This window comes from Ictalurus furcatus, chromosome 4 (assembly GCF_023375685.1).
Source record: "Ictalurus furcatus strain D&B chromosome 4, Billie_1.0, whole genome shotgun sequence".
In the NCBI taxonomy this organism is placed as follows: Eukaryota; Metazoa; Chordata; class Actinopteri; order Siluriformes; family Ictaluridae; genus Ictalurus; species Ictalurus furcatus.
In genome coordinates, this window is record NC_071258.1 from 35,255,789 (window position 1) to 35,315,967 (window position 60,179).

General features: G+C 41.4%; 1 protein-coding gene across 1 annotated transcript; it reads right to left on the reverse strand.

Moving 5' to 3' along the window:
- Positions 1-16,084: 16,084 nt before the first annotated feature.
- Positions 16,085-50,491, reverse strand: LOC128606305 (NACHT, LRR and PYD domains-containing protein 3-like). Its single transcript, XM_053622340.1, has 16 exons — positions 49,545-50,491; positions 39,656-39,781; positions 38,900-39,010; positions 37,360-37,417; positions 36,658-36,859; positions 34,732-36,493; positions 30,288-30,461; positions 28,171-28,338; positions 25,646-25,819; positions 25,269-25,442; positions 24,953-25,120; positions 24,385-24,558; positions 21,821-21,997; positions 17,028-17,198; positions 16,641-16,802; positions 16,085-16,190 (listed from the first exon to the last, which is right to left on the reverse strand). Exons 2-16 carry the CDS (start codon positions 39,724-39,726, stop codon positions 16,100-16,102), a joined length of 3,837 nt encoding a protein of 1,278 aa, XP_053478315.1. The 5' UTR covers positions 39,727-39,781; positions 49,545-50,491; the 3' UTR covers positions 16,085-16,099.
- Positions 50,492-60,179: the final 9,688 nt, after the last annotated feature.

The window sequence follows — 60,179 nt, forward strand, 5'->3', positions numbered from 1 at the left end:
AACACCTGCGCGCCGCCCAAGGTTATTTAAGACCCTATTAACAACAACGTGACGCGAAGTAGCGCTAAAGCTTTCTCTACGTTGGCTTGTTACCACGCTCTCTACAAACATTGTATCTTCATTGGTTTTGGAACTTCCGCCTCGTTCTCAACTACGATTCTGGATTTACGTTTTGGATTATTGTGTTTGCCTCGGACTTTGTGCTCCACTACACTCGCTCTCCTATCTGCTTATCCTCGGCCCGCGCTTGCCTCCTACCAGGTACCGTGACAGATTACTTCGCTGATCATGGAGGCAGCGGGCGGCCCGGATTGGGTACAGGTGTGTCAGGAGAAGGACCTATTGCTAAGCGCGAAGGACGAACAGATTGACTGCCTCACGCAACAACTGGAGCAGCTCCGCGTCACCGAAGGGCAACCCGTGGCTCCCGCGCACAAGCTCCAGCTGCGCACGCAGCACTCGCCCCAGCCCCGCCGGTTGTACACTATCCGCCCATGCTGACACCAGAGTGCTATGCCGGCGAACCCGACCGATGTAAGGGTTTCATGCTGCAGTGTACCTTGTTCTTCGAAAATAACCCGGAGATGCCGGAGGAGCGCCGGTTAGCGCACTTCATTGAACTACTCTCTGGTCGCGCCCTGGAGTGGGCCACGGCAGAGTGGGCGTGAGGAGGAATGGTCAGACCAGCGCTCACAGAGTTTCTCGCGCTCTTCCAACACGCATTTGATCATTCCCCAGACGGCTGGGAGACTGGGCAGGAGTTCCTCGCGATTGCACAGGGTCCTCGCGGTGTGGTGGATTATGCCCTGGAATTCCGCACCGTAGCTGCACGGAGTGGGTGGAATGAGCCGGCACTTAAGACCCCTTTTCGGCGAGGTCTCAACCCCGAGCTGGTCCAGGAACTAGCGTGCCGGGGTGAACAACTGACCCTCGACGAGCTCATCGACCTAGCGGTAAGGCTGGACCGCCTTCGCCGCACTAATTGCCCCACGATGTGGAATCCCACGCCCACTGAGCCGCTTCCGCCCACGGAGCCCATGCAGCTCAGCCGGGCACGGATCCGTGAGGAGGAGAGAGAGAACAACGCCGAGAGGAACGGTGCTTCTACTGCGGGGACAGCTCTCACTTCGTTCGCCAGTGCCCATAGCGGAGGGCGCGATCAACGGAGGAGGGCCCCATCAACCAACCTCGTTGTCCCCGGGTGAGTGCGTTCCAATTATCTAAAGCTGATTCTCTAGTGTTTCCTGTGTTGCTCAAATGGTCAGAGAAATCTTTTGTGCTTTCAGCGCTCATCGACTCGGGGGCAGCGGAAAACTTTGTAGATGAGCAAACAGCGCGCATCCTCAGCCTCCCCAGTGAAGCCCTGCTCCAGCCACGAGAGGTGCATTCTATCGACGGGTCCCTCATAGGAGGCGGGGTCATCTCCCATCGCACGGCCCCAATCACTATGCAAGCCAGTGCCCTCCATCAGGAAACCATTGTCCTATATATCAGGGTATCTACCCGTCACCCCATCATTCTTGGCTTACCGTGGCTCGAACAGCATGACCCCCAGATATCCTGGACCACCAAACAGATAACCAGGTGGTCTCCTTTCTGCCTACGTCATTGCCTGACGGGCCTCACAGCTCCGGTAGCTGCCACTACAGTGGAAAGCCCCCTGTCTTCAGTCCCAGTCACTGTGCCACTTGCTTATCATGACCTCCGCACGGTATTCAGCAAGGAGCGTGCAAGCCGTCTACCTCCCCATCGGGCATACGATTGTGCCATAGACCTTCTCCCCGGTGCTAGCCCACCACGGGGTCGAGTGTACCCGCTCTCCCAGGCAGAACAGCGGGCCATGGACGCCTATATTCAAGAGGCACTGCAGCAGGGGTACATTCGGCCGTCCACGTCACCCGCTTCGGCTGGATTCTTCTTCGTGGAGAAGAAAGGGGGGGCCTGCGACCGTGTATTGATTATAGGGGGCTCAACCAGGTGACCGTCAAGTACCGTTAGCCCCTGCCACTAGTGCCCGCCGCCCTTGAACAGCTGAGATCTGCATCCTTCTTCACGAAGCTGGACTTACGCAGTGCATACAACCTAATCTGCATCAGGAAGGGCGACGAGTGGAAGACGGCCTTCAGCACCACTTCCGGGCACTACGAATATTTGGTCATGCCGTATGGGCTTGCTAACAATCCCTCAGTGTTCCAAAACCTGATCAACGACGTCCTGAGGGATCTACTGGGGCACTGCGTCGTCGCGTATATTGACGACATATTGATCTACTCGACGTCCCTGAAGGAGCACATTAAGCAGGTCCGCCAAGTGCTGGCACGTCTGATGGAACACCAGCTGTATGTGAAGGCCGAGAAGTGCGAATTTCATCGACGCACCATCAAGTTTCTGGGGTATGTCATCAGTCCAGAGGGGGTTGCCATGGACCAAAGCAAGGTAAGGGCAGTAGTGGGGTGGCCCAAGCCCCGAACAGTCAAGGAGCTACAACGATTCCTGGGCTTTGCAAACTTCTAGCGGCGGTTCATCCGCGACTTTAGTAAGATTGCACAACCCCTGACCTCCCTCCTTAAGGGGAAACCTCGGCGCCTCGTCTGGTCCGCTCAGGCCCAAGAGGCCCTGAACGGGCTGAAACGGAGGTTCACTAACGCCCCCATCCTCTGTCACCCGGACCCCTCCAGACCGTTTGTCGTGGAGGTCGACGCATCTGAGAAAACTGTCTCCGGCAGAACGCAACTATGATGTGGGGAACCGGGAGCTCCTGGCCATCAAATTGGCCCTCGAAGAGTGGAGACATTGGCTGGAAGGAGCCGACCATCCATTCCTCATCTACACCGATCACAAAAATCTCGAGTACCTGAGGACGGCTAAGTGGCTCACACCCCACCAAGCACGCTGGTCTCTGTTCTTCTCCCGGTTCCAGTTCACCTTGTCATACAGGCCAGGGACCAAGAATATGAAGGCGGATGCACTGTCTCGTATCCACTCTCCCGAAGGCCTGGCAGATCGGGAGAAGTACATAGAAAACCCCTCCTGTGTGTTGGGCGCCATCGAGTGGGCCCTGGACAGAACCCTAGCTCGCCTCCCGAGATCATGCATCCCCAAGGGCTGTCCCCCAGGGAAGCAGTTCGTGCCGGAACGCCACTGTCTGGAGCTTGTCACCTGGGCTCATATGCTGCGAGAGACTGGACACCCGGGTGCCACCGCACTTACAATCTGCTTGCCGAGAACTATTGGTGGCCCCACATGCCCAGGGAGATACAGCGTATCGTGTCCTCCTGCTCCACCTGCGCCCGCTCCAAGACACCCTGTGCTTTACCCGTCGGGAAATTGGTGCCACTTCCCATACCCGCACAGCCATGGTCCCACTTAGCCCTGGATTTTCTAACCGATCTGCCGGAATCACAAGGCAACACAGTTATACTTGTGGTCGTGGACTGATTTTCTAAGTCCCTGCGCATGATCCCACTTCTGACCCTCCCCTCTGCCATCACCACAGCTGAACTGTTGCTCCAGCAGGTGTTCCGCTACTTCGGCCTCCCAGAGGAGATCGTGAGCGACAGGGGGCCCCAGTTCACGTCTCGAGTCTGGGCCAGGTTCATGGAGAAACTGGGGGTCACTGTTAAGCTCACCTCCGGTTACCACCCACAGGCTAATGGCCAGGCAGAGAGGGCCAATCAGGAGATCCTCCGATTCCTCCGAACGTTCTGTGCCACCAGCCCGGAGGACTGGAGTCACTTCCTCCCGTGGGCGAAGTATGCCCAGAACTCGTTGCGACACTCCGCCACCCAACTAACCCCGTTCCAGTGCTTCTTGGGTTACCAACTGCCGCTCTTCCCCTGGAATGCTGCCACCACTGACTCCCTGGCCGTGGACGAGTGGTTTCGCCGCAGCAAACAGATCTGGGAGCGCGCACATCAACAACTGGTACGAACCTCTCGCATCACCAAGCGGAAAGCGGACAGGCATCACGGAGCGCACCCTGATTATCAGCCAGGGGACAGGGTATGGCTTTCTACAAGGAACCTCAAAACACCTCTCTCAGGCAGCAAATTGGGACCCAAGTATGCCGGCCCTTTCCGGATCCTGAAACTTGTAAACGAGGTTACGTACCGCCTAGACCTCCCCAAACACAGCCGCATAGCCCCCTCATTCCATGTCTCCCTCCTCAAGCCAGTAACACCGAGCCCTTTAGCCATGGCGGTTCCGGAGAATACCGCGCCTGACCCGTTAGAGATTGAAGGTTGCCCAGCCTACCATGTGCAGGAGATCGTGGACTCCAGACGCAGGAGAGGGGGGCTTGAGTATCTGGTAGATTGGGAGGGTTACGGCCCAGAGGATCAATGCTGGATCCCATCCCGGGACATTCTGGATGCAAGCTTGCGCGACAACTTCCACGCGGCTCATCCAGACAGACCGGCACCCCGGAGGAGAGGACAGCCTCGGAAGAAGTCCGGAGTGAGCCCTTTGGGGGGGGCTCTGTTACGCCATGGCGAACTCGCGGCCGCTGTGCCGGCGCGGACTACACATCCCAGCCACACCCACGCTCAAGTTCGCCGGAATACTGAGTGCAAACACCTGCGCGCTGCCCAAGGTTATTTAAGACCCTATTAACAACAACGCGGCGCGAAGTAACGCTAAAGCTTTCTCTACATTGGCTTGTTACCACGCTCTCTACGAACATTGTGTCATCATTGGTTTTGGAACTTCCGCCTTGTTCTCAACTACGATTCTGGATTTACATTTTGGATTATTGTGTTTGCCTCGGACTTTGTGCTCCACGCTTCACGACTCGCTCTCCTATCTGCTTATCCTCGGCCCGCGCTTGCCTCCTACCAGGTACCGTGACATTGCCAAAGATCAGATACCCCAACACCAAGGCTAGCTTTGAAGATTTATGTCCCTCTGGCAGTATCTTGGGTTGTGTAGCTTTCTCCATAATAAAACACCAACAACTCTAAACCCTGTTCACACAGCGAGTGAAATCCAGCGACAAAGTGAAACCATCCCATTCATTTTCAATGAGAGCTTGGCGACATGGGCAACAGCACAGATTTTGGGCTTATATCACATCCAGGACAACCCAATATACCACCAAAGTTCTACAGACCTTTAAGCATCGCGCTGTCCGCACAAGCCTTTATGTAAAATGAAGGCACCAATGATAAAACAATCAGAGTCACATTGTGCTTGAATTCCAGAATTTAAATTTAAAAGTTCAGAACCTTCTAATGTCATAATAGTTGAGAACAGAGAAAATCTTGATGATATGTTCACTAGACCCATTCATAGTCTCAACCAAAAGTTATCAGCCATTATTGTTTACATTGTGTCAATTGAAGCATGAAGAAATGCTTGCGTGGAGATCTTTTATCTTTATACTAAACTGAGCATCATCAACATGACTGAAATATATATATATATATATATATATATATATATATATATATATATATATATATCACAATAAATACTGAAAACTCACAAAATATACATTATACATCAATCTCATCTTGAATATTATTAATTATTAATATTTATTAATTATTAGTTATTATTATATTAATATATTAATATTAGAGAAATTACTAGAGATATGTTGAAGAAATTTGACAGTAAGTTAACAATGAAATTCACTCAGATGGGCGTCCGTCATTACTCAAAGCCTATTGGCTGATTTCGGTCATGTGACTGGACTGTGATCATTTTTCCATAGCATGGCTTTATTTTAAATGGAAAATTCTGTGACTCTGATCTTTCTATCATCCAAGTACATTTATGAGATCATTCTTCAATGCTCAATCAACAGCCGTGGATGAACAACTCCAAAAATACAGTTTTGTGACTCTGATCGTTTTTTCATTGTGGTCTTCAAATGGAAATACTGGTGTGAATTTCTAACATTTACAGATAAGGATATAAAGGTAAAAATGTCATTTCTGTCCTGAAGAAAACACGTCTGGAACACATTAAACAGCACACGCATTTGTCGCAGCGTCTGATACGACAAACCACGTTAATACACTTACCAGATTGTTTGAAGCACTTAATATAAAACATTCTCTTGTCTTGGACAACCTGGATCATGCACTTTTCCCTCTCACTCTGTGACCTCCGCTATTTTTCAGATGGGTTTAATTCATAGAAATGCGTTTTTCACAGTTGTGAAATGACGTCACTGACGGGGGTTATTCACAGTGACATCACAGACCCAACTAATCCATAATGAAATTCATTGTTCATTATTTTAATAAATGATTATTATTGATTTTAGTGACTAGTTGTTGCAGCTCCAGTCACAACTCATCTGGCAATTTTGAATAATTAAATATTCCTTCCTCCCTTTGATTTGACTGTAGGGATTGCAGATATAATCAGAACATCTATTAAAGATGTAATACAGGCAAATCAGTCTGCCCCCAACCACCCAGTGCTGACTTCTAGCCACCCAGCCCCTCTTCTTGACCAAACAGGAGAGATAAAGGGATCATTTACATAGTCAGGAGAAGTGATTTCATTTGTGCATTTATCTAATTAAAAATAGAAAGGCTTGGTATAAAAATGTAGTGATGAATTTATTTGACTTCAAGCTCACTGGGACTAACTTGCCTATTAATACTTGAGATTTAACTGATACTTGAGGATTAAAAGCTTGGACTTCCAAGCTTTTATATTTTATATGTAATAAAATTATAACTTGTTGACACCACAGCTGTTTCTTGCTACCCAATGACACACCTCTGGACTTTTTTGGCATTCTAGGAATAAATGGATGTATTCTAATATTTTTAAATCTTTGCAGAAAAAGTCTGTCACTGACTTCATGAATCCAGTCGCCTTGGATTATGCCCAAAGGTGTGAGGGCTAAAAGAAACTCACCAGGACTTTGATGGACTCCACCTTCACTGTGGAGGAGATGCGACGTGCTCCGTTTCAGGAAAAAAAGGGGGATTGACATTATTCTGCTCCACTAGCACCACTAATTTTTGAACTGGACGCTCAAGTAAAGAAAGTTGCGTTATGCGCTCACCTTTCTTTCCTAAATTACTTTGTCCTATTTGAATTTTGACCTTTCGCACAAGACCATCACCATCTGCCCTTGCCTCAACAACTCTGGCTAGCTTCCACTCATTTCTGGGTATACTGTCACCCTTGACAATAACAACATCCTAAACTTGCACATTTCTTCTGGGCACATGCCACTGTTGTCTGAGGCTTATGCTGGCCAGGTATTCCTTGCACCACCTGCTCCAGAATTGTTCCGAGACGTACTGCACTCTATGCCACCTCTTCTTGGCATACAAATCTTCCCGGACAAATTTGCCTGGAGGCGCGAGGGGCACAATGGACTTCATCGTGAGCAAATGGTTAGGTGTCAAAGGTTCAACACCTTTAGGATCATTGATTGTGTTTGTTGTGAGTGGACGACTGTTAACAATTGACATGGCTTCATAGAAGAATGTCCTCAAAGAGGTGTCATCCAGTCTCCCTTTAGCCTGTGCCAGAACAGAACTCATCACGCTCCTAACCGTCCGTATTTGGTATTCCCAAATGCCTCCCATGTGGCTTGCTTCAGGCACATTCATCAGAAAGTCACATTGCTTTCTTGCAAGGTAAGTTGAAATCCTTTCTTTGTCAAGTTCCATTAGACCTCTCTCCAACTCATTCTTTGCTCCAAGGAAATTAGTACCTTGGTCAGATCGGATTTGTCTTACCGCTCCTCTAATTGCTATGAAGCATCTCAAAGCATTCAAAAATGCATCTGTTGTGAGATCCTCCAACATTTCTAAGTGGATGGCCCTGCAGCTTAGACATGTGAACAACAGACCATACCGCTTGAATTCCTTTCGACCTTGTTTCGTGTAGAATGGCCCGAAACAGTCAATTCCAGTGTACAATAATGGAGGAGATGGATCTACTCGGTCAACAGGTAAGTCTGCCATTCGCTGTTCTTCAGTCCGTCCACGCACCTTTCTGCAAGTGATACAACTCTTGATGTGCTTGGCCACTACCTTGCTGGCACCTATTATCCAATATCCGCTGGCTCTGAGCTCATTCAAGGTTTGCCCTCGGCCTTGGTGCTGAGTCCTTTTGTGACAGTGGTCAAGTATAAGCTGTGTGACAATGCCTTCCTTAGGAAGGATCACTGGATGTTTCAAATCAACTGATGTGGAGGACATTCTCAACCTGCCACCAACCCTGAGCAATCCATTCTGAAAGATAGGGACAAGTTGATACATCTTGTGAGTTTTTGGTAGCTTTGTGGATTCCTGACTAAACAATTTCAGCTCCTTTTCAAAGGCTTCTCTTTGTGCTGCTCTGATGAGCACAAGAGCGGCTTCTCTTCGTTCCTCTACACTAATGGGTCCAGATCTGTCTTTGTGTGCCAGTCTCTGAATCCGAGCAATAATGTTGAGGGTTGTATTCCAATCTGAGTGTCTTGACAGCCTATGGAGGAAGCTGTCTCTTTCAACAGCATCTGTTTTCAGGACTTTGACCTCTGGGTCACCTACAAGAAGCTCTGGGGATCTTTGGCTAAAAACAATTTCTTGTTCCCATAAGAACTTTGGTCCTCTGAGCCAATTTGATTCTATTAGGTCTGCCACCTTGAGACCCATAGATGCGTGGTCGGCTGGATTCTGGCTTGTTTCGATGTAGAACCACTGACTAGGATCAGTAGTGTCTCTTATTTTCTGGACGCGATTTGCAACAAAAACATGAAAGCGCCGGGCGTCATTCTTGATGTACCCGAGCACCACCTGTGAATCAGTCCAGAAAAACTCCTGGTCTATTTTCAGCTCCAGCTCTTCTCTAAGGACGCTACTCACAGCAGCAGAGACTGTAGCTGCAGTGAGCTCAAGGCGTGGATTGCTGACCACCCTTGTGGGTGCCACTCTGGCCTTACCCATGACTAATGCACAATGTACTTGTTCATCAGCAACAATCCTGATATATGAACATTGCCCATAGCCATTGTTGCTGGCATCTGAAAAATGATGCAGCTCAATTTTTCGTATTGTGCTGAGGTGATCAGGAATGAAGCATCTTGGTATTTGAATTTTCTCAAGATTTTCCAGGTCATGGAGCCATGTTTCCCACTTTGGCTTCAGTTCAAGGAGAACATGTTCATCCCATCCTACACCTCGTTTGCACATCTCTTGCAGCACTCTTTTCCCAGTCAAGATGTAGGGAGAGAGAAATCCTAATGGGTCGTATACACTAGCTACCATTGATAGGATTCCTCGCCGGGTGGCTGCCTTTTCATTGAAAACGACATTGAATGAGAACGCATCCGTCTCTATGCTCCACTTCACTCCCAGCACACTCTGCATTAGAAGCTCGCTGTAGTTCAGGTCCACATCCTTCACTGCACTTGCCCGTTCACTCTCTGGAATTGCATACAAAACCTTTCTGTTGTTAGAGACAAATTTGTGTAAGCACAGCTGTCCTTTACTACAGACTTCTCGTGCTTCATTCACAAGCTGGTTGGCTCTTTGAACTGAATCGACACTGATAAGCCCATCATCCACATATAAATTTTTCTGGATGATGATTGCAGCCAATGGGTAATCATTCTCATATTTGCTGGCGAGGTATTTCATGCCATAGTTAGCACATCCAGGCGATGATGCTGCTCCAAATATGTGAACTCGCATCCGGTATTCTTTGGGCTCTCTTGCTGTGTTCCCATTTTCCCACCACAGGAACCTCAAGAAATCCCGATCTTCTGGGGTTACGTGGAAGAGGTGAAACATTTTCTCAACATCGCAATTAATCGCGATCTGATGCTGGCGAAATCTACACAGCACTCCAGTCAGAGTATTTGTTAGACCAGGTCCTGTGAGGAGGTAGTCATTCAGAGAGGTGCCTTCACATTTGGCAGAGCAGTCAAATACGACCCTAATCTTCTCAGGCTTCCTAGGATGATACACCTCATGGTGCGGAATGTACCATGTGTTGCCTTCCTTTGGGGTGGCATTTGTTTCTTCTGCATCACCATCTCTAAAGACATTGTCCATGAATTTGATATAATCTTCCTTGTACTTTGGACTCTTTTCCATTTTTCCTTTTAAATGTTTCAATCTGACTGTAGCCAGCTGCTTGTTGTTTGGAAGCTGAGGACGCTTTCAAATTGGTAGAGGCATCTCCAGATGTCCCTCTTCGTTATGTTGAATTTTCCCATTCAAGAGATGCAGAAATTGAATGTCATCTTGGGATATTGTCTTTTCTCTTGGATTTGTGTCAAGAAAATCTCTCTCTAATGCTTTGATCACAGAGGCAGGGGTGATAGGTGGAAGTTCTTTCACAGAGATGCGATGGCAGAACCCTTCGCCATCCCTTATGTCAGCGCAAGGCATTTTGGCTCCAACTATACTCCAGCCTAAATCTGTCTTGACTGCATAAGGTTCATACTCTTCCCCTGATATCACTGCTTTTGGTTTCAGAGCCCTTGCACAGTCATAGCCAATCAGAAGTCCTGCAGGACAGTTAAACAGATCTGGAATCTCTTCAGCTATGCTCAGAAGGTGAGTCCACCCAGCTGCTGTTTGACGAGTGGGAATGCTATTCTTCTCTAGTGGGATGTATTCTTGAGTGTATGCTGGAGGTAGCTCAATGTACTCTTGTAAATTGTACCCTCTCACCTTCAGACCAACAACTCTGTGACAATTCAGTATTGAACTCTTGTCAGTCATTGTTGACAACTTCAGTTTGACAGGTTCTGTGTGTGCTTGAATTTTTCCACAGACATCATGGTCAATGAAGGTACTGGTACTCTGTGTGTCCAATAATGCATACACTAAAGTCTCTGGACTATTCTTGGCCGCACTAGAGAGCCACACTGGAACAATCATGGAAGTGCGATCACCATTGTCCATTCTCACGGTGCATAAGGCAATGGAAGAATTGTCCTTTTGTGGTAATGCTTCTAGCTTTTCTCCTACAGGGCGTTCTTCATGAAGCGGAGATGGATGACTCCGTCTGCAAATATTGCAAGTAGCCCTCTTTCTGCAATTTTTTGCAACATGTCCGACTCTGAGGCACCCGAAGCACATATTGTTGCTAATGACAATTTTTTTCTTTTCCTCTAGAGGCATCACTGCAAACTTTTCACATTTATAAATAAAGTGATTTTGTTGACAGCACACACAATCTATTTGTCTTTTGGTTTGAGTGGCATGAGAGTTGGCTGTAGAACTTCCTGATGCACTTGAGTCCTTTGCAGTGAAGCTTGATCTTTGAGACACCTTTGTTGACGTTGCTAGAGTGCTGGCTTTGAGACGCTTCTGTTCCTTTCCATTTTTCTCATCTGCTTGTTTTAATGCAAAAAGAGAAGAAACTGGATTGCAAGCAACACGTGCCTCTTCGGCTACAAAGTCTGAGAACTCCTTAAAGGCAGGATATAGCTTCCCTTCATCTAGTGCTTCCTGACTGGGTTGTTGCCCAGTCAGGAAGTTTTTGTAGCAACTTTTGGTTTTCTTGACAATCATCTAAAACTTTTAGACCATGAACGTAAGGTATTGCATTCTTTCAGGAGATGAGGAAATCACTAAATTCCCTTAATTTCAGTGATTCCTTTGGTCCAATCTTGGGCCAGCTACTCAGCTTCCCCCGAATGCTCTTTGAACTATGAAGGGGTGGCCATAACGTTTTTTAAGGGCATCCCAAGCCTGTGTGTAGGCTTCCTCATCACTTCTATAAAATGTTCCTTCTAACACAGAAAGTGCTTCTCCACTGATGTATTTTTTCAAGTAATATAGCCTATGAGCTGGGTTTGTGCAACTTGTTTCGATTAAGGCCTTGAAGCAGGTACGCCATTCAGTGAATTTAAGTGGATCTCCTGTAAACATGAACAGCTCTGGTGCTGGAAGTCTAGTCATTGCCAGGGATTCTTTTAATGCTTGAACTAGCGAGGCTTCATTTGATTTTGGTTCTATTTTGCTTTCAGAACAAAAAGGGATTGAAAGGTCTTTGGGATTCTGGATGCATGAAGTGCTTTTATGCTGCACTGGAAGCTGACTTGGAGACAAAGTGAAGATTTCTCTAGTTTCTCCTATTTCAGCATTCAATTTTAATTCCTCTTCAGCATATACAGTGAGGGAAAAAAGTATTTGATCCCCTGCTGATTTTGTACGTTTGCCCACTGACAAAGAAATGATCAGTCTATAATTTTAATGGTAGATTTATTTGAACAGTGAGAGACAGAATAACAACAAGAAAATCCAGAAAAACGCATGTCAAAAATGTTATAAATTGATTTGCGTTTTAATGAGGGAAATAAGTATTTGACCCCTCTGCAAAACATGACTTAGTACTTGGTGTCAAAGCCCTTGTTGGCAATCACAGAGGTCAGACGTTTCTTGTAGTTGGCCACCAGGTTTGCACACATCTCAGGAGGGATTTTGTCCAACTCCTCTTTGCAGATCTTCTCCAAGTCATTAAGGTTTCGAGGCTGACGTTTGGCAACTCGAACCTTCAGCTCCCTCCACAGATTTTGTATGGGATTAAGGTCTGGAGACTGGCTAGGCCACTCCAGGACCTTAATGTGCTTCTTCTTGAGCCACTCCTTTGTTGCCTTGGCCGTGTGTTTTGGGTCATCGTCATGCTGGAATACCCATCCACGACCCATTTTCAATACCCTGGCTGAGGGAAGAAGGTTCTCACCCAAGATTTACATGGCCCCGTCCATCGTCCCTTTGATGCGGTGAAGTTGTCCTGTCCCCTTAGCAGAAAAACACCCCCAAAGCATAATGTTTCCACCTCCATGTTTGACGGTGGGGATGTTGTTCTTGGGGTCATAGGCAGAATTCCTCCTCCTCCAAACACGGCGAGTTGAGTTGATGCCAAAGAGCTCCATTTTGGTCTGACCACAACACTTTCACCCAGTTGTCCTCTGAATCATTCAGATGTTCATTGGCAAACTTCAGACGGGCATGTATATGTGCTTTCTTGAGCAGCGGACCTTGCGGGCGCTGCAGGATTTCAGTCCTTCACGGCGTAGTGTGTTACCAATTGTTTTCTTGGTGACTATGGTCCCAGCTGTCTTGAGATCATTGACAAGATCCTCCCGTGTAGTTCTGGGCTGATTCCTCACTGTTCTCATGATCGTTGCAACTCCACGAGGTGAGATCTTGCATGGAGCCCCAGGCCGAGGGAGATTTACAGTTCTTTTGTGTTTCTTCCATTTGCGAATAATCGCACCAACTGTTGTCACCTTCTCACCAAGCTGCTTGGCAATGGTCTTGTAGCCCATTCCAGACTTGTGTAGGTCTAAAATCTTGTCCCTGACATCCTTGGAGAGCTCTTTGGTCTTGGCCACGGTGAGTTTAGAATCTGATTGATTGATTGCTTCTGTGGACAGGTGTCTTTTATACAGGTAACAAGCTGAGATTAGGAGCACTCCCTTTAAGAGTGTGCTCCTAATCTCAGTTTGTTACCTGTATAAAAGACACCTGGGAGCCAGAAATCTTTCTGATTGAGAGGGGGTCAAATACTTATTTCCCTCATTAAAATGCAAATCAATTTATAACATTTTTGACATGCGTTTTTCTGGATTTTCTTGTTGTTATTCTGTCTCTCACTGTTCAAATAAACCTACCATTAAAATTATAGACTGATCATTTCTTTGTCAGTGGGCAAACGTACAAAATCAGCAGGGGATCAAATACTTTTTTCCCTCACTGTACATTGTATTCAGCTTCCATAGCTTCAAGATCCCTTTGTTCTTCCATCAGTTTTAACTTCTCTTGCTGAGCTAGCACCTCTTTTCTTTGTGCAGATATTTCCCTTTCCCTGTTAAGTTCAGCACGTTTCGATGCCAAGCGTGCCGCCGCCTCTGCCTTCTTTACTGACACTTGACTATCTTGCACACTACCCACTCCAGCTCTTGACACAGTTGACCCATAAATTGACCTTGCGTTTTCTCTCTGGAGTAATTTCGAAAGAGTTTCCTTAACAGCTTCGGCATTAAACTCTTTATCAGCTTCTGCGTAATGCATTTTCAGAATTGTAGTTATTTCAGAAGTCAATGATGTGCAGATATCCATTCCCCTTCGTATATCTTGGGCTGGTGTGGTCAGTGCACGTAAGCTCTTATATTCCTGCTTTAGTTCTGACTCATACTTTTCCAAGGTTCTTATCATTTCGCCTAAGTCTGATTTACAACATTCTTCCTTTAGTTTAGTTCTAATATACTGAACCTCAGCTTTGAAGTTTACATATGTTAACATGAACTTTCTTTCCTTTTTTGTGCTCTCCTGTTTAATGAGCTCAAGCATCTTTTCTGTTGGATGTTTTTCTCTTTCTGACCGCCTCACTGCTTGTTCAGCGCCAGGTGTTGGTTCCTGGAGCCCTATCCTATGTACTTGGAGATCTTTATTAATTTCAGCTAACCGTTCTTCAATTCTTTGTTTCTCTGAGGTTTCAAATTCAGTTTCTAATTTCTTCTCTAATTCTGTTTTCTCGTTTTCTAGAGCCTGTAGTACTCCTTCTAGTACACAAACATCTGGTGTGCTTTGATCCATTTTAGTAAACTATTTTGAAACAAAACTATTGAAATATTAAATGATGAAAGGTAAACTAGAATGACCAGGAAAATACACACTTTCAAATGATCAAACAAGTACGTTATATACACACTGTTATTCAACTTACAAAACTATTCAGATGCAGTTCTCATTTTTCCTTTGTTTCAAATAATAAATTGGAATTGCAAGAAATAACAATTTAAACAAAACTGAGAAATGTAAATGTATAGTCTGACCTGGAATCCAGATGTAATGAATGTTCACAAACTCAACTGTCCAAAGATGTCGCATTGTTGCTTCCCTGTGGCCGTTCTTGGCAGCTGCAGCACCATCTTCTTCTGGGTTCCACTTTCACACTGAACTGAAGCTCACGAGGTCATGTTGGATGAATGCCAGGATGGGTAGGCAGGTCTTTTACGTTGAGTGCGGGACGGAGACTTCACGAGGGGCAGGCCCGTACAATATTCCCTGGGATGCTGGCGATTGTTGCTCACTCCGCAAAGGCTACGTTGTCCACGTCCATGGATGGCGATGTTTTCCTCCACACCAAACAATACTTTTTCACTGCAGTTCACGAAGCAGTATGTTCTTCACTGTGGCTCGTGGCAGCAGGCCACGTTTTTCACTGCTTTTCCAGAATAGGCCTACGTTCTTCTTCACTGCCTTACCAAAGGCAGTAGGCCACGTTTTTCACTGTAGCTGCTCCCAAACTTATTCTTCTGGTCAGATTAAAACGTACGCTTCAACTGATGTTTGTCGTTTCTTTTATTGCATTCCTTCACAACTTAAGCGCATTCAATCACCGTCAAACACCATCAAACACTGTCAATCACCATCAAATACCATGAAACACCATCAAACACCGTCAAACACCATCAAACATCGTGAAAAACTGAAATAAAGTACATAACACATTCTCACATGAGCATATTGTACATAAGCATGTTTTTAAGAGTACACGAGTATTCATTCATCTTGCTCACATCAAACTAGCATTAATGGCCTTAGGAAACATTTGCACTATTACATTACAATACAAACATGAAACGCACGACATCACAAACCAACATACCGTGTGCGCCTTCCGACCAGAAATCTAGGAGTAGCTGTAACGCTTTACTGTTTAATTATTCTCTTCTTTAGCACCTAACTCCGTGTACAGCGTAGCACCAAAAACTGCATGCACATTTTTGCACTGCTATTAGTTAGGCTAATCACATGACCACAGTAACTTAAATTAAATGCAGCTCACTAGTTTAACCTGTAGGTGTCACTATTTCTGCAACCCTTGTAAAACAAAACTCACATAGGCAAATTATTATTAATATTTACATTGCATTATTGTAATAACAACAACATAATAAATAAATACTTTAAAGGCTTAAAGAAAGAAAAGACCCATACATGTTTTCAGCGACAGCTACAGTGACTGTCCCACTGCTGCCCTGGTTCTGCTGAGTGTAATCATCATCCACGCTGCTTCCTACATTACTGTAAACACTGCTTCCTACATTACTGTACATGCTGTTTCCTACATTATTGTACACTGTTTCCTACATTACTGTAAACACTGCTTCCTACATTACTGTACACACTTTACACGTTTTCTCTCTGGTGCGTCTAGTACTACTGTGAAGAACAGTTTCACTCATGTGGATTTCATCATATCTGTAAAATCAAAACAGAAAAATAGTTTCAGCACTGTACCCTGTATCATTTCTCTTAGCCAGAAGCTATAGTATATCTGTATTTTATTATTAAAATCAAATATCTCAATAGTTCAACTACATAAACAGAAGAAATATGGCATAAAAGTAGAATAAACATGAAGGATGAGATTAGAAGTGCAGTGGTATTTCTGTGTAGAACAGAATCAGATCAGGTCAAAGTGCACTTCTATTAAATCAGATGCTCAGAAAGCTATTAGCATGCAGTGACGAGTTACTGTTGGGTTTAATTCTGATCCTAAATACTGAAGGTATATTCTGTGTGCTTCTGTCAGTACGATTACCAACATGCTGCTGATTTCCATTTACATTACTTTTACACAACACTCTTACACTTGCATTATATTCTACAGAAACTACACATTCTGTACTGTGTGTTAAGTTTACCGACCGTATCTGTCCTCCTGAACGCTTCAGTAACTCCTCGAGTTGTGTGACTGAATTTCCCAGTTCATTATAGCTCAGATCCAGATCTTTCAGATGTGAGGAGTTTAACTTCAGAGCTGCAGTCAGAGCAGCACAGTCTCTATCTGTTATTCTGCAATCTATTAACCTGCAGAGAGAAAAGTTTTTAGTTTCTTTACCTCACAGGATTAAATAATGATGATGTAGGCATGTATGTAACAATGAGATGCAGAAATATAATAGTAAAGTACTTGTCTACATTCTTATTGTGTATTATAAAGATCTGTGTACGGTCTGTGAAAGACAACTCTAAAGTGTAATCCTGAATCATTATAAAGCTTCATTCAGTGTGTTTCATCACTGAGTTACTCACCGCAGTGTCTCCAGTTTACACTCGTGTTTCTTCAGTAGATCACAGAGCTTCTCCACTCCTGAGTCTCCTAGTTTACACCCACTCAGATCCAGCTCTCTGATGTGTGATGGATTTGTACAGAGAGCTGAAACCAAATCAGTGCAGGATTTCTCATTTACACTGTTACGTAATCTGCAGAAAAGGAAACAGTGTTTATTCCAACATAACATCGGTTCATTGGAACAGACAGAGCGTGAGATGTAACGCTTGCTAGAAAAGTCTGATAAATTACTTCCAACAAAGTTAATTCTATACAATTCTATATTATATAAAACAAATAGATTTTCTAACCCAACTGCATTATGTGTATATATATATATATATATATATATATATATATATATATATATATATATATATATAGTCCCCTATGAAACTATTATTTCATATTTCACTATTATTTTTGCCGTAGGTTGGAGGTTTTAGACTGGACAAGTCAATCGCCAGGCCTTATAAAGCACTGAGAATGAAAAGAAATTCAGATCAGGAGTCGGGAAAAGCAGATGTAGTGTCTGGGCCGTTAGTTTTTATTGGAAGTCACCTGGCAGAAAAGTAGGTTTAACAACCAGAGAAAGATAAAACCTCACTTTTATATTTAACTGATGCTTTTATCCAAAGGGACTTATAACTGAGACAGGATACAGCTGAGGGGTTCCTCAAGGACCCAATGATAGCAGCTTGTTGGTGCTGAGATTTGAACTCACAACCTTCCAATCAATAACCCAATGCTTTAACCACTGAGCTTCCACCGCACTACTTCATGTTAGATTTTGTAAAGCTTTTTATTCGGTGTCTATGTTATATGTGAAATATACTTCCCAGTACTGCAAAGCACCTCAATGCTATAACTACTGCATACCTCTCACTACTTGTTCCTAATCCCACATCCTCCTCATCACCAGAGTTCAAATACATCTTTATTTAAACTTTATTACTGATAATAAATCTAATCTAGAGAGCAAGTTAGACACGTTAGTTAGACATTACTAGCTAGGACTGGTAAGAGCTTTGTTCTGGTTAGTGCTTTTTATTATAAAGCTGTTTCATCACATCACTGAGTTACTCACCGCAGTGTCTCCAGTTTACACTCGTGTTTCTTCAGTAGATCACAGAGCTTCTCCACTCCTGAGTCTCCTAGTTCACACTCACGCAGATCCAGCTCTCTGATGTGTGATGGATTTGTACAGAGAGCTGAAGCCAAATCAGTGCAGGATTTCTCATTTACAATCCTCCACAATCTGCAGAAAAGGAAACAGTGTTTATTCCAACATTAGAGAAATAAAGGATATAGAAATGACTGAAGTAAGAACACTAACACATTTCTAAATCTCTGGTTTCTGTTCTTCTATCTTATATTCTTTCTTCTGGTTTTTACCAGACTCATAGGGCTGAGTGATAACTAAAATAATAATTATAACCATTAGGGGTTTAACAGTATTTCTGCTTTTCAGCAGACCCATTTCACACACACACACACACTCACACACACACACACATACATACACACACACACACACACACACAGACACACACACACACGCACACACACATACACACACACACACACACACACACAGTCAAGTAAACTTGTGCTAACAGCTGACCCTTGACCGCGCCCCCACCCCCACAATCACATATACTATGCACAGTTGAAAACGTTAGAGTGTAAAATAAATAGCGGAATGAGACGAGCAGATTTTTCCAGTTTGTCCGGTAAACTTTATCATTCCTGGACACGTCGGCCAGCACCAACATTTCTTAGTGGAAACTCTGATATGACAAAGCGATCAGTTGATAGATATTACACATGTCACACTGTATATGAATACTGACATGAGGCTGTGGGACAAACATTTTTAGTAAACAAGGAAGAGCAGAAAATAAACACCACTTTTTAGAACTTTTCTCTTTTCCTTTTGAAATCTTTACAAACAGATGGAAATAAATTCCCTGAGCACTGGCAACAGTGTAAAATTTCCTGCCCAGTGTTTTTAACAACACAACGAACAGGTCAACACAGTTCTACTGTTCATCACACACATGATAAACATCGTGTTTATACCCTTCAGTGCACGGTTTATGCTCCCGCCCCTTACAGAAGGGGTTTATTACTCACTGTCTCATTCTGTCAATAAAACCTCTCAAGAAATGTCTTCTTTTTATTTTATATGAGAGAGTGAACTTGTTTATTAAAGCCAGTTTAGTTGTAGCGCTGTGTAACAACTAACCCCGCAGTATGGAGGTTGTACTTAAGCCTATCTAACACGTGCTGTGAGTTGGTCACATGTTACAAAACGCTGCTACGTTGTAGGCAAGAAGATGGAGATTAAAGTAATATAAGGTTGGAGTCTGTAATTTACACACAGCTCAGAAACCGAAATAAAACCCTTTTTGACACAGATTTGATGAGAACAAGGAGAAACTTTGCTGCAGATCGTCACTCGTAAATGTGGTGATGTGGTCAGAAGTACACGCTGCTCGACCTTGTGTAATAACATAAAAAGACCATGTTACATTTTGCCCTGCGTTACGTCGTTCCCCGCTCTCCCCTACAATAATCACACCTTAATGCTGGTGTTTACGTGATCAGTTCACACTCTTAGAAATGTAAAAACAGAACATTAAATATAATTTAAGAAAATGAAACATGCTTAAGCTGTTACTGGTGTGACTCACAAGGGGCGTATCCAAAGCTCAAAGGGGTGTGTCTGAAGCTCAGGGGGCGTGTCTGAAGCTCAATGGGCGTGTCTGAAGCTCAAGGGGGTGTGTCTGAAGCACAAGGAGGGGTGTCTGAAGCACAAGGGGCGGGTCTGAAGCACAAGGGGCGTGTCTGAAGCATGGGGCTTTTCTTATTCTGATGTTATTTACTCTGTAAATTATTTGTATTTACTACATGTGTTTCTGAGTGCTGCATTCTCCACTACTGAATATGAACTTCACAATCACTGCACTGGATATTCTGTGTGCGTGTGTGTGTGTGTGTGTGTGTGTGTCTGTGTGTGTGTGTGTGTGTGTGCATGTGTGTGTGTGTGTGTGTGTGTGTGTGTGTGTGTGTGTGTGTGATATTAACTCCAGTGTATTTTACATGTATTTGACAGAATTTTCCAGCTTCTATGTGCAGATGAATGTAGGATCTAATGCGCTAGTGTATTTTCTTCTGGAAAAACATCACACTCAGGAGAAATGTTTTTTATATCCCAGTACCGTCTCCTGATTCCAGATAAAGAGAAAGTTACTTACTCAGAGGAGGAAGTGTAGGTGTGATTAAGTTTAAATGTTTACAGTATTTTTGGTTAGTTGCTGTGATTTTATTTGTAAGATGTAAGTATGAAGGCTATAAGGCTGAAGTAAATATAAATAAAATGTAAAAATAATTTGGGTAATATTAGATGTAAATTTCTTTATTTTTAATAAAATTTTAATTATTTTCTATATTTATTTAATATCATAAATTTAAATTTACGAGATGTTTTCCTTCCCAAAAAGAGTGATTAGTGTCTGTCAGGGATTAGTGCTGATTACGTGTCAGTCACTGCAGATCAGACATTATCACTTTAGTAGTGCAGAGACAATGTATGTCACTGTTAGAAGATTTGTTGTCTTGCGGTTTGTTTTCTGGTTTAAACTCCGATATAAAGCACCGAGAATGAAAAGAAACTCAGATCAGGAGTCGGGAAAAGCAGATTTAGTGTCTTTCTATATTTTAATCTTTATTACTGATAATAAATCTAATCTAGAGAGCAAGTTAGACACGTTAGTTAGACATTACTAGCTAGGACTGGTAAGAGCTTTGTTCTGGTTAGTGCTTTTTATTATAAAGCTGTTTCATCACATCACTGAGTTACTCACTCCAGTTTCTCCAGTTTACACTCGTGTTTCTTCAGTAGATCACAGAGCTTCTCCACTCCTGAGTCTCCTAGTTCACACCAACTCAGATCCAGCTCTCTGATGTGTGATGGATTTGTACAGAGAGCTGAAACCAAATCAGTGCAGTATTTCGCATTTATACGATACCATAATCTGCAGAGGGAGAGAAGAAAAGATAACTAGTGCCTTATTAAAAATGAAATATACATGTATAATGTGTGTTCTGTGGGGTTCAAGTCTGAGTTAGTCATTATGGGTTATTGGGTTATTAATAATCCATTTAGAATGAAATCTATAATTCAATAAAATGTAGATATTTCCTTAATACTTTCTGAACCCACTGTATATACCTAATTGTCACGATCTCGCCAGCAGATGGCGCTGCGGGGGCAATGTGCACGGAGAGCCAGAGGGCGCGCACATGCACGAACCAGAACGAGCACATGCTCACGGGTTACGTAGGAACTATGGAGACTTTGTCTCCTCCTTGTTTGTTTCCTTGGTTGTTTTTCGAGGGTGTGTATTGATTGTTACCAGCTGTCAGCATTTGAGGTAAAACCCCTCGTCACGCAGTATTAGATGGTAAATGTGTAATTGTGCCACGCGAATGTCTATGTCTAGTTTCATGTTTAGACCTCGTTTCTTGTACATTGACTTTAGTTGTAAATAAATACTTGAACCTGCACTTGATTCCTGTTCGAGTCCGTAGCGTAACACTAATACACTGTAGTTTTATAATAATATTTATAATCATTTAAATATATTAATACATATTCAGAAAGTCTTTCTAAATGAATTATAAATGACTGAAGAATATTAAACTCCTAAAATATTATTAGTGTTATAATAAATGTGGACTATTTAAAATGTACAGGTTAATTACTCACTTTAGTTTCTGCAGGTTACATTTAGGATTCTTCAGGAAATCACACAGATTTCTCACTCCAGACTCTCCTGCTTCATTCCTGTTTAGATTCAACTCTCTCAGGTGTGAAGGATTTAAAACCAGAGCAGAGGTCAAATGTGAAAAGTCATCTTCTGTAATACTGCCTTTATCATACAACCTAGAGAGAGAGAGAGAGAGAGTGAGAGAGAGAGAGTGAGAGAGAGACAGAGTGAGAGAGAGAGACAGAGTGTGAGAGAGAGAGAGACAGAGAGAGAGTGAGAGAGAGAGAAAGAGAGAGAGAGAGATCCTGATCTCTGGTTACTGTCTGTGTAGTGTTTTACCGGTTCTTCTGTTTTCTCCCACTATACAAAAACATACAGAAAGGTGGATTAGCTGCACTATATTGCCCCCTAGGTGCTCACCCTGACCAGGATAAAGCACTTGAATGAAGGAATGAGTACACACACTCACAGCCTCACCAAAACTGGGCAGAAGATTGGAAAAAAACACCAGGTGATGGTTTCCCAATCCTCATCTGTCCAGTTTGGGTGAGTCTGTGTCCACTGTAGCCTCAGATGTGGTCTTCTGCTGTTGTAGCCCATCCTCAAGGTTCAATGTGTTGTGTGTTCTGAGATGCTTTTCTGCTCAGCATGTTTGTAGAGAGTGGTTATTCATTATTTGGTTATACTGGTTACCTTCCTATCAGTTTGAACCAGTCTGGTCCTTCTTCTCTGACCTCTCTCATCAACACGGCGTTTCCACCCACATACCTGACGCTCACTGGATGTTTTTTGTTTTCTGCACCATTCTGTATAAACCCTAGAGACTGCGGTGTATGTGATCTCCCAGCACTTTCAGAAATACTCAAACCAACGACCATGTAACAGTCAAAGTCACAGAGATCACATGTTCCTCCGTTCTGATCTTTGATGTGAAAATTAACTGAAGCTCATGATCTGTATCAGTATGATTTCATGCATTGTGCTGCTGCCACATGATTGGCTGATTGGAAAATTACATGAATGATCAAGTGTATAGGCGTTCCTAATAAAGTGATCAGTGAGTGTATATAAAACAAGGCATTTTTTTATATTATTAGTACCTTACTGTAGTCTGTACGAGTTCCACCTGAGTAATGGACACGGTCATTTACTTCAAGGCCAGTCCGTGTAGAACATTAGTCTATACTCATTTTTGCAGCTCTATAGCCGTGTATACTTCTGGTATTTTCTTGCCACAGGCTTTTCTTGACCTGGTAACAGGTGTATTTGATTAAAAATCTTGTACAGTAGCACTACTTGTATTGTTCTCCACTTGATATATCAATTTGCTTGTATTTCCTCATTTGTACGTCTCTGTAAAAGCGTCTGCTAAATGAATAAATGTAAATGTAAATAAATGTATTTGTGACATGAGGATGAATTAAAAGGAATAGATTATGGAGCGTTTGCAGCTGGGTTATACAATCAGATCAGCAGTGCAGTCACATCTGCATAATAAAATATTACATTTCATACTGATATTTTAGCAGAACTAGCAGTCTCATGACACTTGTGTACTATTGAGAAGACGACAATAACAGCAGCACATAAGCCCTATTCAGATTGGATTAGTTTATCAGGGGGACGCCTGTAATACAGTTTTACACTGACTACAGGAGGAGTGAGATTCTAGCAGGTTTTATTTTCTACAAACCCAGACATTGTCATAAGATCATGCTCCGTTCACAACATGGTGTCCAAGCAGTCAGAGAAGTGGAGAAGACACGCTGGCTCTTATTTCAGTTTGGGATGAACCAAAGTTCAGCAGCAATTTGAAAATACAATAAAACAATAATCACAAAGTATATGAGAAGCATTTTCCATTCAGTGACTCGGGCAGTGTTTAATATCTCAGGGAGGGGCTCTGATACTCTAAATACAGCAAGTAGCAGCAGTCCGACAGCTTTTATTTCCAATAGGAGGTGACATCTGCATAGAAAATCACAGACGTGTATCTGGACTAAAATGATCAGATGAGTGCTGAGTTTGGTGAGAAACAGTACAGGAGGTAATTCAGTCTGGAGTCTGGAGTCACAGAGGAGCTCCTGTAAAAGAGGAAATTACCCCAGGACCTCATGTACATATAATCCCTCCAAATAGGGCTATACTTACATCCTACCCTGCTCCAAGGCCCCGCCCACACATACAGTATATAGATGTTTTAGAAAATGTATTTTTTCTCTGCACATTGGTCTCCCGTCCACAAAAAAGGTTCTTCCAAGAAATGTATTTAAAATGGAGAAAGAAAAACTATGTTAACTCTCATCTTCAGTGAGTAGTTTATGGAGCGAGTGAAAGTGAAGTGTGATCATGTGATCCTGCTGAGAGTGCACAGACAGAACGACACTCGCACATGGAAGCTTCAATTCACAGCAGCTCACACTCTCTTAATAATCTTATTGCTAATAATGTTTCACACGCTGAGGTTGGCCATTGTGCTCTCTGTTAATGACACACTCCACACACCAGCTAATTACAATAATGCATGGAAATACAGATCTATATGTTTATAGTTGTTCCTTACGTGAGTTTCTGCAGTCTGTAATGTGGATCCTGCAGCAGAGCCGAGAGATGCTCCACTTTGACGTCTTCAGGTGTCTTGTATCTCAGATCCAGCTCCGTGTGCAGTAAGGGGTTTCTTCTGAAAATGTTAGTAAGACACTTGTAGGCTTCCTCTGCATCAGCACTTTTCAACAACCTGTAGAGAAAAATTATATCAGCAGGTTAATAACTGTGTAATGAGAGCAATAAGGAACTGATTGTTATGTGCTTTAGCTGTGCTTCAGTTTGTGTTTTCAGTGTGTATCCTTATCCAGCTATATCTGTTACACAATCAGTGCACACTAATCCTCATTTCTTAATAAAATATTCATTATCAGTCTTTACTGTTACTGTTTATAACTGTTCAAGCACAAAACTCTATCCAGCGCTGTTTCCTGGATAATCAGCAAACCCACTTAACATTACAGTGTCATATAGTGACATCAAATCATTCAAATTAAATCATTCAGCAGAATTAATCATTTTCTAATGCTAAATGCTAAAGTGATAGAAATATAGCTGTTTATGGTTATCTAGATCTTTTTTCTCACCTCAGTGTCTCCAGTGTACAGTGTGGATCCTGTAGTACATCAGTGAGCAGCTTCACTCCTGATGCTCCAGGGTCGTTCCCTCTGAGATCCAGCTCTATCAGGTGTGATGATTTCAGAGCTTCAGCCAGAGCAGCGTATCCTTTCTCTGTTATACTGCAGTCTGAAAGTCTACAACATTTGATGGCATTACTAACAGTCTGCTGTCTGATTAAAGCTTTATATTGTATTATTTTTCCACATGTAGCCTGTGTTTGGATTCTACATGTAAAGTCACAAGCTCTTATGCAAGTTTTAAACAGCAGAACCAGATCCTCACCTCAGTATCTGCAGGTTACAGGGCTGATGTTGCAGTAGTGCACAAAGCTTCTGCACTCCAGAGTTTCCACATTTATTCTCACTCAGATCCATCTCTCTTATGTGTGCAGGATTTGAATGAAAAGATGAAGTCAAAGCAGAACAGCCTTCTTCTGTAACACCACAGCCCTTTAGCCTAAAGATAACGGGTAACAGTGGAAAGAAAACCTTCACTTTAAGCAACTGTTTTATCCCAAGGTGGATCAGTCAGAGAGTTCACATGAATCATGCAGTGGTCAGATTTAGTAAAGTGGTAAACAAAATATAAAATAACCACATTTTATCATGCATAAAAATAAGAAATGTACTTTTATATTAAAATAACATTCCAGTACACACATGAGTCTCTCAGGTCTGCAGTGTGAATCCTCCAGTAGAACAGAGAGCTGCTTCACTCCTGAATCTCCTTTTATTTTTCCACTCAGATCCAGTTCTCTCTGCAGTAAGGGGTTTTTACCCAGAACCTCAGTCAGAAAATCACAGGCCTTCTCTGCATCAGCACTTTTCAGCAGCCTGCAGCAGGGGGACAAAAGTAAATTACATTAATAGCACTTTCAGAGTTCATTTTCTCTTTAGTCTCGTTAATACTGCAGACAAATCCATTAGCCATGGTGTTGAATCTGCACTAGACATAGCACAATATCACTTTCTACAAGCTTTTAAGCTTTAAAATTGTTGATAATTAATCAACATAATTAATGCACTTTATTTAAAGGTTAATTCATGCAAAAACATAAGTGTGTGTCGGCAGTGTGTGTATAAAACCACATTTTTTATATTCCCCATAAATCAGAAACAGTGTCTCAAAATGAGTCGTTCACATTTTCTATCCAATGTGACGTCACACTGGAAGAGGCCCCGCCCACGACTGGTGACGGACTCTGCTCTATTAGTATAGCCCCTCCCCCTGAGTGAGCTGCACACAGTGTGCCATGTTCTCCGTGCTGGAGCAGCTACAGTGATGAGAAGAAGTATTCTGTATTTGGCTGTAAGAATGAACATGAGTCTTCATGTACTCCCGGCGTCAGAGCCACTGAAGACGTGGAGAGGTTTTATTTTTAAAGGAAATGTGCCACAAAAATGACCTAAATTTGTACATGTTTGTGTGAATCATTTCACACCAGACTGCTTTATGAACGAGGGTCAATACAAAACAGGATTTGCTGAAAAGTTTATTCTCAAGCATGGATCAGTACCAACTGTTCGTGATCCAGCTTCATATCCAGAAGACGTAATTATCACACTTTATATTTTCTGAATGTTTCCAAATCGCCTTTCTGAAAGTGCTTGTTAGCAGATTCCATGGCTAACGCGGCTAAAGCTACCATCGTCTCTGATTGTATTCACAGAGACCAGAGCTATGTCCTCATTTTTATTTGTAACCCGAAAACGCTTACTGTCTGTAGTATTCATGTATAAAGGGTTGAACACTGCTATTTTCAGGGTCCGTCATACTGGTTCTCCTGATTTTTTGATGCTGTAGTATCCGAAGCACAAGCTGTAATGGCATAGCCCTTTTCTGGAAAGGGGGCAGGGAGCAGCAGCTCATTTGCATTTGCAAGAGACACACACAGAAACGGAGTGTTTTTGCTTCTACCCAAAAAGGTCATTTACAGCATGGTCTAATAAATGATCTGTGAGCTGAAACTTCACAGACACACCTAAGACTTATATTACATCTTGTAAAAAGGAGCATAATAGGTCCACCTTAAGATGGTCACATAACACTACCATACTGAAACTGTGTGTATGTGTGTTCGTAAATGCGTGTGTGTTCGTAAATGCGTGTGTGAGTGCATGTGTGTGTGAGTGCATGCGTGTGTGTGTGCATGCGTGTGTGTGTGCATGCGTGTGTGATCATGGCATACAAACAAAAATGAGGCATAGTTTTGCAGCATTGCATGCTCTCTGTATTTGCATGACCATCCACACTGGTGGTATTCTGGCACAGAGAAATGTAAATGTTGAGGGGCAGGTTAGATTAAATCAATTACTAAGAGATATAGTTAGGACCGCAGCTCTTTTACAGATTTCACTCCATTTTAGCGTAATATTAGAAATACCCAGAATCCCCCCCCCCCTTTTATTTATACCATGATGAATTGGAAGATCTGTAGAAGTAATTTATTTTCTAACATTAATGGTGTTCTGAATTAGTTTGTCATAATAAATCAGATAAAAATACTAAGAACCCCCTCCGTTGCACAAATTGGTATCGCCCAACTATTTCCTCATACCAGAACGCTTGTTTAGTGCAGACGCCTCACAGGATTATTAAATAGTGACTGAAAAACACCAGTCCCATCTTTAACAGTGAATATGTGACTCTGGGAAGCTGCCTTCTAGTCAGAGATTCAAAGAAAAGCCATAATTGTAACCTGCAAATAAATGGAAAAGGTTAAAATGGGTAAAAGAACACAGACACTGGACAGAGGATGATTGGACAAAAGTGTTATGGACAGACAAATCTAAGTTTGAGGTATCTGAATCACAGAGAAGAACATTTGCATGGTGCAGAACAAATGAGAAGATGCTGGAGGAGTGCTTGATGCCATCTGTTAAGCATGGTGGAGGGAGTGTGATGGTCTAGGGACGCTTTGGTGCTGGTAAAGTGTTAAATGTGAACAAAGGAATCTTGAACAAGGAGTTCATCATTGTAAATGCAGATTAAAATGAAGGTCTATCCCCTTTTAGAGCCATGACTAAAGCTGCATCAGAGCTGAATTGGTATTTAGTGGCATTGATGGAATTGTTCATATTAAAACAGTCAGTTCTATTTGTTAGTAGTTATTGTAGTGCATCAAAGTGGACTTTCTATTGAAGTAATTATTTCCACTCATAAAAGTGAAGTATATATTGTTCACCTCAGTGTCTCCAGTGTACAGTGTGGATCCTGTAGTACATCAGTGAGCAGCTTCACTCCTGATGCTCCAGGGTCGTTCCCTCTGAGATCCAGCTCTATCAGGTGTGATGATTTCAGAGCTTCAGCCAGAGCAGCGTATCCTTCCTCTGTTATTCTGCAGTCTGAAAGTCTAACAGGAACAAATATCTGTTATTATTTCATCTTCAAAGCTTTGAATATAACATTTTCTATCTGTTAAGCTTTAGTTTAAGATGAATTTCTGAATTCCCCCTACCAAGAAAAATGAATGTCTTTATATGAAGCCTTTAAAGTGATCCTCTATTTTTATTTGACTGAGAAAGACTGTAAAACAACCAAAGTGCTAATGATGTACTCCACTTTGCCAAACATTTGTTTTTTAACTTAGTGTCACCTTGCACCTACTTTATTTGTTCAATTTCTTCATTTGAGGTAAAGTAGCTCCCTCTTTATCTTGAATCAAGAGAGGCTATAGAGGCATTAAAAAAGCTACTCCAAAACACGGTACAAGCAAATACACTAACATTCTAGCTGGAACTATTAACACTCTCTCTCTCTCTGTGTGTTAAATAAAATCATCTCAGCTACTGGGAAGTTCATATTTGGAGATCATATTTTGAGATACAGAGAGCTGTGGGTCTTTAGCCAACAGCACAGTTAGCCCCTTAATTGAAACCAGCAGGATTGCCAAACTGTTATCACAAAGTTTGAAGCACACAGTTGTACAGAACGTCTCTGTATGCTGTAGATTTACAGTTTCCCTTCACTGGAACTAAGAGGATCAAACCTGTTCCAGCATGACGATGCCCCTGTGCACAATGTGAGCTCCATGAAGACATGGTTTGTTAAAGATGGAAGAAGGTAGAAGAACTCGAGTGTCCTGCACAGAGCCCTGACCTCAACCCCACTGAACACCTTTGAGATGACCTGGAACCCCAACTGCACCCAAGACTTCCTCGCCCAACATCAGTGCCTGACCTCACTAATGCTCTTGTAGCTGAATGAACACAAATCCCCACAGCCACACCCTAAAATCTAGTGGAACACCTTCCCAGAAGAGTGGAGTGCATTATAACAGTAAAGGGGGAAACATCTGGAATGGGATGTTCAACAAGCACATATGGCTGTGATGGTCAGGTGTCCACAAACTTTTGGCAATATAGTGTATGTGTGTTACTGAGTGTCATTTCCTAAGTTCCTAGCTCCATAGTGGTTCTTGGTTTCGACTCTCATCTGGTTCCCATTTTTGTGTACGGATGATATTTTTATAATGCTGCCTAACTGTGTACCTACCACTGCTTCAGACTTTGACCATGTTTTGGGGATCACAAATAAACACCATGTTGATTTTAGGCATTGCATCCAGAATCTCTACACACATTACAGCTAGATTTGAAAAAAATTAAAAAATGTGTTCACACCACAGTAAACACGTCTGGATGAACAGACTTAGAAAAAGAAGAAAATACTCCGCCCTTTTCCAATGCCTGAATTTATCGGGGCTAATTTCACTCATTTTAATGCAGTTTTGGAGATGGAGGTTGAACGTGTGCTGAGACCTGCCCACCAGTGCACATTAGCTGTCTTGACCACAGACCTTATGATTAATTAGTTATGTTTACTTTTGTTCCATTATAATGCACAGCTTTTGATTACAAAGAGTCTAATAGATCACAAAAACATTGCCATTATTAATTCTCCATTATTGTACTTTTATAATGTAGAATGTTTAAATTGAGACACGACATATGGACGTATCATATTAAATTTGAATTTTGTGTATAGTTACACCCCAAGTAGTATGGATGCAAATCAGAATTAAAGTGAAAATTATGTTTGAACATATAGAATTTATTCAGCTATCTAACTATAAACCTGAAAATCCAAACACTTCATTTGTTCTTCGTTTGAGGTGTAAAGGGGATTTATACACAACTTCAGATAAAGTCAAATTTAGCATTTACACGTAGCATACCGCTATACAGATCTAAAAATAAACATTTCTGAAATTATTTTTCCTCTTTATTCTTTGTGTATTAGTTAAGTAAGCAATAATCAAAGCTTCAGATAAAGTCTACTGAACAGGAGAGAAGAACTGACCTCAGTTTCTCCAGTTTACAGTTTGGACTCTTCAGTCCAGCACAAAGCAGCTTCACTCCTGAGTCCTCCAGAGGATTACTGTTCAGATCCACCTCAGTCAGCTTGGAGGATTCTGAGCTGAGAACTGTGTGTAAAGCCGAGCAGCTTCTCTCTGTCAGGTTACACTCGCTGAGCCTGAAAGGAGAAAATGTCAGAGGAACTCAGAAAACATTGAGCTGTTAGTGAATAAAATCACTGCTATACACAGTATGTTCACGGTATTACTACAACTACCACAGTGTTATGATGGTGATAAGAGGTCGGGTCAGTATCAGGGATAGACTGATGCAGTTTTTTCAGACTGAGTACTAGTACATATTTTGTGGTACTCGGCTACACCAATACTGATCCTGAAATGAGAATCCTACTTTATCAGTATTTATTATTAATCAATCAGGGAACATTTTCTTTCACTCTCTTTATGCTGGTTGCTGCCATGTGCTGTTAATAATGAACTCCTAATGAGTTTTGATAATTAAACAGTATATTTAATAGACAGCGTGAGGGAGAACTGAACCATGACTCGCTAGCAAGGTATTGACCTGGCAAAAGGAAGTGTGTGTCTCAGTACTCAGTGCTCGCTCTCTCTCTCTCTCTCTCTCTCTCTCTCTCTCTCTCTCTCTCTCTCTCTCATATGATAATTATTCAGTCTGCTCTGATACTGCTCTGTGTGCTCGTGTCGTTCTCTCTATTAAACACCAATTATGGTGACTAAGATAAGAAACCACAATATTCTGGAACGTTGATCTCAGTGTACAGTCAGAGTTCAATACTGTCAGTGTATTACATGTTTGTGTAGTAACTAGACGTCACCTCACAGTCTCCAGTTTACAGTCTTTATTCTTCAGTACTGCAGAGAGCAGCTTCACTCCTGAATCCTGAATCCTGTTCTTACTCAGATTCAGCTCCCTCAGGGTGGAGGATTCTGATCTGAGAGCTGTGAGCAGAGCTGAACATCCTTTCTCTGTCAGATTACACTCACTGAGCCTGAAAGCACAATTAATCACACTTAACTGTGGAATTATGGGTAGAAAATATCCCATTAATATTTAATATGTCTGTGTTTGGTGTGTATTTATTTCTCCTCAAACTACTCATTACTACTGAAAAGATACTGAAAACAAACCATTCATCCTTTACATGTGTAATTAAAGTTTCTAAATTAATAAAGAAATAAACTCCTTACTGAAGTTTGTCAGGTCTGCAGTGTGGATCCTTCAGTAGATCCTTCAGTAAAGCAGAGAGTTGCTCTACTCCTGAGTCTCCTTCTATTTTCCCACTCAGATCCAGATCCGTCTGCAGTATCGGGTTTATACCCAGAACTTCACTCAGATGATCATAAGCTTTCTGTGCATCAGGACTTTTCAGCAACCTGTAGAGAGAGAAAGAACAGAGAAATGCTAACACTAATTATATTTACACCAATGCAGTGGTACTTTTATTTAGTAAATGTCCAGTCCACAATGGTGGAAATAGTCTAACACTACTCCTAAACATTAGTACACTTACTTCAGCACTTTTCTTGCTTAAAATATCTTACTTCGGTTTATAATTGGAATTAATATTGGAATAAAATGAAGTAATTAAAAAATATTAAAAGTCCATGTAAGCGTGTACGTGTGTAGTGCACTTGGGGCAGAGGAGGATTAGTAGAAAAGAATTGTACTGTATGTAATGTACACGTGGCAAAGTGTTTGTTCTTCAGAGATATGTACTGATCAGCTATACAGTGGTGTAAACAGAGAAACTGAAGCAGTCTGACCAGTGTTACTAATCAACAGAAATTACTCAGAATTTAAGGCTGGATTTTACAAATTCTGGGAAAAAAACTCACCTCAGTGTCTTCATTTTACATTTTGGATCATTTATTAAATTCCTGAGCTGCTTCATTCCTGAGTCTCCAGGGTCGTTCCCTCTGAGGTCCAGCTCTATCAGGTGTGATGAGGGGTTTGATTTCAGAGCTTCAGCCAGAGCAGCGTATCCTTCCTGTTTAATATTACAGTCTGAAAGTCTGGAGGAAGAGGAGAAATGTTTAGTTTAAAAACAGTAACATGGGCTCCTGTGTGGTGCAACAGGAAAAGCGCTCGCCCTAACATCACGAGACTGAGAGATTGAACCTCTGTAATGCACAGCCATCTGTGGACGGGAGCCAAAGGAACAAAACTAGCCATGCTCTCAGGATGGGAGGGGCATACTGTCTCTCCCCTGTCAATCACAGTGACACTAGCCAATCGTGGGCATTTGTGAGGTCGTGTATGCGGAAGAGGGCAGATAGCACTTTCCTCTGAGTGTGTTACGCTGCCTTATGACGCAGCATGAGCAGCAGTTTGAAAAGATGTGGTTGGCTTCACGTATCTGGGAGGCGGCACCTGTTAGCCTGAAACTAGCTAAGCTGTCATGTGATAGGGGAGATGTGTCTATCTGGTGGGTTAGAACTGGAAGGTGACCAAACTGGGAAGAACATTACACAAACAAAAACCACAAACCTAACTACTCTGATGATGACTAATCGTTCCTGAATATTATAAATATGTTTAAAGTGATGTCATTCCACCTCCTTTGCTACTACCACCAAAGAGAATAAGATTAGGTGCAGAAATCAGACCCCACACCTGAGTCTCTCAGGTCTGCAGTGTGGATCCTTCAGTAGAGCAGAGAGCTGCTTCACTCCTGAGTCTCCAGATATTTTCCCACTCAGATCCAGTTCTCTCTGCAGTAAAGGGTTTGGACCCAGAACTTCAGTTAAATAAGCACAGGCTTCCTCTGCCTCACTTTTCAACAGACTGCAGAGAAAACACACAATACAGTTACACCTACAGGTGTAGGTCGGGGGTCAGGCTCAAACTGTGCCCGGGCCACATCAGTATTTTTGTGAGACCCTGAAGGACTGTAACTGAAGTCTTTATATATTCTTTTACTTATTTAAAATTTTTTATCAGTTACCACAAATAACCTAGACTGTAAAATCATTAGAATAGGATTATTAGGAAAAAATAGAATATGATATTTGTAAGGAAAAGAAAGGGCTATTAATGTGTGCACACTATTAGGTATTAACTTTTATACTGATTGTATAAAATGTTTCTATAAATGCATTCCTATCTTTATCACATTTTATTGGATAGCAGCTGCTATGATAAGAAAATGTATTTTACAATAATGTTACCAATTTAACTGTTCAGATTAGAAAAACAATCATGATTTTATTTTGTATATTTCCTCATCTCTCAGAAGTGAATTTCAGGTCACATCACTGCCACACAACACACGACTGGTTTTTAGACGCGAGTGTGAATGATATAAAGAGCAGCACACAGGTGTTGATTGTAATCTGTGTTTCAGCTCTGTGACAGGAGTCAGTGCACGCTGTACAATGGCAGTCGCTACACTACAGGTCTGCTGTGAATTCTGAATAGTGTCACAGTGTTGAGCAGTAGTGTGTTACAGGCCGTTTCAGTATTTTATTAGTTTATGTGAATCAAATGAAACGAGGCTGCAGGCCAGATTCAGATCCTATTTACCACACACGTACTTGCGTAACATCTAAATCATAAACATATTTAATATTTAATGGTGACACAATCATGAACACATTTTCATGAATATTTTCTTCACAATAATAATGATAATAACGTATTTGTTATGTATAATTTGCTCACCTCAGTGTCTCCAGTGTACAGTGTGGATCCTGTAGTACATCAGTGAGCAGCTTCACTCCTGATGCTCCAGGGTCGTTCCCTCTGAGATCCAGCTCTATCAGGTGTGATGATTTCAGAGCTTCAGCCAGAGCAGCGTATCCTTCCTCTGTTATACTGCAGTTTGAAAGTCTAAACGAAGGACAAAATAAATCCTTGCTTATTATTCCACTTCTGCAGATACATTTTTATAGTTCATGCACTTAGCACCGACCCCCATCATATTCTGTTTTTCCTGCTGTGAGTTTCTTGTTAGTAATGTTGGCAGCTCTGCAACAAGTAACGCTAGAGATGTTGTATAATGTACAAACATTCTCTCTCTCTCAACAGGAGAGATGAACTGACCTCAGTTTCTCCAGCTTACAGTTTGGACTCTTCAGTCCAGCACAAAGCAGCTTCACTCCTGAGTCCTCCAGAGGATTACTGCTCAGATCCACCTCAGTCAGCTTGGAGGATTCTGAGCTGAGAACTGTGTGTAAAGCCAAGCAGCTTCTCTCTGTCAGGTTACACTCGCTGAGCCTGAAAGGAGAAAATGTCACATCAGAAAATGTATCAGATGTTGGTATCGGTACCAGTATCAGTAACAACGTTTCCCTATTTAGGATGAATAAATTATAAAGAGTAGTTAGGCGTATTGCTGTGAAATCCACTCAGAACAGCTCCTCTCATTCCTAAACACTGAGTTTAATAGAGAAACAGCTTTTACTTACAGAACTCTTGTGGCTTCCCGGACGACTGGTAGCAGTCTCTTAAAGCATTCATCTGACTTTATGAACTTCTGTAGCTCAAACACTTCCAGATCCTCCTCTGATGTCAGCAACACAAAGACCAGAGCAGACCACTGAGCAGGTGAGAGTTCAGCTTCAGAGAGACGTCCTGAGCTCATGCGGCTTTGGATCTCTTTCACTAGTGAATCATCTTGTAACTCGTTCAGACAGTAGAACAGATTGATGGATCTCTCTGGAGATGGATTGTGTTCAAACTTGAACTTGATGTACTCAACTATGTCCTTCTGACAGTCAGAGCTGTTTCCTTTGTGTGTCAGCAGACCTCGAATGAGCTCCCGATTAGACTCCACTGAGAGGCCCAGAAGGAAGCGGAGGAAAAGATCCAAGTGTCCGTTGTCACTCTGTAAGGCCTGATCCACTGCACTCTTGAGGAAGTCAGACATTTCTGATATGTTGAAAAGACCAGAAAGATCAGTGGTTTGTTCTTTTGTTGGGTTTTTGTCAAGGAAGCAGAGAAATGCATATAATGCAGCCAAAAACTCCTGAACACTCAGATGCACAAAGCTGAACATCTTCAGCAGGTGGAGTCCAGACTCTGCTCTGAAGATTTGGGTACACACTCCTGAGTACACTGTCACTTCTCTGACATCAATGCCACACTCTCTCAGGTCTTCCTCATAGAACATCAGGTTTCCTTTCTCCAGCTGTTGGAAAGCCAGTTTTCCCAGTGCCAGGATACTCGCTCTGGCCTGGGGAATGTCAAGGTCACATTTCTGATGGTACTTTTGGTCCTTGTGTTTGATCTGAAAGATCAGGAAGTGTGTGAACATTTGAGTCAGAGTCTTGGGGATCTCTCCAATCTTTGCTTCACCCAACATTCTCTCTAGAACAGTGGCTGAGATCCAGCAGAAGACTGGGATGTGACACATGATGAAGAGGCTTCTGGAAGACTTCATGTGTGTGATGATTTTATTGGACAGGCTCTGATCACTGATCCTCTTCCTGAAGTACTCCTCTTTCTGAGGATCACTGAACCCTCGTACCTCTGTTACCTGGTCTACACACTCAGGAGGGATCTGATTGGCTGCTGCTGGTCGAGTGGTTATCCAGAGGTGAGCAGAGGGAAGCAGATTCCCCTTGATGAGGTTTGTCAGCAGCACATCCACTGAGACTGACTCTGTCACATCACTCAACATCTCATTCTTCTGGAAATTTAGAGGAAGTCGACACTCATCCAGACCATCAAAGATGAACAGGACTTTGTAGGTGTCACTGTCTATTACTTCCAAGTCCTTAATGTCAGGGAAAAACTGATGAAGAAGGCTCATCAGACTGAAGGTCCCCTGCTTCACCAAATTCAGCTCTCTAAAGGGAAGTGGAAACATGAAGGTGACGTCCTGATTCTCTTTACCTTCAGCCCAGTCCAGAATGAACTTCTGCACAGAGACTGTTTTTCCAATTCCAGCTACTCCTTTAGTCAGCACTCTTCTGATGGACTTGTCTTTAAAGAGCTCATTACATTTGATGGGTGTCTCCTCTGCTGCTGGTCTCCTGGACGCTGTCTCAATCTGTCTCACCTCATGTTCTTTATTGACGTCTCCACTCCCACCCTCTGTGACGTAGAGCTCTGTGTAGATCTGATTCAGAAGTGTTGATGTCCCATGCTGTGAGATTCCTTCATTAATTCTTTTAAATTTATCTAGAAGTCTGGATTTGAGCTTTCGCTGATAAACAGATCCCAGCTCTAACAAACAGGAAAAATGTGATGGTCATTATTGTAATGTATGGATACTACTATGGATACTAAAAAAACTGTATTCATTAGGATAAAAATCAGTATGAAAATAGACCAGTGGCCCAGTGTGTTATTTAAAGTGATAGAATATTGTAATAATCTAAAGCTCTTACTGATCTGCAGTGTGTGAGTGAGATCTGTCTGCTCCATGTTCTCCAGGATGTGCAGTGTGATCTTCAGCACACCCTTATTGAAACAGTGCAGATCCTGCTCCTCCTCTTCCTCCTCAGAGCATGCTGGGAAATCAGTACTCAGTAGCATCTTGAACCTGTTCAGCTCATTCTTCAACAGAGTGATGACTTTGTGCTCCAGCTCCTGATTTAAACAACACAATAACATCAAATTACTAAATCAATAAAATGCTACATAATCTGTTATATGATTTTATACCACATTGCTGGTGAATTCTGGATTCTGATTGGTCAGAAGGTGTTAACTGGATTCATTTTCTCATTCTAATATGTTTCTATAGTAACAGCTGATTTACAGGGACTTGTACGGAGAACGCTCCACATAAATAGATTTTAAAATATGAGTAATTGTTAATATAGTAAAGATTTCTGTAAGGAGATGTTTATTTAACATTTATGGAAGGAGTCTCCAGTGTCAGCATTTTGTACATCAGAGGTAAAGCTGTAACTTTAAAACAGACTGAAATGCACTTTTGTCTGATTACACATAATGCTGCAGTAACTGTAAACTGTTTACTATAAAGTTCACTGTAAATTACTTTAATCTACTTTTTAATTTTTAAAGAAGTGTATATTAAAAACACACACACACACACACACACACACACACACACACACACACACCTTGAATATGGACTCCATCCGATTTCTGCAGTCGATTTTTGGTTTCTGTTTTTGGTTTCTGTGGATAAACAAACATTGTAAATTACTCTTTTTTTTTAAACCTCAGCACACATCCTACAGCTCTGGTCCACACAGCTGTGATATCTGAACCCCTGAAACTCCACACACACACTCAGCTCTTATCATGGGAGAACTGGCTTCGGGCACAGGAAAGGCAGCAATGGCACTATAATGTGTGTTTCCAGTTGGGACAATTTGCACCAGGAGATAAAGCACCTGTTTACCTTCTCACCTCTAGCTCGTAATTACTTATGATTACTGACAAGCAGGAAGAGTCCTTCAAGGTCACATGTTGGGTTGGGGAAGTCGGCTATGAGAGGGGATAAATATGGTAGATTCACCACCACAATTTCCTCAAACAGTGGTGGTTCCTGTTGCTCTGGTAATGATGGTGGCAGAGAGAGATGAGCTGTGGCTCAGTGCAAAAACAGTGGATCTCACTCAGAACCCATTTGGACACCATCTCTAATCCTCGTATGGAGCAATTTGGACACTAGGTTAGGTTTGGGTGTTGCACTGATCTAATGGAACACAACACTGAGACTCCTCTGACCTCTAACCACACCCCCTTTGTGTGTGTCCAGCCGTACTGCTTACAGGAACACAAAAGAAAAGTGGTTCAGAATGAATTGTGAAAATGCTAGCTATTAGCATTAAATAAATCTGTCCTACAGTGGCTGGAACAGCCCAAGCCTGAGTGTTCAGTCACGCCTTGTACTGACGAGCTTCTGGAACGCCTGGGTACAGCTCGTTTTTATTCTATCCTGGAGTTTACCAAGGGCTATTGGCAGATTCCCTTATTGACAAACTTTTCCTTTTCTACCCAGAAACCACAGGGGTGCTAACTTTTGCACTCACGTGTAGGCATAGCACAATATATTAAACCTACATGACACAAGACTAGAATAAGTGAGAAGAAGAGAGGAATACCTTTCCACAGATGATGTTTCATCTTTAAAGTTGAGAGGAATTGGCAGTGAGTGGTCACTCTTAAAGGACACGCAGCTGGATACAGGAGAATTTGACCTTTCCACAGTTCCACTAAAGAGTAGAGGAAAAATTGCTTTAGCGATTCTATCTACAAAACACTGTGATGCAGATCTCAGGATGCTTCCCGACTCCCTCAGATTGTATAATTATTAATCAGCTGCTAAAGCAATAATGCTGCCATATATAACTTTTGTCCATGGACTTCCTGAGTGCAGTTCTGTAAATCACCTAACAAGAGAATTATTATATATTACTATTATTATTATTATTAGGGGATTATTATGAATAGTGATACAACTAGAACAAATTTTCATAGCAGTTCATATGAGCTGTGAATATGATAGCAGTGATTTTTAGATTTACTAATTAATATTAAATCAAGTAAATTCAGCACTAAATAACATTATATTGAAGGTAACATCAATTCTCCTCTCTGGAGTCATTTCTAAAGATGTTCAGAGAATTGAATGAGAAGAAGAAAGAGGAATACCTTTCCACAGAGGATGTTCCACCTTTAAAATTAGGTCGAGGTGGCAGTGATTGGTCACTCTTATAGGACACGCAGCTGGATACAGGTGAAACTGTCCTTTTCTTAATTCCACTAAAGAACAGAAAGAAAGGAATTTAAGCAGTTAATGTAGTAAATTGTAGGGACCTCAGGATGCTAAACCCCTTCAAACTGTATAAAGACACATCCAAACCTGGCACTTCCCCTCACTGCCACCAGAGGTCTCTGTTTCACCTTTCTCCTTTTTTAAATTGTCATTAATTATTACATTACTCTGACTTTATCACGCAACTCTACTGGTCTTGGTTCTGTTGGTTCTGTTCACAGAGATTTCCGGACCTGTTCTTTCAGTTTAACAGTTTTGTTTTTTTAAACACACTCGTATACTTCCTACTAGCATACATTTGATCATAACATGTAAAACTCTGGCATTTAACCGTTACCAGTATGTTGCTAGTTCGCTACTAGTTTTCAGATTTGGTCCCATTTGTTCACCATTTATTAAGCGTCTCACGATACTCATTTTTAATTTTTTTTCTTAAGCATTTTTAAAACACTGCTTTAAAAAATAATAACATTAAATTCTATACAATATTTCAGTCAGACCCTCCTCGATTCAGAACTTTTAACACATCCATCATAAATTTAGGTTAGTGCATGTAGATTTCCTTTTTTAAAATTTAGAACAATCAAAGGTATCAGTAGATTATATCACATTTTTGCATTCTACATGCTTACCTTTGGATCTTGTGCTGCTCCTCTTGATGACTCATTTCAGATGTTCTGAGTTCCTCACACTCCCCCGACATTATTTCAGAAAGTCTAATGTCTGCTGTCTCTTAGTATTAGTTTAGATGAGTCCTGCTGAGATAACAACAGGGGAATATAAAATTGGCATAAATAAATTACTAATATATATACTGTATAACCCCAAATTTATATATATATATATATATATATATATATATATATATATATATATATATATATATATATATATATATATTAATATAGAAAATAAAATAAAAATAAATTTATATTTATATATATAATTTATAATATATATTTTTTATTTATAATACATACCCCAATTCCAAAAAAGTTGGGATGCTGTGTAAAATGTAAATAAAAACACAAATCTTGGCTCACAAATCTCATAAATCCATATTTTATTCACAATAAAACATAGAAAACATCAAATGTTCAAACTGAGGAAAATGTACCATTTTAAGGAAAAAATAAGGTAATGTTGAATTTGATGACTGCAACACGTCTCAAAAAAGTTGGGACAGGTCCATGTCTACCGCTGTGTAGCATCCCCTCTTCTTTTAACAACAGTCCGTATACGTCTGGGATCTGAGGAGACCAGTTGCTGGAGTTTTGGGAGAGGAATGTTGTCCCATTCGTCTGATACAGGATTCTAGCTGCTCAACAGTCCAGGGTCTTCTTTGTTGTATTTTTCGTCTCATGATTTTTTTTTAGTTAGTTACAGTTACATTTATGTAACACTCTTCTAGACACTCAAAGCACTTTACATAGTGGGGGGGGGGGGGGGGTTGACATCTCCTCAACCACCACTAGTGTGTAGCATCCACCTGGATGACGCGACAGCAGCCATAGTGCACCAGGACGCCTATCACACACCAACTATTAGTGGAGGGGAGAGAGTGATATAGCCAATTCAGAGATGGGGATTATTAGGGGGCCATGATAGAGAAAGGCCAATGGGGGAATTTCGGCAGGACACCGGGGTATACCCTGATGTGCCAAATGTTTTCAATTGGTGAACGGTCTGGACTGTAGGCAGGCCAGTTCAGCACCCGGACTCTTATACTATGAAGTCATGCTGTTGTAATAGATGCAGTAGGTGGTTTAGCATTGCCATTTTCCCTGAAAAAGACGTCATCTGGATGGAAGCAGATGTTGCTCTAAAACCTGTATATACCTTTCAGCATTGATGGTGCCTTTCCAGATGTGCAAGCTGCCCATTCCATAGGCACTAATGCACCCCATACCATCAGAGATGCAGGCCTTTGAACTGAGCACTGATAAAAAAGCAGGATGGTCCCTCTCCTCTTTAGTTTAGAGGATGCGGCCTCCATGGTTTCCAAAAAGAATTTCAAATTTCAGTTCGTCTGACCACAGAACAGTTTTCCACTCTGCCCCAGTCCATTTTAAATGAGCTTTGGCCCAGAGAAGACGGCAGCGTTTCTGGATCATGTTCACATATGGCTTCTTCTTTGCATGATAGAGCTGTAACCAGCATTTGTGGATGGCACGGTGAACTGTGTTCACAGACAATGAGTTCTGGAGGTGTTTCTGAGCCCATGCAGTGATTTCCGTTACAGAAACATGCCTGGTTCTAATGCAGTGCCGCCTGAGGGCCCGAAGATCACGGGCATGCAGTATTGATTTTCACCATCGTCCCTTGTGCACAGAGATTTCTGCAGATTCTCAGAATCTTTTGATTATATTATGTATATATCAACAGAAATGAAAGGATTCTCTGGGCTTAAAAAGCATTGATTTATGAAGACAATGAAGTTGTAGCTGATAGTGTTGGTTGGCAATAATCATAATTTCCACATGTTGATCTTTTTTCACCCACCGCTGGAAGGCTATTGATGTGAATTTGAAACCAGGCCAGTCATGATCACCTTTTTGGCAAAATTTACATTTTCACTTTTAAGTAAAAAATAACTCATAAACCTGTAATAAACTTCTTAAGGAAATTAAGGCACAGTTCTCCTATCGCTTATATGTGTCATATCACATGTTTCAAATGGAACGTTTCAAATGCAGTTCCCACAAACTGCTCCACAAGAGAGCAAGAACAGAGCTTCAACCTGAGACCCACGAGTCAGTCCAACCGCCGAGCTCCAGCCAGAGGTCAATGTGGCAACCTCATCTCCAGAGCTCCAGCATGAGACCTACGAGGTGGTCTGACCTGCTGAACATCTGTCGGAGGTCAACGTGGCGACCTCAGCTCCAGAACTCCTGTCCACGAGGTGGCCTCCCAAGTCAAGTTCCTGTCCAAGGTCGACGAGGCAGCCTCCCAAGAGAGTGACCTCCACTGAGGACGTCGCTCTGCCTTCCTGCTCAACTGAGAACTTTGCTCTGCCATCCTGCTCCGCTTGGAGGACGCCGTTCTGCCTCCATGCTGTATGGAGGACATCGCTCCACACACAAGAAAGGCAGACGAGATGGCCTACCAAGTCAGGCCCCCCTCTAAAGCTGACGACACAACTTCCCAAGCCTGGGTCTTGCCTAATGACCCTGCCAAACCATCCCCAATCTCATGTCTGCTCTTTGAGGAACCTGCTACTTGTTGGACCTGAAGGGGTGTGTAAACATTTTGCCCAGAGGGCAAGGACCTCCCGGGGAGGGAGTGTTTTTTGGCACTTGGCGCCTGGGGGGGGGGGGGGGGCTGGGGGCTGTCATGTCACGGAAAACCAGCGACTCCATTTACCAGAATGCACCATGAACTACAAACATGGCCAATGACTACAACTCCCAAAGCTACACACTGTCATATCACCTTCTCTTGAGAACTAATCAGACACACCTGTTCCCAATTACAATCTCAATCACACCACACTACTTAAGACACTCTTAGACACACAGCCAATCAGTACGTTTACATGGACAAAAATAATCCGATATTAATCTGATTAAGATGATACCCTGATTAAGAAACTAGCATGTAAACAGCGATTAGTGATGACCTTAATCTGACTAAAGTCATACTACTACTAATAATAATAAACTTTCTTTTATAAAGCGCCTTTAAAAGCAGCATCTCAAAGTGCTGTACATCAAAAAAAACAGTACACAGAAAGAAAAAAAAATCATAAAAGTTAATAAGAATAACAACAATGATAATAAGAAGAATTAAACATCAACAGTCAAATGCAAGTTTAAAAAACTTGTGTTGAGCTTTAAAAATGCCAAAGGTCTGAGCTTCCCTAAGTTCAGGAGGAAGAGAGTTCCAAAGGAAAGGAGCAGAGACAGAAAAAGCCCTGTCACCTGTAGATTTTAAGACGGTTAGTGGTCATACTCGAAGTCATACTTGAAGTAAACACAAATTGAGTGTGTGGAGAGGGTCCACACCTTCCGGTTTCTTGGCGTCCTTATCTCTGCTGACATCTCCTGGACGGACATCACAACGGTTATTAAGAAGGCTCAAACGCGGCTACACTTCCTGAGGGTTCTCAGGAACCTGAGAACCTGAGGGTTCTCAGGAAGTACAATCTGGTCCCCAATCTGCTGCTGATCTTCTACTGCTCGTCCGTTGAGAGCTTGCTGACATACTGTATCACGGTGTGGTACGGTAGCTGCACCGCAGCAGACAGGGAGAGGCTTCAGACAGTAGTAAGAGCAGCACAGAAGATCATTGGCTGCCCTCTCCCCTGCCTGATGGATATTTACACCTCCTGTTGCCTCAGCAGAGGAAAAACCATCATTAAGGACAGCTCTCACCCTGGCTTTGATCTGTTCAATCTGTTGCCCTCAGGGAGACGTTACAGGTGCATCAAAACAAGGACTAGTAGATTTAAGAATAGTTTTTTCCCAAAAGCTATTACCATTCTAAACACATACATGTACTGAGTTCACAGCATATGTATATAGTGTCTCAAAACTGTGCATTTCATAGTACCTCCCCCATCCACCCCAATATCTTCTTTATTTATCTTGTTTATTTATCTTATTTATCTTGTTTATTCTTCTTGTTTATTTTATGTACATGTTGGCACGGAACAAAAAAGGAGTGGCTCTTAATTTCATTGTACATGTGTATAGTGACAATAAAAGGCATTCATTCATTCATTCAAATGGAATTAAAACGTGTGGAGTATTCCTGTTTTAGTCACATTATCGACGAGTATTACAGACATGTACACACCTTAATCACACTATTAACGCTGTGTGGGAGTTTTCCCCGCATTGTGCGACAGGACACGTACACACACGGCAGTGCGCAACCGTTTTACGGCAAACAAGAGAGCACGGCTGTGTCCCAAACCACGTACTTACCTGCTATATAGTAGGTGAAATACACTAAATATAGTAAAAGAAATACATGCATGTAGGTAAGTATGTGGTTTGGGACACAGCCCCCGGCTTAAAGCAGTTGTCTATTTTCGTGTACAGCATGACAAATAATTAACTGCACCTGAAGCTTTCATCAAATTTAAAATAAAAACACCCAAAACTGTATACGGTCCCACAACAAAGACCAACTGTATGTTAATACGTGAAATTCTGGAGGAACGTCGGACGGCGTGGCGTGGGGACGTAATGACGTGTGCTGTTAATCCATCTATGTTCTATAACGTGTAAAACAGGTACATGAAAGGAGTATTCTAAAAGTGACTCATGTTTGTGATTAAGGTGTTTACCTTAATCACAATATTGTTTTATTCAGCATAAAGGTCAATAATTAGATTACTGCTGTCCATGTAAACGTAGTCATTGTGAAGTACTGCCCATAACTACTGTCCCAACTGCCACTAACTACTGTCCCAACTGCCGCTAACTACTGTCCCAACCGCCGCTAACTACTGTCCCAACTGCCCCTAACTACTGTCCCAACTGTCGCTAACTACTGTCCCAACTGCCGCTAACTACTGTCTCAACTGCTGCTAACTACTGTCCCAACTGCCGCTAACTACTGTCCCAACTGTCGCTAACTACTGTCCCAACTGCCCCAACTACTGTCCCAACTACCCCTAACTACTGTCCCAACTGTCACTAACTACTGTCCCAACTGCCCCTAACTACTGTCCCAACTGCCCCTAACTACTGTCCCAACTGCCGCTAACTACTGTCCCAACTGTCGCTAACTACTGTCCCAACTGCCGCTAACTACTGTCCCAACTGCCGCTAACTACTGTCCCAACTGCCGCTAACTACTGTCCCAACCGCCGCTAACTACTGTCCCAACCGCCCCTAACTACTGTCCCAACTGTCGCTAACTACTGTCCCAACTGCTGCTAACTACTGTCCCAACTGCCGCTAACTACTGTCCCAACTGTCGCTAACTACTGTCCCAACTGCCCCAACTACTGTCCCAACTACCCCTAACTACTGTCCCAACTGTCACTAACTACTGTCCCAACTGCCCCTAACTACTGTCCCAACTGCCCCTAACTACTGTCCCAACTGCCGCTAACTACTGTCCCAACTGTCGCTAACTACTGTCCCAACTGTCGCTAACTACTGTCCCAACTGCCCCTAACTACTGTCCCAACTGCCGCTAACTACTGTCCCAACTGTCGCTAACTACTGTCCCAACTGCCCCTAACTACTGTCCCAACTGTCGCTAACTACTGTCCCAACTGCTGCTAACTACTGTCCCAACTGCCGCTAACTACTGTCCCAACTGTCGCTAACTACTGTCCCAACTGCCCCAACTACTGTCCCAACTACCCCTAACTACTGTCCCAACTGTCACTAACTACTGTCCCAACTGCCCCTAACTACTGTCCCAACTGCCCCTAACTACTGTCCCAACTGCCGCTAACTACTGTCCCAACTGTCGCTAACTACTGTCCCAACTGTCGCTAACTACTGTCCCAACTGTCGCTAACTACTGTCCCAACTGCCGCTAACTACTGTCCCAACTGCCGCTAACTACTGTCCCAACTGTCGCTAACTACTGTCCCAATTGCCCCTAACTACTGTCCCAACTGCCGCTAACTACTGTCCCAACTGCCCCTAACTACTGTCCCAATTGCCCCTAACTACTGTCCCAACTGTCACTAACTACTGTCCCAACTGCCGCTAATTACTCTCCCAACTGCCGCTAACTACTGTCCCAACTGTCGCTAACTACTGTCCCAATTGCCCCTAACTACTGTCCCAACTGCCGCTAACTACTGTCCCAACTGCCCCTAACTACTGTCCCAATTGCCCCTAACTACTGTCCCAACTGTCACTAACTACTGTCCCAACTGCCGCTAACTACTGTCCCAACTGCCCCTAACTACTGTCCCAATTGCCCCTAACTACTGTCCCAACTGTCGCTAACTACTGTCCCAACTGCCGCTAACTACTGTCCCAATTGCCCCTAACTACTGTCCCAACTGCCGCTAACTACTGTCCCAACTGCCGCTCACTACTGTCCCAACTGCCCCTAACTACTGTCCCAATTGCCCCTAACTACTGTCCCAACTGTCACTAACTACTGTCCCAACTGCCGCTAATTACTCTCCCAACTGCCGCTCACTACTGTCCCAACTGCCCCTAACTACTGTCCCAATTGCCCCTAACTACTGTCCCAACTGTCACTAACTACTGTCCCAACTGCCGCTAATTACTCTCCCAACTGCCGCTAACTACTGTCCCAACTGTTGCTAACTACTGTCCCAACTGCCCCTAACTACTGTCCCAACTGGCCCTAACTACTGTCCCAACTGCCCCTAACTACTGTCCCAACTGTCGCTCACTACTGTCCCAACTGTCGCTAACTACTGTCCCAACTGCTGTTCAATACCGATAATGCTCTAACACTTAAACACAGCTGAATTGAAGACCTTGTTAAATAATATTATTATGTTTTTTCCTTATAATGTCGTATTTTATTAAATATATTCTTATATATCTTATATTACTTTTTGCCTTTTCTTATATGTCCACATGGGAGAAGACGGGTCAGTGTTGGTGTGCAGGTGATCCTGCACAAGGACATGTCTTTGTAACTGTAAGTGACGAGTCAACTTAATCCTTCACATGGTATTCATAAGGTGCCATAAATTTCTGCTACTCTATGGATCACGCTGAAGTTTGAAAAAAAAAAAAAATGGTTTGACTTTATATCCGCAGCAGGAGTGTACAAGCCATTTCTTCCTAATTTGTTTATTAATGTTTATTGCATGCCTAAATGCAATAAAAGTTATTTGCCAGATTCAGATGCTCCTAAACAAATTATTATAAAGTATGAGTTGGTAACTGATCAGCAAAGACTGTACTATCATTTCTAATATAATGCATTTAATATGGAAAAAATAACTTCACTGAAATATTTCAGAGAAAATTTTTACACTAGTTTACACTAAATGTCTAATATTCTGTTCTGGTGGAAATATGCCTTAACTGTTCAATTATTTTGGAACCTTTAAAAATAACTCACCTGCTTCTATAATTTTGGCTTGTAGTGTATATATAGTGCTTGTAGTGACTCCTCACTGTCATAAACCCATACAAGGAAATAAACAGTAATAATTTTGACTCCAGATCAGGAGAGGGTAAAGACAGACTGGTGATCTGATCTATATTATATATGCATGCCTTAGATAACGCCTCTGAGGACCATGTTGGGATTTTCCCAAGTTGAAGTACAACTCCTAAGCAGAGCAGCACAATTACTCTTGTTTACTCTTTCCATGCCATTGTGCTCTTTGCCTGACAAAGACATTCACAAAACATATTTGACAGTTGGGGCCTGCTTCTAAAATCACCAGATACCAAAATGTACAACAGGTTTGTCCTGCTGCCATCACAAAATAAACATGTTTAAACCTTAAGTAATGAAGTCACGGAGGGTGTGTACATTTTTCACATTACATGAAGGGTGGGGATCCTTATAGACTGTGGAACAGAAATGTACTCAGTGTGTCTCCACCGATTTATTTCACATTGCAGTACAACCATTTTACTTTTTTACCATTATGGACAAAACACCCATTTCTTTTAAAACATCTTTAAATGGGTCATATCACAGCCAAACCGTGACTCTGTTTCCCAAGAAGCACCGCGAACTACAAACATGGCTACTGAGGACTAAACTTCCCACACACACATGCGCTCGCCTTCCCCAGAGTTATAACTACACACACCTGCACCTAATCTCACACAGACTCATACACAGCATATAAGAGACTTTGGGAACAATAAGACTTTGCAAAGTAAACGTTCAATTCACTTGTTCTCTGCCGTTCTCATTTTTGATAAGTGACGTTGACCACTGTTTCTGCTCTCGACTATTATTTCTGCCTTACCTTGTTTTGTTTGTTTGCCTGATCACCTGACCCCTGCCTGTTTCACGACCACGAACTTCACTTTTCCCCTTTGGAATTATTGCTTGGATTATATTGCGTTGATCTGCATACCTCCATCTGCTTCCGTCTCCGCCCATGAAATGTGACACTACCTTCTAAAGAACCCTCGGATTTAAGAGACGATCTTCGGAGTTGTTGGCGCCCTGCTCAGGGTTAAACAACAACGTCTTTACAATATCTTCATGAAGAAATTATCAAACTAACATCTTGGTTTTTTTTCTTGGCACAGAAGTCAGGTCTTCTCTTATTTCAACAGGTCCTCTTGTTGCTGAAATACACAACGTTCTTCTTGGGGTATTAGGATTTCTCGGAGCAGCCATTGTAACAGATAGTTGCAGTTTTTTCTGTGTTTTAACTACAACGTCTTAACCATTATTTAAGCACTGAGAAGCACGATTCTCTCATTAATTCATTAACATAAACACATTTGTAAGCATTCTGGTCAGTAAAACCCCCAGAAAACACACGTCTCTATCTCACACAGGCAGAAAACTTCCAGGAAAGATCACACATTCAGATCAAACAGTGTTACTAGAGGTCATAAATGTACACGACTTGACTGTCAGTCAGTGGGGACATGGGATGTCACACCATAGACAATATCTTATGTATTTAACGACAGTTCTGTGTAAGTATCCTCGTAGGCGAACCATTTTCTGAAAACTTGTTTATAGTTTAAACAAAACACACAATTCTTTTAAAACATCATCTTTTAAACATTTTTTCCTCCTAAAGAACATTGTTTAGAAGGTATGTAATAAATATTTTTTTCATTTCTTCAGACACTGTCACCTCGGTCTCCACAAAGATGAACGCCGATGGTTTAAGTGTTTTGGTTTTCATTTCAGTAAAACGGTATCATACAACATCGAGGGAATGTAGAAATTTTATACACATCAGTGTTTTCTCAACAATGTAATCAACAAATGCTTCAATTATTTCATAAACAACATTCTGTTCCTTTATATCCACAATTCTAATACAACTACCACATTCAATCATCATGTATTTTCTAACAGCACAGTGACACAAAACAGATCGACTGCATTAATACACACACGTATCATAGCTAATACACCATCATTTTATACACTTTCTTACGTGAGAATATGGCAGGTGTAGGCTACACTGAGATATTTATCTGAAGTGAGCTAAATGATAGAATTATTTCTAATATATTATGAATTTCCGATCTGACATGGATGGTTCAGAGGTCTTCCGACATTTCAGTCTAAAATAGCACCGTGTATGTGTGTGTGTATATTTATTTCTGCTTATTGTGTGTGTTAGAGATAAAGAAGAGAGAGTGGAAATATGTCAGGAATTGTTATAATGAATATGAATATTATTCCCTCTTTAATAAATAACAGCTGTAAACTTTACACACTGTGTGTAAGAAACACAGCAGGACACACAGGTCTGTTAACTTCCCTCAGGTTAAGTTACTGCGTCACAGCGCGTTATTCAATAAAGATTAAAGTCAGCTGTGGAAGTGAACACAGAAATGTTCTTCATTTAGTAAATAATCCTAAAACTGACATATTACAGCTTTATATTCATGTACTCACTGCGATTCTGTTCCAAAGAGCTTCGTGTTTTTCTCGACACAAAAATTACCTGCTTTCACTTTCACCTGATATGACCACAGTCAGGAGCAGAAAAGGTGGAGTTTCAACTACAACTTCTTACAGTGTAAAATCTCTCTCTCTCTCTCCCTCTCTCTCTCTCTCTCTCTCCCCCACTCACTCACTCACACACACACAGTCCACTTTATATAAACACAGATGCAACAGGAGCAGGAACTACACACACACACACACACACACACACACACACACACACACATGCTCAAACACATAAATCATAAAGAGCTGTGTAGAATATGAAAAAAGAGACATTTATATTTACATTTACATTTCTTCACTTAGCAGACGCTTTTATCCAAAGCGACTTACAAATGAGAAAGATACAAGCAAAGCGATATCAAGCAGAGAACAATACATTTCACAATACATTTCTAAGGGACACAGTGGTACAGTGGGTAGAGCTGTTTTAGATACAGGAAGAATCTGGGGAATCTGGTTCAGTGAGAGAACACCCTGTGTATAAAACCCTCAGTGAACCAGATTAACCAGATTTATCCTGTATCTATGTGGGTTTCCTCCCACTGTACAAAAACATGCAGGTATGGCAGATGACATGGCTGTGATAAATTGCCCCTAGGTGTGGATGAGTGTGTGTAATCACAGACAGTGATTACCTGAGTGTGATACAGTCAGAAACAACATCAGCAAGTCTGTCTGAGACACTAAACGCCTCCACAAAGCGATTAGAGACGCCACTGTGAGAGGATTTACAGTGGGTATAAAAGTCTACACACCCCTGTTACAATGGCAGGGTTTTGTGAAGTAAAAGAATGAAACTAAGATGAAATCATGTCAAAACTTTTCCCACCTTTAATGTGAAATTGCAAAGTATACAAATAAAGTGAAAACAATCAGAAACTTTTCAGAGAAAAAAAGAAAGAAAACACTTAAAATAGCCTGGTTGCATAAGTTTGCACACCCATAAACTAATACTTTGTTGAAGCACCTTTTGATTTTATTACAGCACTCAGTTATTTTGTGTAAGAGTCGATCAGCGTGGCACATCTTGACCTTGGCAATATTTTCGCACTCTTTCTTCTGAAAACATTCTAGATCCATCCATTTGTAAGGGCATCTCTTGTGCACAGCATGCTTCAGGTCACCCCACAGATTTTTAGATGGATTCAGGTCTGGACTCTGGCTAGGCCAATCAAAAACATTCATCTTTTGGTTAAGCTGTCCCTTTGTTGGTTTGAATGTATTCTTTGGGTCATTGTCTTGCTAAAAGGGAAAATTCCGTTTAATCTTCAGCTTACTAGAAGACAGCTGAATATTATACTATGAATATGAATAATAGGAATTTTATACACTGTAAAAAATGTGACCAGTGGTTACTTAAAAATATTATGGCAACAAAGTGACACATAATATAACTGAATAGATTTTAATTACTACAACTTTGATTAAAAAGTATTGAATAAATTAACTAAATTTAAACAAAAAAATGAAGTCAATGGTAATAAAAGCAACAATAAATATGTTGGCTTTAGTAATAGCATGCCAAATAAGTTCAATAGTACAAAAATATTGAGTAAATCAAAATTAATTTCACAAGGAAAACTGATTTATATCTACTAAGTATCTGAGCAAAAGTAATCTAAATATACTAAGTATCTGGGGGAACTGATTTATATTTTACTGACTATCTTATGGAAATTGATTTATATTTACTAATTACCTGGGTGAAATTGACTTCGGTTCACTAAATAAAAATAAATAAATAAATAAATTTATATATATATATATATATATATATATATATATATATATATATATATACTCATTTGAGCACAGTGTTGCATAATTCAACACATTTACAATGCTATTCTTATTTATCTGTACCTTAATTCATTGTTTAAAGTCTTAATTGATATCACATGAATTTAAATATATTTAATGTCACTTTCATTTTTCTATTTCTAATCCAACCAATATCATGCCTTCTTGGTGCCACAGTTTACTTAAGGTGGGTCAACAGATCACCATGCATAACAATAACAGAAGGTAAACATTTATTTGTGCAACTTTGTCTCAACATGTTTACCCAACATTTTTCAAGTGCAAAATGCCAAAATAAAACAATAAAATAACAGTACAAGAATAAAATGCATTTCGTCTTTTAAGAAACCAGACAGAAGTACTTGCCTTTGCCTTGCTTCTTCACTTCCAAAAATGGGATTCACTTGAACAATTACATTTTGTATTCGTGCAAATTCAAAAGCCTCAATTAAAACATGTGATGTAGGGCTGCACGATTATGGCCAAAATGATAATCCCAATTATTTTGATCAATATTGAGATCTCAATTATTTATCACAATTATTAATTGATTTTACTGACAACATATTTTTATTGCACTTTCACACTTATTAAGTTTTCTTATGCCACAATATAACACACAAGTAGGCATGAGGAAACTTGAGCTTGTCAATGATGACGGAATTTAGGAACATAGTGTGAGCCATGATGCATTAATTTACCTTCTAATAAAATAAATGTAATATTTTCAGTTAATTTTACAGACTGTTTGCAAAAAAAAACAACCGTTAACCTGTTCCACCTTGTAAACAAATACAATAAACATCAATGTTCAGTGTTTGAAGTCTGCTCCTCTTAAATATATTTAAAGCTACACTATTAGACCTTTTCCACTGTCATGGTTCTGGGCTGGAGTCAGTTCTCGAACCGCTCTATTGTATATTGTGTAGATATCTGAATAATCTCATATAGGATGTGATTGGGTGAGTTCATTTACCCGTCAGATGCAAAGGGCTTTAGTTTAATGGTGTTCATTAGGGATGCTCCGATCAGGATTTTTACAGACGATACCGATCCAGATACCAATCTTTTTTTTATTTAAGCTTTAATCAGGAGGTCCGTCATAAACAGCTAAATGTAAGCTCTCTGCTCATGGTCGCTGTTAATTGAGTTAAAATAATTGCAACGAGAAATACTGTTGCTTAATTGATAAATAAACAAGCATAAAATATTTATTTTTAAATATCTTAAAAACAATAGAGAGTCCTAATTAAAAGTAGACTTACACAAACATAATCCATATAAGGAAAAAGGCTAATGGCTTTCTAAAAAAAAACAGCTTACTACGATTAATGTCAAATTGATATTAAATGCAACCCATAGTAATTAAATGTTATTTAACATTTAATGTTAATGTTCATTTATCATTTTATTTATATTTAATGAAGTTATTATAATATCTTTTTTATATATTAAATGATTTATTTATAACTAAGCACATATTCTGTCTTTACATTTTATTAGTTTTATTTTTGTTGATCAGTTTTAGATCGGTTCCCCCAGTACATTGTTTTGGGGGATTGAAACAAAACATGGAAACTGGAGTTGACGTTTCTAGTGATATCTGGCAACCGTGAGTTTAAATGGAGTGAATTAGAGTTAGTGAAGGAGAGCGGCAGTGTACTGTATGTTTACAGACTGAACAGTTGCTATTCTTGGTTATGATTGGTGAGGATTATTTTTTAAATAAAGAAGTTTCAATTAAACCCACCTTGTAGCGTTAGCATTATTAATAATTTACTCCGCCTGACGCCGCTGTGTCTACACAAGCAAAGCTCTGGAGTGCGAAGCGAAGATGGCAGCTCGAGGGCTAAAATGCTAACTCTGTTTCGGGTTTTTGGCACTACAAAATGACGTCATCCCTGTGCCGCTCTATGGTGATTGGCTGTAAGTGTAGGAAGCGCTTTATTTGATCTGCAGAGGAGGTAGAACTTTAAACGTCAATATCGCAGTCGATCATGTTCATTTAATCGTGGGCAGTCAAAATCGTAATCGTGAACGATATTCGATTAATTGTGCAGCCCTAGTGTAATGTAACATGGCACTGTAAGCTCATTCCTAAATCCACAGCAACTGGATCAACTCTGCTCCTTCACTTAGCTCCGTTACCTCAGTCTCTGTAAAAATGTCTCTCAGCTACTTTGTGTATAGCTCTTAGGAAGAAACTATAATTTGACCGTAAAAATTCCTAGCTTAAAGACATTAAATACAGCTGTTAGTAGTGCATTTCTTGGGAGAAAGAGAATAAGTAAACTACTAATAACTCTTGAATTCTGCCTGTTGGTGAATTCAGACTGAGATGGCAAGCATTTACGGACCGGTTTAATATCAGACAATATTTTCACGGACCGGCCTTTAAGGTGTGGTGGATAAATACAACAAAATAAAATGATACGACCGGCATAAAAACTGGGGTATTTTTAAAAAATATAATAATAAACGTGAATCCAATGTGAAATCGCAACTTTATTAGCAGCGTCCTGGTAACATCATGCCAACAACATAACATGAGTAACATCCTCTCTCCCCCCTAACGCTCTCTGGTTGCTATGGTAACGTTTCAAGATGCCTTCAAAATAAGATACACCATGGCTTCTTAGCCTTAGCAATACGTGAATGGCTTCTTAGCCTTAGCAATACGGTTAGCCACCAAGTATGATGCTCTCAGTGCACTCGCATTTATTGATATGGTGGCCCTCAGTAATTGCTTCTATCCTTCTTGTTCACACTTTTTTCTTTCAAAATACTCAAAAGGTTTGTCTTTTAATCCAGGGTGCTTGGTCTCCACGTGGCGAAGCAGTTTTGAAGGCTTCATTGCCTCATTAGAGAGCCGGTTGCCACATATTATGCAGAGCGGGCTTAGTGCGTGCAAATCACGTGTCGCGATAAAACCATATTTCAAGTAGGACTCCTGGTATTGTCTGTTAAATGCAGCTTTCTTTTTCTTGGAAGTCGTAGGCTCTTCTTCTGTCTCCTCACCGGGCCTTTTCCCCTTCGCAAAGAAACTTTCCAGAGACGTTTGTTTTTTTTACTCACTTTGCTAGCATGTGGGTTTATTTTTAGCAGTAACGTATCACGTCACCGAGACAAGCGTCTTCACATGCGTCAAGAGTGAGTCATAGACGGATGTAACGGAGAGAATCCGGTCATTTTTCAAAATAAACCATCGTTCAGACTCAGATAATAAATAAAACGGAAATAATCTAAGACAGTTATTTATTCTTTCTGTGCGGCCCGTTACCAAATGACCCACGGACCGGTACTGGTCCGCGGCCCGGGGGTTGGGGACCCCTGATGTAAATGGTAAACGGCACACTTATATAGCGCTTTTATCCAAAGCGCTTTACACTGTGTCTCATTCACTTATTCACACACTCACTCACTCACACACACACACACACACAGACCAATGGTAGCAGAGCTGCCATGCAAGGCACTAACTTGCCATCGGGAGCAACTTGGGGTTTAGTGTCTTGCCTAAGGACACTTCGGCATGTGGAGTCATGCGGACCGGAAATTGAACCACCAACCCTACGATTAGTGTACAACGCGCTCTACCAACTGAGCCACAGCCGCCCCTAACTTAATGTTAAACCAGCATTTAAACATATTAAGCATATCATTATTTTGTGATAATATATGGAATATTTTAATCAAAGCATAATCCAATCAGAATATAATCTTATCATTGATGTATAAGAAATAAGAGAGTATACTCTGTCTTTAATTTATTAATTTTCAAATGATTCATTTACATGTGATTCATTTACGTATGACTCATTTAGATGTGATTCATTTACTAATTTGCTTCTCTTTAAATCCAGTTTTAGACTGTGATATTACAAAGGTCTTTCCAGATTATTACTTGCTACACTGTATGAGATAACCCCAGTAAAATTGCCTGTATTCTATAATATGATTTTTTCACCATGTTAGGTTTAAATCCTCTAAAAACAGATTCGCAATTGAATAACAAATAATGTAACAGTGTAGCACATAAAGCAAAGGAGATAACACTAATAAAAATTAAATAAACAGAAACTCTAACCCGGTCAGAGCATCAAAACAGAGAAGCACATTAATACAGAAGTAAATTTTAAGAGGAGTAAGTCCACAAAATTTAGGCGAAGTAATGCAACGACAATATCTTCAATCAAAATCTGAATTGTATAGAGCTGGAAGGCCGAGTGCAAAAAAATAAAAATAAAAGAAGAGCGAAAAAGACTCCACTATATAGGTGATGCTGTTCACCCCGATATCAACAGTTTAACGTAGTCTCCTGCTTCCTCCGCTGAAATAAAGTCCTTCTGAACACCGTTATATGTAATGCGAAGCGGAGCTGGGTGAAGTATTCCATAGCGAGCGCCCTCAATACCACGAAGTTGATGCCGAACCTCGTTAAATGCAGCCCAGGCCTGGGTAATCTTGGCTGTGTAGTCAGGGAAAACGGAGATGGTCAGATCCCTCGTTTTAATCCGCTGGAGCTCTCTCGCACGGCGTAAAATGTCAACACAGTCACTGTGATGGTGGAATCTGCACACAATAGCTCGTGGTCGTTCACCAGGCTTGGGCTTCAGCTGAAGGGTCCGGTGGGACCGGTCCAAAACCGGCTCCTTCTCCAGACCAAATGCCTCTTTTAACAAGGCTGCTAAAGCAGCAGTTGTACAGGTGTCAGCGCCCTCTGGAACTCCGACTATCCTAATGTTATTGCGCCGTGGCCTCAACTCCAAATCCTCACATTAATTGAGTCACGGTCGCAGTCAGAGACTCGATAGTAGTCTTCATATGAACTATGTCATCGGTGCAACTGGAGAGCGCGTGCTCCATTTCCCAAACAGTACCTTTCAGTGTTGATATGGTTGCCTCGGTAACGACTCTATCACTAGCCAGCTGTGTTTTCATGGCCTGCAGGTCAAGCTGGATAGTAGACAGCGCATCCCCGAGAGTCTCCGGGAACTTCTCGAACTCCTTTTTAAAAATATCGGCGATGTCCTTCCTCAGTAAAGCCAGCAGCTCAAGTCTGACTACGGCGAAGTCAGGGTCACCGCTCGGCAACACGGATTCAGGGGGAGAAGGGGGCTCGCTCACGGCGCGCACACTAGGCCTCAGTCGTGTGTGAATGCTACCACGGGTTTTCGTGTTCTTTCCAGACATTTTAACAAAGTTAAAAGTGCAAATAAGGAAACGGAGTAGAATAAGTCAAAATATATAGTATGACTGAAAAGCACAAATTAATTACAATTTTAACTGAAATCAGCAGGAGCCTCCAACGCGTCCTACTCCATCGAATTCGGAATTCGAGAGTATACTCTCTTATATCTCTTGTATCGTGTACTGTCCCCTATTATCGCTCACATTCAAGCGCGATATCGACCACTATCAGATCAACTTTCGCATTTATTAAACGTGATTTCGACCACGTATTAGCAATGAAGGGATTGCGACTTCAGAATCTTTTATTCAGGTATATAAAATAAACAGCATTTTTACACGTCATGGAAATGCCTAGAGTATAATCTATTTAACAATCCATTCATATATAACACAAACATACCAGTTCAAGACATAGCCTATATGTACAATGAAATCCAACGTGGTTTAGGGACATACGCGCGTGCTTAGCTTCGTATGTTTGGTTTTGTATGTGCAGTTTCGTATGCAAGAGATTTTGTATTTGTCACGATTTCCCCTTTAAGCAGCGCGCTGTGGAGCATGTGGGCGCACATGCCTAGCAAGGTGCGCGACCACCTGCTTTTTCTTTGTTGACAATCGTGACATTTCGACACGTGCATTTGTTATGTTTCTGTTATGTCTCCTCCGTTCTGTCATTGGTTGTTGTTTCACGTGTCTGAATTGCCCTCAGCCGTCAGCTATTACGACGCTGATTATGTTTACATATATACCGTGCGCCTCCCAGCACAAGGCACGCAATATTAGATATAGTATAGTAGATTAGTTTAGATTCCTTATGATAGATATGCATAACCATAACCACTGTCATAGACATAGTTCATGTCATGTTTCATGTTTAGATTCGTTTGTTTAATTCACGCTGGTTTCTCCGCTCCCAGTCCTTAGTCATAGTTTATGTTTCATGTTTTGTATCTCGACCCTGTTTTCTGTGACCACGACATAGTTTCTTGCCTTGCCCCGTTCATGCCTGTTTGCCGATCGCCTGACTCTTGCATGTTTTGGATTATGTTTTTGGATCACGTTTTGGATTTACCTGCCTGTGTCTCTCTTAAATGAAACTGTTTCTACTGCACTTGCATCCGTCATATCTCCGTTACGTCTTGAGGCGTGACAGTATTCCGGTAAATTGGAGAATACGCTATCAAAAAATGAAATAAAAATAAATTACATGTAGATATATTTCTTTGAAATTACACAGCAGTAACTTCATTAATCAGTTTTTTTTCCGCATAATTTCATTTGTAATATAGCGTTTCAAGAATGTTAACATTGTTCAAGCTTCTTTTCTACGTATATTTGACGTCGATGATTTTTTTAGCCTCTTTTCGACTAACTGTAGCTTTCATTTCAACAGTGGGGGTTCGCTTGACTTCGTCGAAAGCGCGTTTGTGTTTGCTGGGATATAGGTAAATGATATCAAAAGACTTACCAATTAGTGTAAATAAAGTGGAGATTCTACCTGAAGAGTGAAGATCTGCAGTCACCTCAGAAATGACTCTTCTTAACCACACGTGTGAAAGAGCATGAGGGAAAATCACGTCATCACAAGACGTGTGTCCTTTAATGTAGGATGTAAACGATCAGCTGAGTGAACATATACACACCCCTGTTTATCTCTCTTTTCCTCTCTCTCTCATTTATTCAAATACTGTAAGAACAAATGTTTAAAGTTATTTGTAATAATAATAATTATATGATACAAACTTAATCTTGAAAACGTTACGGACGTGACACAGCAGCGAAGTGTCGTGACTTACTAAATATAGCCCGTATAAATTCAAAAGGAATCGCTGTTATGACAAAGTGAGTGTATTTATTTCTAAGACATTTCTCCATCTTTCTGTAAAATGCTTATTGTTAATATAAAGGTTTTTTAAAAAGGTCTTTTGAAGCCTCTTTTGAAAACATGAAATATGTCTGGTTGGAAATGTGATCTGAGTATTGGTGCAGACCTCATGTGGTGGATAAACATGGCAATTTCCTTAAAATTACTATTACAGCACATTAATGCAGTAAGATACAGGCATAAATAGACAACTTAAAAAGGGTTTTGTTCTTTTGGTAAGAACTTTATTTTTTAATGGTAAGGGTCACACAAGGGCATAACCATGGTATGGACATTGGGGGGGGTGGGGGGTCCAAGTGCCATCCCGGGAGGATGTGCACGTGAATGTACTGTTAATGGTCAAAAACTGGACCTGACGTTAGCCTAGATATTTAGGTAGGTAGTTACTATGTATGTTGTTCTGCACTTTTCTACACTTGGCTGCTGTCTCCATTTCTTACAGACTGAGCTGCTCAAATATATTAACGCACTTGAGTTGAGTATGGGTGCAACCACGTGTACAATTGGAGGGGACACACACCGATTTTCCTTAACAAACGGAAATATATTAAAAAATAATAGACAAATAAATAGATAAATAAAATAAATAGAATAGATGAAGAAAATACAGATCCATTGGCAGAGAAAACTAAAGCAGGATATATAGAAAATATTTTCTCCTGTCTATTGGGGGGACAGATTGGTATTTCCTCAACATTGGGGGAAATGACCTCCCCCAAAGAGTGTGTGGTTATGCCCATGGGGTCACAATACATTCAAAACGAATTAAAATACTATAAACTCTTAGTTCTTTTCACAGTTGAGGTAAAAAACTGAGAAATGATTTGATCAGAAAATAAACTGAGTTAAAACCTACATTAACTAACTTCTCTGTACTTTAACTGTATCTTACCTGTTCACCTGTAGCAATAATCACTGTTTTTTCTTACTACAGCTCGAATTTACTGACTTTATCACTATTTCTCAATATTAAATCTGATTAAAATCGCTACAGCACCGGGGGAGATCAGGATCTGTGGAAGATGCTAACGATGCTAAAGTCTGAGGGGAATTAACACCGGGCGCGCGCGCAAACGCGCAGAAGTCTGGTGACGTCATCGCGCGCTAACCAGTGTGTGTCAATAAGCTGTAGAAACACTACATGTAGGGTCTCACTGCTGCCTGGGGGGAAGGGGGGTAGGGCACAGTGCGTATTGGGACGAAGCCGTAACTAGGATTGTCCTAGTGGAGCACGGAGCGGTTGGAGTAAAGACACCTAAAGGCGCCTGGAAAGCTTGTCCGGCCCATTTTACATGTAAATGAAGCCGAAATCACAGCACAGCCGCTGTCTTTAACTGATGTGTCTGATGATTTTGTCAGACAACCGAAAGGATTTGAGCAGAGCAGCAGCTTGGACGTGACTGCTGGTTAACATGAGTTCTGAAGTCAAACACCAAACAAATCGGAGAAGGAAGAATCCATTCAAATATAATGGATCTACAAACCATCGCCTTTTCTATTTTATTTTATTGCTGAGGTGCATATGTAAATTCTAATACATGCACACAGTCTCACACACATTAGCACAAACAGAACTTTGTTGTCAGTGCTGCCCGGATACTTCATTAATCCAGTAGATTTGCTTCTAAAAATCTACATTGCGTTTATCAATTAGAAACGGAGTAAAACGACTGAAAAATGTATTAAGGTGTGGTAACTAT

Bases quoted from the DNA above. Each gene is read 5' to 3' on its own strand.
- LOC128606305 (XM_053622340.1), bottom strand. From the start codon at position 39,726: ATGTCGGGGGAGTGTGAGGAACTCAGAACATCTGAAATGAGTCATCAA. The intron at 28,339-30,287 runs GTCAGTTCTTCT...TGTTCCTGTTAG, and splicing joins TGTAAACTGGAGAAACTGAG to ACTTTCAGACTGCAGAATAA. The intron at 16,191-16,640 runs GTCGGTAAACTT...TTGATTTTACAG, and splicing joins CGTTCAGGAGGACAGATACG to ATATGATGAAATCCACATGA.